This window comes from Symphalangus syndactylus, chromosome X, assembly GCF_028878055.3.
Source record: "Symphalangus syndactylus isolate Jambi chromosome X, NHGRI_mSymSyn1-v2.1_pri, whole genome shotgun sequence".
In the NCBI taxonomy this organism is placed as follows: Eukaryota; Metazoa; Chordata; class Mammalia; order Primates; family Hylobatidae; genus Symphalangus; species Symphalangus syndactylus.
The window spans coordinates 17,136,264-17,208,352 of NC_072447.2; the positions used below are offsets into that span (position 1 = coordinate 17,136,264).

Genomic DNA, 72,089 nt, shown 5'->3' on the forward strand with positions numbered 1-72,089 from the left:
CACAGTGGCGCTATCTTGGCTCACTGCAACCTCTGCCTCCCGGGTTCAAGTGATTCTCCTGTCTCAGCCTCCTGAGTAGTTGGGATTACAGTCATGTGCCACCACACCCGGCTAATTTTTATATTTTTAGTAGAGATGGGGTTTAGCCCTGTTGGCCAGGCTGGTCTCAAACTCCTGGGCTTAAGCCATCTGCTTGCCTCAACTCCCAAAGTGGTGAGATTCCGGGCATGAGCCACCACTCCTGGATGAAGCATCATTCTTAATTTCAATGTCTAGTCTAGACATTTAAAAGAATTGAACATATTGGATCGTATCAAAACAACATCTTGTTGAAGAGAATGACCCTCTCCACCCAACCTGAAATAGATGGAGACAGTGCTGACTTTATCTCAAATCTTAAATAAAATCTGCTTCACTCAATTTTCTTGTAGACAGGCCAACCGCTTTATTAGAAAACGGGAGAACATTGATCTTTTTCTATGATTCTCTTCCGATCACCCTAGGTAGAATTCCTTTCACTTTCTAACCTGTATCTATTTCAACCCAGGATACATTAAACTTGTTGTCTGTAACACTTTATTGAACTTTTTAATAGCCTCGACTGACACTGATCCTCTCTGCTGAGAGAGGAGCTATTCTGATTCCATTCGTTGTGACTCCAAAGTCCACCCTGGAAGTCAGATGCTCAGGTGGGATTTTATAAATATTCCACGAACAAATGAACTTTGGCTTTGGGGTAAAAGAGTCGGTCGCCCATCATTTGATAGATCCCTGGATATTTTTTCATAAAAAACACCCTAGCAGGTTGCTTATTGCAAAATGACATGTGTCATATCTTCTCTGGAGCTGAATATTGTTAAGCAAAATTTATATTAATGAGAAGCAAAAAAAAATTTGTTTGTTTTGCTTTGCTTCAGCAAGAATTATCTGTTGCATCAGAAATGCAGGGAGCACTTTCGTTCTTTATTAACGCTTTTTTCCCCAGAAACTCTGACATTAGTAGGACACTTAGTCATCTGTGATCTGCTTAAAAGCTCCCTTCAGCTCCTGGAAGAGTGGGTGGTTCTGATTCTATTTCAGTGACATGGTTTATGGAGCCCTCTTCATCCCATAATTCTGAAGAGTAACAGTCAGAACGTCTTATTAGGAGGCAGCTGAAATTGTCTAGGGAATGTGGCTAGGGAGTGTCGTTATATTTACATCAAAGGCTATGCACAGATAACACGCCAATCTTGATTTCACCCATGAGAAAAGTGAACTCCAAGAATTTCAGGAATATAGACGTGTCGATGATAAACATTGCATTTATTACAATTTCACTCTATTTCCTAGAAGAGGGAACATTATATTTCCTGGCCAGCTGCTACCCTTTGAAAGAAATGCAAACTTTGATAAAATAGACATGCTATCAATTTACTTAGGGGAGCTTTATCTTCACTGGGTCACTATACCCAGCATGACAATAAAGAATTCCATGTATTTCTTGTCCTACTGGAAAAAAATACATAGAAAAGCTATGTACAAGGACTGTATTAAGATTCATCTATGTCTTTCAGAGATGGCAGGCAAGTGCCATTTCTGAACAATTTGGGTAAAGTCAGACACATGCACCTTGCCCTAACAACCACTCAATGGACACCAGAACATTGCAAATCATGACCTGTAATAGGACTGCCTTTGACTTACACAGCTCAGGAAACAACACTTGGTTTGGTCAAAGATTTGTTCCTTTTCATTGTGTGTTCTAGTGTTTTCTTTTCCTGCCCTTATGACAGCTGTGTGCAATGGCATTATTGCATTAAATAGACACGACTGATTAGGTAGCATGAACCATAGTTTAGAATTTGGCTAAGTGTGGCTATGCTACTGTTTGTTTTTTCTTTTTCTTTTTTTTAGGAGATAGGGTCTTGCTGTGTTGCCCAGGCTGGAGTACAGTGGCTATTCAGACATGTGATTCCACCACTGATCAGCACGTTGAGTTTTGACCTGCTATGTTTGTGACTTAGGGTGGTTCACCAGGCCTTAGGCAGCCTGGTGGTCTTCTGCTCCTGGGAGATCACCATGTTGGTGCTGAACTTAGTGCAGACACTTGATCAGCCTAGCGCACCATAGCCCAGAACTTCGGGGCCCAAGCGATCCCCCACCTAGTCTCCTGAGTAGCTGGGACCACAGGCAAGCTACTTGCTGTTTTTGTCAACATAAAAGGGAGTCAGAAAAGGCAGAACATATCAAGATCAGTAAATCTAGGCTGGGCCTGATGGCTCACACCTATAATCACAGTGCTTCATGAGGCCAAGGCAGGAGGATTCTTTGAGGCCAGGAGTTCAAAACCAGCCTGGGCAATATAGAGAGACCTTGTCTCTACAAAAAAATAGAAAATAAAGAAATTACCCAGGTGCAGTGGTGCATGCCTGTAGTTCCAGCCACTCCAGAGGCTGAGACTGGAGGATCTTTCGAGCTTAGGAGGTGCAGGCTGCAGCGAGCTCTTATCACACCAGTGCACTCCAGCTTCGGTGACAGAATGAGACCCTGTCTCTGAAAGAAAAAGAAAAAAAGAGATTAGGAAATTCTTTAGAAACCAAGATTTTACCATGAGCAGTTGCACGAAGGTGGAAAACCTTTCTGTGATTATAAGTAGGGATTCTGAAAGAAGTCCTCAAAGTGAATACTTATTCCATGGAGACACAGAATGAATCGAGAGAGTCCTGGAAGCTGGGAGGAGAGGAATCTGTAGAAAGCAGAGTCACTTAACTAATTCACCAATGAGACTGCAAACCAATGGTCATGGAGCTGCCATGGGAATCTGAATTACAGACACTTTTATTCTTTGTATTTTATTGTTTGGGTTGAAAATGTGGCCAGGCGCAGTGGCCCACGCTTGTAATCCCAGCACTGTGGGAGGCTGGGGTGGGTGGATCACCTGAGATCAGGAGTTTGAGACCAGCCTGACCAACATGGTGAAACCCCGTCTCTACTAAAAATACAAAAATTGGGATTCCATTCCAAGATGACCTAATAGAAACAGCTCCGGTCTACAGCTCCCAGCGTGATCAACACAGAAAACAGGTGATTTCTGCATTTCTAACTGAGGTATCTGGTTCATCTAATTGGGACTGGTTGGACAGTGGGTGAAGCCCACAGAGGGCGAGTCGAAACAGGGCAGGGCATTGCCTCACCTGGTAAGTATCAGAGAATTTCCCTTTCCTAGCCAAGGGAAGCCGTGACAGACTGTACCTGGAAAATTGGGACACTCTCGCCCAAATACCGCACTTTTCCAATGGTCTTAGCAAAGAGCACACCAGGAGATTATATCCCGCACCTGGCTCAGAAGGTCCCACACCCACAGAGCCTTGCTCACTGCTAGCGCAGCAGTCTGAGATTGAACTGTGAGGTGGCAGCCTGGCTGGGGGAGGGGCATCCAACATTGCTGAGGCTTGAGTAGGTAAACAAAGTGGCCAGGGAAGCTCGAACTGGGCAGAGCCCACTGCAGCTCAGCAAGGCCTATTGCCTCTGTAGATTCCACCTCTGGGGGCAGGGTATAGCTAAACAAAAGGCAGCAGAGACTTCTGCAGACTTAAACGTCCCTGTCTGACAGCTCTGAAGAGAGCAGTGGTTCTCCCAGCATGGTGTTTGAGCTCTGAGAATGGACAGACTGCCTCCTCAAGTGGGTCTCTGACCCCCATGTAGCCTAACTGGGAGACACCTCCCAGTAGGGGCCAACTGACACCTCATACAGGTGGTGCCCCTCTGGGACAAAGCTTCCAGAGGAAGGATCAGGCAGCAATATTTGCTGTTCTGCAATATTTGCTGTTCTGCAGCCTCCACTGGTGATATCCAAGCAAACAGGGTCTGGAGTGGACCTCCAGCAAACTCCAACAGACCTGCAGCTGAGGGACCTGACTGTCAGAAGGAAAACTAACAAACAGAAAGGAATAGCATCAACATCAACAAAAAGGACATCCACACCAAAACTCCATCTGTAGGTCACCAACATCAAAGACAAAAGCTAGATAAAACCACAAAGATGGAGAGAAACCAGAGCAGAAAAGCTGAAAATTCTAAAAACCAGAGTGCCTCTTCTCCTCCAAAGGATTGCAGATCCTCGCCAGCAATAGAACAAAGCTGGATGGAGAATGACTTTGATGAGCTGATAGAAGTAGGCTTCAGAAGGTCGGTAATAACAAACTTCTCCGAGCTAAAGGAAATGTTCGAACTCATCACAAGGAAGCTAAAAACCTTGAAAAAAGATTAGACGAATAGCTAACTAGAATAAATAGTGTAGAGAAGACCTTAAATGACCTGATGGAGCTGAAAACCATGGCACAAGAACTACGTGATGCATGCACAAGCTTCAATAGCCGATTCGATCAAGTGGAAGAAAGGGTATCAGTGATTGAAGATCAAATTAATGAAATAAAGTGATAAGAGAAGTTTAGAGAAAAAAGAGTAAAAAGAAATGAAGAAAGCCTCCAAGAAATATGGGACTATGTGAAAAGAACAAATCTACCTTTGACTGGTGTACCTGAAAGTGACAGGGAGAATGGAACCAAGTTGGAAAACACTCTGCAGGATATTATCCAGGAGAACTTCCCCAACCTAGCAAGGCAGGCCAACATTCAAATTCAGGAAATACAGAGAATGCCACAAAGATACTCCTCGAGAATACACATAATTGTCAGATTCACCAAAGTTGAAATAAAGGAAAAAATGTTAAGGGCAGCCAGAGAGAAAGGTCGGGTTACCCACAAAGGGAAGCCCATCAGACTAACAGCGGATCTCTCGGCAGAAACTCTACAAGCCAGAAGAGAGTGGGGGCCAATATTCAACATTCTTAAAGAAAAGAATTTTCAATCCAGAATTTCATATCCAGCCAAACTAAGCTTCACAAGTGAAGGAGAAATAAAATCCTTTACAGACAAGCAAATGCTGAGAGATTTTGTCACCACCAGGCCTGCCCTACAAGAGCTCCTGAAGGAAGCACTAAACATGGAAAGGAACAACCAGTACCAGCCACTGCAAAAACATGCCAAATTGTAAAGACCATCGATGCTAGGAAAAAACTGCATCAACTAACGAGCAAAATAACCAGCTAACATCATAATGACAGGATCAAATTTACACATAACAATATTAACCTTAAATGTAAATGGGCTAACTGCCCTGATTAAAAGACACAGACTGGCAAATTGGATAAAGAGTCAAGACCCAACAATGTGCTATATTCAGGAGACCCATCTCATGTGCACAGACACATGTAGGCTCAAAATAAAGAGATGGAGGAAGATCTACCAAGCAAATGGAAAGCAAAAAAAAGCAGAGGTTACAATCCTAGTCTCTGATAAAACAGACTTTAAACCAACAAAGATCAAAAGAGACAAAGAAGGCCATTACATAATGGTAAAGGGATCAATTCAACAAGAAGAGCTAACTATCCTAAATACATATGCACTCAATACAGGAGCACCCAGATTCATAAAGCAAGTCCTTAGAGACCTACAAAGAGACTTAGACTTCCACACAATAATAATGGGGGACTTTAACACTCCACTGTCAATATTAGACAGATCAACGAGACAGAAGGTTAACAAGGCTATCCAGGACTTGAATTCAGCTCTGCACCAAGTGGACCTAATAGACATCTACAGAACTCTCCACCCCAAATTCTTCTCAGCACCACTTCGCACTTATTCCAAAATTGACCACATAGTTGGAAGTAAAGCACTCCTCAGCAAATGTAAAAGAACAGAAATCACAACAAACTGTCTCTCAGACCACAGTGCAATCAAATTAGAACTTAGGATTAAGAAACTCACTCAAAACCGCTCAACTACATGGAAACTGAACAACCTGCTCCTGAATGACTACTGGGTACATAACGAAATGAAGGCAGAAATAAATATGTTCTTTGAAACCAATGAGAACAAAGACACAACATACCAGAATCTCTGGGACATTTAAAGCAGTGTGTGGAGGGAAATTTATAGCACTAAATGCCCACAAGAGAAAGCAGGAAAGATCTAAAATCAACACCCTAACATCACAACTAAAAGAACTAGAGAAGCAAGAGCAAACACATTCAAAAGCTAGCAGAAGCCTAGAAATAACTAAGATCAGAGCAGAACTGAAGGAGATAGAGACACCAAAAACCCTTCAAAAAAATCAGTGAATCCAGGAGCTGGTATTTTGAAAAGATCAACAAAATTGATAGACTGTTAACAACACTAATAAAGAAGAAAAGAGAGAAGAATCAATTAGATGCAATAAAAAATGATAAAGGGTATATCACCACCGATCCCACAGAAATACAAACTACCATCAGAGAATACTATAAACACCTCTACACAAATGAACTAGAAAATGTAGAAGAAATGGATAAATTCCTGGACACATACACCCTCCCAAGACTAAACCAGGAAGAAATTGAATCTCTGAATAGACCAATAACAGGCTCTGAAATTGAGGCAATAATTAATAGCCTACCAACCAAAAAAAGTCCAGGACCAGATGGAGTCACAGCCGAATTCTACCAGAAGTACAAAGAGGAGCTGGTACCATTACTTCTGAAACTATTCCAATCAATAGAAAAACAGGGAATCCTCCCTAACTCATTTTATGAGGCCAACATCATCCTGATACCAAAGTCTGGCAGAGACACAACAAAAAAAGAGAATTTTAGATCAATATCCCTGATGAACATCAGTGCAAAAATCCTCAATAAAATACTGGCAAACCAAATCCAGCAGCACATCAAAAAGCTTATCCACCACGGTCAAGTTGGCTTCATCCCTGGGATGCAAGGCTGGTTCAACATACGCAAATCAAAAAACGTAGTCCATCGCATAAACAGAACCATCAACAAAAACCACATGATTATCTCGATAGATGCAGAAAAGGCCTTCGACAAAATTCAGCAGCCCTTCATGCTAAAAACTCTCAATAAACTAGGTATTGATGGGACATATGTCAAAATAATAAGAGCTATTTATGACAAACTCACAGCCAATATCATACTGAATGGGCAAAAACTGGAAGCATTCCCTTTGAACACTGGCACAAGACAGGGATGCCCTCTCTCACCACTCCTATTCAACACAGTGTTGGAAGTTCTGGTCAGGGCAATCAGGCAAGAGAAAGAAATAAAGGGTATTCAATTAGGAAAAGAGGACGTCAAATTGACCCTGTTTGCAGATGACATGATTGTATATTTAGAAAACCCCATCGTCTCAGCCCAAAATCTCCTTAAGCTGATAAGCAACTTCAGCAAAGTCTCAGGATAAAAAATCAATGTGCAAAAATCAGAAGCATTCCTGTACACCAATAACAGACAAACAGAGAGCCAAATCATGAGTGAACTCCCATTCACAATTGCTACAAAGAGAATAAAATACCTAGGAATCCAACTTACAAGGGATGTGAAGGACCTCTTCAAGGAGAACTACAAACCACTGCTCAACGAAATCAAAGGACACAAACAGATGGAAGAACATTCCATGCTCATGGAGAGGGAGAATCAATATCGTGAAAATGGCCATACTGCCCAAGGTAATTTATAGATTCAATGCCATCCGCATCAAGCTACCAATGATTTTCTTCACAGAATTGGGAAAAACGATTTTAAAATTCATATGGAACCAAAAAAGAGCCTGCATTGCCAGGTCAATCCTAAGCAAAAAGAACAAAGCTGGAGGAACCATGCTACCTGACTTCAAACTATACTACAAGGCTACAGTAACCAAAACAGCGTGGTACTCGTACCAAAACAGAGATATAGACCAATGGAACAGAACAGAGGCCTCAGAAATAACCCCACACATCTACCACCATCTGATCTTTGACAAACCTGACAAAAACCAGAAATGGGGAAAAGATTCCCTATTTAATAAATGGTGCTGGGAAAACTGGCTAGTCATATGTAGAAAGTTGAAACTGGATCCCTTCCTTACACTTGATGCAAAATTAATTCAAGATGGATTAAAGACTTAAATGTTAGACCTAAACCATAAAAACCCTAGAAGAAAACCTAGGCAATACCATTCAGGACATAGGCGTGGGTAAGGACTTCAAGACTAAAACACCAAAAGCAATGGCAACAAAAGCCAAAGTAGACACATGGGATCTAATTAAACTAAAGAGCTTCTGCACAGCAAAAGAAACCACCATCAGAGTGAACAGGTAACCTACAGAATGGGAGAAAATTTTTGCAATCTACTCATCTGACAAAGGGCTAATATCCAAAATCTACAAAGAACATAAACAAATTTACAAGAAGAAAACAAACAACCCCATCAAAAAGTGGGCAAAGGACATGAACAGACACTTCTCAAAAGAAGACATTTATGCAGCCAACAGACACATGAAAAAATGCTCATCATCACTGGTCATCAGAGAAATGCAAATGAAAACCACAGTGAGATACCATCTCACACCAGTTAGAATGGCCATCATTAAAAAGTCAGGAAACAACAGATCCTGGAGAGGATGTGGAGAAATAGGAACACTTTTACACTGTTGGTGGGACTGTAAACTAGTTCAACCATTGTGGAAGACAGTGTGGCAATTCCTCAAGGATCTAGAGCTAGCAATACCATTTGACCCAGTAATCCCATTACTGGGTATATACCCAAAGGATTATAAATCATGCTACTATAAAAACACATGCACACTATTCACAATAGCAAAGACTTGGAACCAACCCAAATGTCCATCAATGATAGACTGGATTAAGAAAACATGGCACATATACACCATGGAATACTATGCAGCCATTAAAAAGGACGAGTTCATGTCCTTTGCAAGGACATGGATGAAGCTGGAAACCATCATTCTGAGCAAACTATCACAAGGACAGAAAACCAAACACTGCATGTTCTCACTCATAGGTGGTAATTGAACAATGAGAACACTTGGACACAGGGTGGGGGACATCATACACCAGGCCTGTTGTGGGGTGGGGGGTGGGGGGAGGGATAGCATTGGGAGAGATACCTAATGTAAATGACGGGTTGATGGATGCAGTGTGCCAGCATGGCACATGTATACCTATGTAACAAGCCTGCACGTTGTGCACATGTACCCTAGAACTTAAAGTATAATAAAAATAAATAAATAAAATAAAATCAGGAAAAAAAAATTGGCCAGGCATGGTGGCAGGTGCCTGTAATTCCAGCTACTCAGGAGGCTGAGGCAGGAAAATCTTTTAAGACCAGGAGGCAGAGATTTTAGTGAGCTGAGATCGTGCTGCTGCACTCCAGCCTGGGTAGCAGAGTGAGACTCTATCTCAAAAAAAAAAAAAAAAAATGCACATGCCCTTTATATGTAAACTTTCATTTTAAGGAATAAGTTCAAATCTTCTTAACATATATTATGTTGGTGTTTTTAGACAATTCCAGTTCAAAATTCCTCTCCAGGTACATTTAGCTGAAGAAATCTGCATCTCTGGTCTGATGCAAGATCTGGTTTCCAGGCTGGGCGCAGTGGCTCTCGCCTGTAATCCCAGCACTTTGGGAGGCCAAGATGGTAGGATTGCTTGAGCCCAGGAGTTTGACCAGCCTGGGCAACATAGTGAGATTATGTAAAAATACAAAAATTATCCATGGACTAGTGGGTGCCTGTAGTCCCAGCTATTCAGGAGGCTGAAGCAGGAGGATCACTAGAGCCTGGAAGTCGAGGCTGCAGTGAGTTGTGATCACCATAATTTTACTCCAGCCTGGGTAACAGAGAGAGAGAACCAGTCTCAAAAACAAAACAAAACAAAATCTGGTCTCTAGAGTTTATAGAATCATACAATAGCATGTTTAATGGAGCGTTCCATCTCACAAGATGGTGTTTGGTTTAGAGAGGGTTATTTATGCCCTCTGATATTCTCAAATCTTTATTTAAAATGCTGGGAGAGTTGCTATCTGGCTTTGCATCAGTGTTTAACATAATAGCCATCCATTTGGGGTGGGTGTTGATGAACAGCACACCTACCATCTTCCAAATTATAACCCACACTTTGTCTTGTTGAATATTATTAAGATATAAAGACAGGGAAGACCTTCCATTTTCCTCCCACGTACCCACCACCTTTGATTGGGAGCACAGATGTCCCTGAGGCACTGCTATAGACCATGAGGTCACCGCAACGCAAGGGACATCAAACGGGATTGCTCTGGCTCAAAACAGCCAGTCTTAATTCTGGTGCGATGAATGTCTTTGGTGGTCGTCACAGATAAGAACATTCAGCGTCAGCAAGAAATGCTGTAGGTATTTGGCTGAATGTAATGTTTTGTTGTTGGTGTGCCGTTGCTTTTTTCCTTCTCCTGGATGTGTAGTAAGAGTTGCAAATGCGGGGTGCGGATTGCCTCATTTGCACATTAGCAACAGGAACCATCTGGGTGAGCCTAGCACAGACCAGCCCTTTCATGGCAGAGAGAGGTGAGATGGAGCGGCTAATGCTTTCGTAATGATTCGAGGCAGCCGCCAGAAGAGGCAAAGCCTTTGCAGAATAGCCTGTCTGTTCTGTTCCCAGACATTAGAGAGACAATACGGCTGATAGGTGAGTTGGGGAAGGCTTGTTTGGACACATTTTCTCAGCCTTTTTTTTTTTTTTTTTTAACCTCTGGTTGAAATGGGCAGAGTCGAAAGATCCATTGACCTTTTGTATTCTGAAACTCAATGGATCAGCTTAGGCACTGAGAAATTGATTCCAAACCAATTTTAGTGTAAGTTTCTCTCCTTTCTGTTACTCTCATACCCTTTCTTCTTTCTTCCCTCCCTCCCTCTCTTCCTTCTTCTTTCTTAACCAAGAACGTGTGTGTGTGTGTGTGTGTCAGTGTGCGTGCGTGTGTGTCTGTGTAGTGTGTGTAGTATGTGACCAGAGTATCCATGCTTTGGAGCAAAATGAATTTAAGGAGGAATACGTTTTTATTTTGTCCTTAGTGTTATTTTAAGGTACAAATATGGGTAATAACTTGCAGACTACAGATGGGCTTTTCTTTCATTGCAATGCATTTGGCTGTCGTATCCCTTAGTCCTAATCCCTCTGCCACTGCCAGTTAAATACAACCATTAGTCATTCAGTGGTTTCTGCATTTTGCAGTCAAAAAAGAGGCAGCTTATTTTGATTAATAGCCTCTTTCCTTATTCAGGACACAGAAGCTTTCTGAGTTTAAACTTTTAGGCTTGGCAGGACATTGAGACAATTCTCTTGGGCCAGCATGTTTCAGGGCAGGTTTTGCCACTGAGACAATTCATCCAAGAGCCCCAGGACTTGGGGCAGCAGGAGTTCTTTTAAAAATGGGCCAAAAGACGGGCAGAGAACTTGAGGTCAGGAGTTCAGGACCAGCCTGGCCAACATGGTGAAACCCCGTCTCTACTAAAAATACAAAAATTAGCCGGGCGTGGTGGTGCACGCCTGTAATCTCAGCTACTCAGGAGGCTGAGGCAGGAGAATGGCTTGAACCCGGGAGGCAGAGGTTGCAGTGAGCTGAGATTGCACCACTGCACTCCAGCCTGGATGACAGCGAGACTCTGGCTCAAAAAAAAAAAGGTCAAAAGAATGAACTCCTTGAAAGTTCAGGATTTGTGCAGTAGTGGCCTTGGAAAGTTGATTTAAAAATGTCGGAATTAGGGATATGGTTCCCAAGTCTAGTGAGAATTTCGTGCTGGGAACTAATTTAATTGACACATGAATGATACTTTTTCTTTTTTTTCTTTTTTTGGTCTTTTTAATCTTGTCTGTGTCTTCTGCCAAAGACAACAAGAAGGTATTCTGAGCTGCACAATGAGGCCCAGGTAGGTAAAGCCGTATACTGCATTGTGAGCACATTGAATCTAGTGTATAATTCTGTGTATTTGTGAATCCAGCCTTATAGGTAGAGGCATTTAATATCATCTGCCTTTTTTTCTTTTTTCTTTTTCTTTTCTTGTAACCTACTATGAGTCAACATGTTGTCTTTATATGGCTGGCCATAAGATGTCTAAGTTCATTCTCTCGACTTAGTAAGTGTGTAACTTTTTTAAAAAGGTAGGAGTTAGGCAATGGATAGAGATGTTAACTGTAAATTTCCAACAGATACATATGAGTTTATGTTTATTTTTATTTATTTTAGAGACAGGGTTTCACAGGGTTTTGCTCTGTCACCCAGGGTAGATGACAGTGGTGCAGTCATAGCTCACTGCAACCTCCAACTCCTGGGCTCAAGAGATCCTCCAGCCTCAGCCTCCAGAGTAGCTGGGACCTCAGGTGCTTATCACCATGCCCAGCTAATTTTTTATTTTTATTTTTTGTAGAGACAGGTTCTCATTATGTTGCCCAGGTTGGTCTTGAACTCCTGGGCTCAAGGAATCCTCCCGCCTCAGCCTCTCAAAGTGCTGGGATTACAGGTGTGAGCCACCATTGTGCCCAGCTATATACATGATTTTAAAGTATTGTAAAAACAGGAGGTGATAAAAAAATTCAACTCACTTTGCATAGATGAAAAGCATTTCTGTGCCTTCGGGGGTTTGGCCCACAGTCCTGAGCACGTAGCTTTTGCCTGCAAGACATTCTCAATCTTCAAGGAGATGTTTGCATAAAGCAAAAAAGTTGTAATCTTCTGTGGCTATCATTGCTTCAGAGTACTTACAAGGGACTCTGAGAGCCAATAGGGATGAACTCCTGTTTGTATTTTTCCTCTCAGAGGAGATATTTGAAGTGGGTTTTGAAACATGTATAGAGATGAGATAGGAATTGAATCAATAATCCACATGTCCAATATTCATTACCTGATAGCTGAGTAGGGATATGCTGAGAAGAGCGTCATGTGTTTCCTTAAGAAAATATGACCTCAGCCGGGACTGAGCAAAAGTATGAAGTGGACTCAGGTGGTCCTCAGATTCCACGTTTCTTTCTTTTCCTCAATTCAGTTCTTTCCCCGACTTCCACTTTCCCTTTACTTGGTAATTCTTTATTTTATTTTATTTATTTAATTTTTTGCTTGTTTTTCTTTTCTCCCAAAGCTGCTATTCTCACACATTGTTCTTCTTTTGAGGGTCTCGTCCTGTAACCCAGGCTGGAGTGCAGTGGTGCAATCTCAGCTCACTGCAGCCTTGAACTCCTGAGCTCAAGCGATCCTCCCACCTCAGCCTCCAGAGTAGCTGGGACTACAGGCATGCACCACCACACCCAGCTCATTTTTATACTTTTTGTAGGGATGGGGTCTCACTATGTTGCCCAGGCTGGTGACGAACTGATTCTCCTGCCTCAGCCTCCCAAAGAGCTGGGATTAGAGGTGTGAGCCATTGCAACCTGACTTTTTATAAATTTGGAGTAATGATAAATTGCATGTATTTATTCTTTTTATATTATGAATATTTTATTTTTATTTTTTCTTTCTTTTTTAAATTCATTTTTCTTTTTAATTCTTTTCCTTTTTAAATTACTTTATCTTTTTTTATTGTCCCTTGAGTCAAAAAAACTGACATATAAATATTGCATAGATTTATGGTGTACAGCTTGATGTTTTGACATACGCCTGCATTTTGGAATAGCTCAATTATGCTAATACATGTTACCTCATCCACTTACCTATTTGTGATGAGAACACTTTGAGTAGATTTTATCAGTAATTTTCAACTCTAAAATACCTTCTATTTTAGAAGTCACCACAAGTACAATAGATTCTTGGAACTTATTTCTCCTGTCAAATTGAAATTTTGTATCCTTCGACCAACATCTCCCCGACCCCTCCACTGGCCCCCCGGCTCCTAGCAGGCATCATTCTACCCTTTCCTTCTATGAGATCAACTTTTTGAGATTTCACATAGAAGTGAGATCATGTGGTATTGGTGTTTCTGTGCCAGGCTTATTTTCCTTAGCATAATGACCTCCAGATTCATCCACGCTGTCGTAAATGACATAATTTCATTCTTTTTTAAGGCTGAATAGTATTCCACGGTGTACATGTACCACATTTTCTTTATCCATTCATCCAATGATGGACACTGAGGTTGATTTCACAGTTTAGCCATTGCGAATAGTACCGTAAGGATCACACACACCCACACGCCCTTAAATTAGAATAAAAATTCTAATTTTAGAATTAAGTTAAGGTTAAATCCCTTACCCTTAGAGACTCATTTAAGTCCCTGGAAGAGGGACTTAACTTCAGGAGTCTTATGGTCTCCATCCTCTGCAATGATTTGCCTCTGAGTATATGTTTTCAGACTTCCCTCCTGGAAGGGCATCTACTTTAGCCTTTTAAAAAAATTTCAATACTTTTTGGGGAGCAGGTGATGTTTGATTACATGGATAAGTTCTTTAGTGGTGATTTGTGAGATTTTGATGCACCCATCCCCTGAGCAGTGTACACTGCATCCAGTGTGTGGTCTTTGATCCCTCACTCCCCTCCCACCCTTTCCCTGAGTCCCCAAAGTCCATTGCGTCATTCTTATGCCTTTGCATCCTCATAGCTTAGCTCCCACTTATGAGTGAGAACATACAATGTTTGGTTTTCCATTCCTGAGTTACTTCACTTAGAATAATGGTCTCCAACTCCATCCAGGTTGCTGCAAATGACATTATTTTGTTCCTTTTTATGGCTGAGTAGTATTCCATGGTGTGTGTGTGTGTATGAATATGAAAATGTGATATGGATAGATACCTACAGATCTATACAGATAAAGAAAGTGTGCTATATATAGATATCTAGAGATCTATAGATATCAAGAGTGTCTCGCTCCAAGCACCAAGCCCTGCTGCTGAATGGCAGCAGAAGTGCCCAAAGAAATGCTCTCTTGGCTTCTCACTTTGCATACAATCTATAGATATCTATCTCTATATATCAGATTTTCTTTATCCACTCATTGATTGATGGGTATTTGGGCTGGTTCCACATTTTTGCAACTGCGAATTGTGCTGCTGTAAACATGCGTGTTTTTGTTGTTGTTGTTGTTGTTGTTTTTGATGGAGCCTCGGTCTGTCACCCAGGCTGGAATGCAGTGGCACAATCTTGGCTCACTGCAACCTCCGCCCCCTGGGTTCAAGTGATTCTCCTGCCTCAGCCTCCCTAGTAGCTGGGATTACAGGAGTGTGCCACTACACTCAGCTAATTTTTGTACTTTTAGTAGACACAGAGTTTCACCATGTTGGCCAGGCTGGTCTCGAACTCCTGACCTCAGGTGATCCACCCACCTCGGCCTCCCAAAGTGCTGAGATTACAGGTGTGAGCCACCACACCCGGCCGCAAGTGTCTTTTATATATAATGCCTTCTTTTCCTCTGGGTAGATACCCAGGAGTGGGATTGCTGGATCAAAAGGTAGATCTACTTTTAGTTCTTTAAGGAATCTCCATACTGTTTTCCACAGCGCTTGTACATTCCCACTAACAGTATAAAAGGATTCCCTTTTCACTGCATCCATGTTAACATCTGTTGTTTTAGCCTTTATTTTACGCAAAGTGAGAAGCCAAGAGCGCATTACGTTGGGCACTTCTGCTACCATTCAGCAGCAGTGCTCGGTGCTTGGAGAGAGACACTCTTGAGCTTGGGTAGACGTCTTGGAGATCCACGTGATCTCCAAAGACCCCTGTTGTGTTGTGTTGGGAGGTGGATCCTGAATCCACCCAGAGAAGCCTGATACCAATAAAATCCCCGCTTGCTTTCCAGGAGACCCTTCATCTTCATGTCTTTGGTGTGTGCACTCTGGAACACGTGCCAGGCACACAGGGTGCATGATGACAAGCCTAATATTGTCCTGATCATGGTTGATGACCTGGGTATTGGAGACCTGGGCTGCTACGGCAATGACACCATCAGGTAAGGCGGTTTCATGGCCACTCATACGTTCTTCAGTCATTCAGGTTCGGCAGGCTGATTGTACAACTGCCTCTATATGCAAAACCAAATGCATTTGTTGGGATTTTTTTTTTAATTACTTTAAACTTTTTGATAGTTTTAAATTATTTAGATTATTTAATAGTTTTACAATTACATTTTTAATAATTTTAATTTGAATCTCTTTCAGTTTTTAAACTTAAGAAATAATAATCGTCCATCTTCATGGGGTACACAGTGAGGTTTGGATACATACAATGTATAGTGATCAGATCAGGGTAATCAGCACATCCAGTGCCTCTAGCATTAACCAGGATGATCATAGTAAAAGCACGGCTATCCGGACCTGAGTCCTGGCTCTGCACTGACTAACTCTGAAGTCTTGGAGAAGTCGCTGAACCTCTCTGTGCCTTAGTTTTCTTATTTGTCGAATGCAGAGAAGGCTTTATATCCCTGAGTTTATGTGTATAAAGAGCTTAGAATAGTACCTAACACACAACTACCCTCTATCATACAGCCTATTATGAAGCATGATGATTGTATACACATGTACATATACCTATATAAACATAAAAATATATAAATATATGTGATATATTTCATATATGAATATATTCTATAATATATAAAATATATATCATACATTATATTACATATCCATATATTATGAATATATGAACATATATTCAATATATAAACATATATGAATATATTTATAATATATGAATATATAATATTACAAATATATATGAATATGTTATTCATATATACATGAACATATACATATTTATATGTCTATGAATATGTATATTCACTTTTATATAAATGTATTTTAAAAATTAAATATAAATATATTTAAATAAATATATAAACACATTCATATATTTTATAAAAGTATGTTTAAATAACTATATGTAAGTATATATATTTATTTTATATAAATAAATATTTATATAAAATGAATATATATTCATACATATTCATAATATATAAAAGTATATATTATGAATATATATTATAAATTTATATATAATATGTAAATTATATATTATAAATATATATTTATAATATATAAATTATATATTATAAATATATATTTATAATATATAAATTATATATTATAAATATATTTATAATATATAAATATATAATATATAAATATATTATATATTATATATATTATATATTACATATATAATATATAATATATAAATATATTATATATTATATATATTATATATTACATATATAATATATAAATAGATTATATATATTTATATCATATATGTAATATATAAATATATATTATAAATATGTATGAATTTATGAATATATATTTATATATTCAATTATATATATTCATAAATATATAAATGTGAATATGTATTTTCAGCAGAATTCATTCTGTTTCCTAATTTGGTGAGCCAATAGATTCTTTAAGGTGATGAGCTTGTATTTTTAACAATGGGCATTCTGAAAGAAGAAAAACAGATATGAAACAAACTCAGAGCTTTGTGGTGGATAATAGAAGCTATCTGTATTATCCGTTCTTATACTGCGCTTAGGAGTACATCGTTATAAGACATACATCATACACTTTTAAGATCATTGCGTTGTGTGACTAATAGATGCTGAAGGTAGTCATCACAGTTTTCGACAACAGAGCTAGGAGTCATGAAAAAGTGGTCGCCAAAAATTAACTATTGCTAATGAGAAAAGAAGGGAGGACTCACCGAAAAGCACAGAAACACGGTGTCCATAAATAGCAGATATTTACAGAGAGTATGTTAGCATGGGGCATCGGTGTTTTGCTGAAAATACTAGCAATTTGAGAAGTGAGATTATAATGTGAAATCTAAAACCAGGTACATGTGCCCCAGGAATGCAGTTTACAATTTTTTTTCTTTGCAAAATAAATAATGTTTTAAAAGTTGGTAGGTGACTTCCATATCTGAAAAAAAAATCAGATACACACCTTGGTAAAGCTGGAAATTCTTCTTGCACCAGTTACCTGTCATAATTTCTCTCATGAATAAATGCAGAACTCATTATATTTTATTTTCATCCAAGAGGAGACTGATTCTTTTTCCAGAAGTCTCTCCAGCCTCCAGAAATCTTTTGTTAAATTATTTTTTAATTGACGAATTATAGTTTTGTGTATTTCTGGTGTACATCATGATGTTTTGATTCATGGATCCATTGTGGAATAGCTAAATCAAGCTAATTAACATGCACAACCACACATACTTATTATTTATATGTGGTGAAAATGGTTAAAATTATAGCAATTTCAAGAATAGAATATATTGTTATTAACTATAGTCACCACAATCTGCAACAAATCTCTTAAATTTATTCCTCTATGTGAGGAATAAATCAAATAGAGGATTTATTCACGTTTGGCTCTGTGAAATGTTGTATCCTTTAACCTACCCGTTCTCTACCCTCACCCCTGCCCCTGATACCCACCATTCTACTGTCTACTTCTGAGTTTGCTATTTTAGATTCCACACATAAGTGAGATCATGCGGTATTTGTCTCTCTGAGCTTGGCTTATTTCATTTAATCTCACACCCTTCCAGTTCATCTGTGTTGTTGCAAATGATGGGATTTCCTTCTTTTGAATATTTAATCATATGACAGTTTTGCAACCTATGTAGACTGCAGGGAAATGTATCTATCAAACCAGTGAGTGGGTGGTCTGTGAGTAGTTAGGCATAAGTAAGGTCTGTAAGCAATTAGCCTCGATGAATCACACCCCAATCCCTTAAGCATTTTATTTTGTAAGGCTGTAGTACAGTGAATGGACACCATATAGCAGCACCCATGTATAGGAACCCCGCAGAACAACAGCTGCCTGGAATCTCAGTCATACTTCACCTTGACACGGGCAAAAAAGAAAAATGAATTCCGTGTGCAGTTACCTGCTGTGGGCACCTGGAAATCATAATAAACAGAGATGTTGTTTATCTTCAGATCGCTCTCTCTGTCTCTCTCTCTCCTCTTTCTGTCTCTACATCTCTTTCTCTGCCTGTGCCTGTCTCTGTCACTCCTCTCTGTCTGCTTGTCTCTCTTTCTATCTGTCTCTCTGATTGTCTCTTTCTGTCTCCTTCTCTTTGTCTATCTCATTCTATCCATTTCTATCTCTGTCTCCCCCCTTTCTCTGTCTGCTTGTCTCTCTTTCTATGTCTCTCTGATTGTCTGTCTCTGTCTCCGTCTGTCTCTTTGTCTATCTCACTCTATCCATTTCTTTCTGTCTCTTTCTGTCTTTCCTTCTCTTTCCCTCTGTCTGTCTCTTTCCATCTCTCCCTTCCTCTCTCTCTCCATCTCTCTTTCTGTATCTCTGTGTCTGTTTCTCTCTTTTCATCTCTCTCTTTATGTTTGTCTCTCTCTGTTTTTCTTTCTGTCTCCCTCCGTCTGTCTCTCTTTTTCCACCTCTCTTTCTGTTTCTCTCTGTCTCCCTCCCTCTGTTTATCTCTTTCCATTTCTTTCTGTCTCTCTCTTAATCTCTGCATGTCTCTTTCCATCTCTCTCTTTCTGTTTCTCTCTCTGTGTCTTTCTCTCTCTCTTGTCTTCTCTCTATGTTTGTCCCTGTCTTTCTCTGTCTCCCTCTTTCTGTCTTTCTCTCTCTTTCTCTCTCCTTTTTTCTGTTTGTCTCTCTCTTTCCATCTCTCTGTTTCTCTGTGTGTGTCTTACCCTTTGTCTCTTTCTCTCTCTCTTTTCATCTCTCTCTTTCTGTTTGTCTCTTTCTGTCCTTTTCTGTTGCTCTCTTTCTCGTCTGTCTCTCTCTCTTTCATCCTTTCTTTCTGTCTGTCTCTCTCTCTGCCTCGCTTTCTCGGTCTCTCCCTCTCTCCCTGTCTGTCTCTCCTCTCTCTTTCCACCTGTGCCTTTCTGTTTGTCCTTCTCTGTCTTTCTCTTGCCCTTCCTCTCTGCTTCCCCCGCCCCCCACCTTTTCCTTCTCTCCAATACATCTTCCCTCTCCCCCTTCAGGACGCCTCACATCGACCGCCTTGCCAGGGAAGGCGTACGACTGACTCAGCACGTCTCTGCCGCCTCCCTCTGCAGCCCAAGCCGGTCCGCGTTCTTGACGGGAAGATACCCCATCCGATCAGGTGCGCAAACTGGCGGGCTCTGCTGGACTCTGCCCTCATGTTAGGATATGAGGAAATAAAAATGTGGCTTGACTACGTTAACAAGTAAAAAAGGGCTGGGCACGATGGCTCACGCCTGTAATCCCAGAACTTCGAGAGGCCAAGGTGGGAGGATTGCTTGAGCCCAGGAGTTTCAAACCAGCCTGGGCAACAGAGCAAGACCCCATCTCCACAAAATTTTTTAAAATAAGTTGAGCATGGTGGCATGTGTCTGTGGTCCCAGCTACTTGGGAGGCTGAAGTGGGAGGGTCGCTTGAGCCTGGGAATTTGAGACTGCAGTGAGCGTGATCACAGCATTGCACTCTAGCCTCGTTGATAGAGCATGTCTTAGAAAGAAAAAAAAAGATACAAAGGAAAGGAAAGAAAAAGCACACATGTGCATAGATGCACTGGCATACACAGCTACTACTGGCCACATCAAAATCACTGCGCTTCTGAGAGATGCCAGATCACCCTGTGTGGTTCAGTTGTCTTTTGATGCAATGACAGCTTTTTATCTGAATTCCAAGTCACAAGGTGTACATTTGAGTTTCCCAGGTCAACAAAGATAAGCTCTCTTGGAATGAAGTAATTAATACAACATATGTTTACACATTCAGTCTGTCACCAAAAAATATCTTTTTTTTTTTCTTTCAAACCACAAAGTCATGGCCGGGCGCCGTGGCTCATGCCTGTAATCCCAGCACTTTGGGAGGCCAAGGCAGGTGGATCACCTGAGGTCAGGAGTTCGAGCCCAGCCTGGCCAACATGGTGAAAGCTCGTCTCTACTAAAAACACAAAAATCAGCCGGACATGGTGGCATGCACCTGTAGTCCCAGCTACTCAGGAGGCTGAGGCAGGAGAATTGCTTGAACCCGGGAGGCAGAGGTTGCAGTGAGCCAAGATTGTGCCACTGCATTCCAGCCTGGGTAACAGAGTGAGACTCTGTCTCAAAACAAACAAACAACAACAACAACCAAAAACCCAAAAAGTCATAAACCAAGAAATAGCTATCAGATTTTTAGACAACTTTCATCACAGCATTTTACCCATGGAGACAGTAGTATTATCCCCTTGCTCAATTTATATCAACTTTATTTTATTTATTATTATTATTATTATTATTATTATTATTATTATTATTATTTTTGAAATGGAGTCTAGCTCTGTTACCCAGGCTGGAGTGCAGTGGTGCAATCTCGGCTCACTGCAACCTCTGCTTCCTGGGTTCAAGTGATTCTCCTGCCTCAGCCTCCTGGGTAGCTGGGATTACAGGCACGTGCCACCAGGCCTGTCTAATTTTTGTATTTTTAGTAGAGACGGAGTTTCACCATGTTGGCCAGGCTGGTCTCGAACTCCTGACCTTAGGTGATCCACCCACCTCGGCCTCCCAGAGTGCTGGGATTACAGGTGAGTCACCGCACCCGGCCATATATCAATTTTAGATAAAACAAAAATGAAATGAGAAGAAGGAAATTATCCTAAGCTCTAGTTGTCATGTTCTCATTACTTTTCAATTTATTACTATTATTTTGAGACAAGGTCTTGCTCTGTTGCCCAGGATGGAGTGCAGTGGTATGATCACAGCTCACTGCAACCTCAACCTTCCAGGCTCAGGTGATCCTCCCACCTCAGCTTCCTAAGTAACTGGAACCACAAGTGTGCACCACTATGCCTGGCTAATTTTTTAATTACTTAGGGTCTTGCTGTGTTCCCCAGGCTGGTCTCGAACTCCTGAACTCAAGCCATCCTCCCTCTTTGGCCTCCAAAGGTGCTGGGATTATAGGCATGAGCAACTGCACCCAACGTGGTGACTTTTTGTTTGTTTGGTTTTTTGCTTTTGAGATAGGGTCTCCCTTTGTTGCCCAGGCTGAAGTGCAGTGTCACAATCTCAGCTCATCGCAGCCTCAAACTCCAGGGCTCAAGCGATTCTCCCTCCTCAGCCTCCTGAGTAGCTGGGATTACAGGCACCTGCCAGCATGCCCAGCTAGTTTTTGTGTTTTTGGTAGAGATGGGGCTCACCGTGTTAACCAGGCTGCTCTCCAACTCCTGAGCTCAAGTCATCGGCCCACCTCGGCCTCCCAAAGTGCTGGGATTTTAGGCATGAGCCACTGTGCCTGGCCAAAATTAGCTATTTTTAAATGTGCAATGTAGCTCTTTCCCAATATTGTACAACCATCACCTCTATCGAATTCCAGGACATTTCCATCACCCACAAAGGAGATCTTGTCCCCATGAAGCAATGACTCCCCATTCCCCCTTCTCCCAGCTCCTGGTCACCAAGAATCCACTTTCTGTCTCTACGAACATGTCTGTCCTGGACATTTCACATAAAAGGAATCATACAGTATGTGACAGTCTGTGACTGGCTTCTGTCACCAAGCAAAATGGTTTATGGTAGCCTGGGTCAGAGCTTCATTTATTTTTATGTTGAATACTATTCCCTCGCATGGATTCACTACAGTTTCTCCATCCATTCATCAATTGATGGACAGTCAAGATGTTTCTACTGTTTAGTGATTGTGAGGAATACAACTATGAACATACATGTACAAGTTTTTCTTTGAATACCATTTTTTAATCCTTTTGGGTTCCTCAGGAACCTCAATTCTTTTGACATTCCCCAGGAGTGAAATTGTTGAGTTGCATGGTTCTATTTTTTTTTTTTTTTGAGATGGAGTTTCACTTTTGTTGCCCAGGCTGGAGTGCAATGGCGCAATCTCGGCTCACTGCAACCTCTGCCCCTGGGTTCAAGTGATTCTCCTGCCTCAGCCTCCTGAGTAGCTGGGATTACAGGCATGCACCACCACGTCCAGCTAATTTTGTATTTTTAGTAGAGACAGGGTTTCCCCATATTGGTCAGGCTGGTCTCGAACTCCTGACTTCAGGTAATCCCCCTGCCTTGGCCTCCCAAAGTACTGGGATTACAGGTGTGAGTCACCACATCCAGTCATATGGTTCTATTTTTAAAGGTGAGGGAAGTGGGCTGGGGACACAGTGGCTCACACCTGTAATCCCAGCACTTTGGGAAGCTGAGGAGGGCAGATCAGTTGAGGTCAGGAATTCAAGAACAGCCTGGCCAACATGGTGAAACCCCATCTCTACTAAAAATACAAAATTAGCTGGGCATGGTGGTACATACCTGTAATCGCAGCTACTTGGGAGGCTGAGACAGGAGAATTGCTTGAACCCAGGAGGCAGAGGTTGCAGTGAGCTGAGATCACACCACTGTACTCTAGCCTGGGCAGCAGAGTGAGACTTCATGTCAACAACAGCAACAAAAAAAAAAAAAAAAAAAAAAAAAGAGAGAGAGAGAAAAAGAAAAAAAAAAGCTGAGGGAAGTGGTCTTCGCTTGTAGGTACAGATGCTGCACTTTAATGCCAAATTATGTGGATTCCAGATAGTGGTTCTTGGAGGCAGAATAAAATCACACTTATCAACCTTACTGCCAGTCCGCTGACACTGATTTTGGACGAGAAGAAAGAAAAGGTCTTTTTTGGCTGAGTGCAGTGGCTCATGCCTGTAATCCCAGCACTTTGGGAGGCCAAGGCGGGGCAGATCATGAGGTCCAGAGATGCAGACCATCCTGGCCAACATGATGAAACTCCGTCTGTACTAAAAATACAAAAATTAGCTGGGTGTGGTGGCATGCACCCGTAGTCCCAGCTACTTTGGAGGCTGAGGCAGGAGAATCACTTCAACCTGGGAGGCGGAGGTTGCAGTGAGCTGAGATGGCACCACTGCACTCCAGCCTGGTGACAAAGCGAGACTTCATCTGAAAAAAAAAAAAAAAAAAAAAAAAAAGATCTTTTCTTAGTCTGTTTGGGCTGCTATAACAAAAATACCATAGACTGGGAGGCTTATCAACAGCAGACATTTATTGCTCACAGTTCTGGAGGCTGGAAGTCCAAGATCAAGGCATGGTAGATTCAGTGTCTGCTTCCTGGTTCATAGACGGCACCCTCTTGCTGTGTCCTCACATGGTGGAAGGGGTGAGGGAGCTCTCTGGGGTCCCTTTTGTAAGGGCACTGATTCCATTCTTGAGGCTCCACCCTCCTGACCTCATCCCCTCCTATTACCTTGCAGATGAGGATTTCAATGTGCAAATGTTGGAGTGACAAAAATATTCCCTCCGTAGCAACACCTACTCATTGTACTTTTTTCCACACTACTTCTAGGTATGGTTTCTAGTGGTAATGAACGTGTTATCAGAAATCTTGCAGTCCCCGCAGGCCTCCCTCTTAATGAGACAACATTTGCAGCCTTGCTAAAGAAGCAAGGATACAGCACGGGGCTTATAGGTAAGACACAAGAGTTGGTGTTAGTCATTAATCATAAGGTAATCATGTCCTTTGTTCTACCCATAACTTATGACTTTCTTGGAAACACTGTATTTTACAATGTCTTATGTAAAGGTGCAGTGGCCCATGCCTACAATCCCAGCACTTTGGGATGCCAAGGTGGGAGGATCGCTGGAAGCCAGGAGTTTCAGACCAGCCTGGGCAACATAGAAAGACCCCGTCTCTAAAAATATAAAATTAGCTGGGCATTGTGGCATGTGCCTATGGTCTCAGCTACTCCAGAGGCTGAGGTGGAAGGATTACTTGTGCCAGGAGTTCTTTTTTCTATTATTATTTTTAAGACAGAGTCTCACTGTGTCGCCCAGGCTGGAGCACAGTGGCACAATCTCGGCTCACTGCAACCTCCATCTCCTGGGTTCAAGGGATTCTCATGCCTCAGCCTCCTGAGTAGCTGGGACTATAGGCACGTGCCACCACGACCAGCTAATTTTTGTATTTTTAGTAGAGATGGGGTTTCATCATGTTGGCCAGGCTGGTCTTGAACTCCTGGCCTCCAGTGATCTGCCTGCCTTGGCCTCCCAAAGTGCTGGGATTATGGGTGTGAGCCGCCACACCCAGTCTGATTCTTCACACAGCTCAGTGATAGGAGATGTTTTAAAATGAATATATTACAACAACATAAATTTTTTCTGGCTCTGCCTGCCCGCATAGTCTCTCACCGTGTATCCTGTCACCTGCCTCTTTATTTCACTAAAACTGGACCACACAGATTTTCTTCTCACTGCCAAGGATGATAGAAGTCCTCAGCCACCCAGTAGTTGGAACTCCAACTACTATTCCTGTTTGGGAAGCCTGGGTTTCAGCTGGTGTGAGAATAACATGCTATTTTAAATCCCTTCAATTTTTGTAATACATCTGCTGTTGATAAGAGAAGGCAACCTCCATGGGGTTGCAGGACAGGAAGCCTAAGCCAGTAGCACTGCCTCTCCTCTACCTACCCCTGCAGGCACTCAGAGGTTGATGGAAGCATAGGCATTCTTGATGGGGCCCTCACCACGTACAGGAAGCTGTTAATATTCCTAGTAGATACACATTACCGCAGCCTCTGGGGGTTTGCTGATCATCCACATGCTAGCAGGACTCACAGGCACCCTTTGGTGATCATTCAAGGTGTGGTACGTTTTACTGAATAAGTCCCTTACTTCGATCAGTTTTAATGAGAGCCCCTAGGATTTGCAGCCAGCCAGCTATTCATCCATCCACGCTGGTCCATCCTCCATGATTTATCTATAGCTATCATCAGTCATCTCTTTCTCTTTCTCCATCCATCCATCAACCCATATATCTCTATGCATCTATCCATCTATCTACCTGTCTCTCTATCTACCTGTTTGTCTATTGATCGATCCATCATCTATCATTTATCTATCATCTATGAATCTATCTGCCCATCATCTATTTATCATCTATAATCTATTCATCCACTCATTCATCTATCGTGTATCTATCTGTCCATCTATCATCTATATCTATTTATCTAGCCATTCATTCATCTATCTATTTAGACATCATCTATTCACCCATCCACCCATATATCTCTATCCCTGTCTATTTATCTATCTATCTACTCACCCATCTATCCTTTCATCCACCTATACATACAAATATGCTCCATCTGTCCTCCATCATTTATTTGTATGCGTCATTTATTACATCTATCTCTCTATTGATATATATATACACATATGTATACATAGATGTATACACCATAATTTATTTTTATCCATCATATCCCATCTGTCTATTCATCCACCCACAACACAGATCTATTTGTGCATCTATCTAATTAGCCAGTCATCTATCGATCCATCCATCCACCTACACACACATCTATACATGCTCCATCTATCCTTCGTCATTTATTTGAATCTGTCCTATCCTCTCCTCTCCTCTATCCTATCTGTCTATCTATCTATCTATCTATCTATCTATCTATCTATCTATCTATCCATCCAACCACTCACTCTATCTCTATCATCTATCTGCCTATCTTTCTGTCTACATATTATCTATCATCTATCTTTCTATCATCTCTACTTATCTAGCTAGCTATATCTACATATGCATCCATTCATCTATCTACCTATCTTTCCGTCTACATATTATCTATCTATATGTCTACCTACTGATCTACCATCTCTAGCTAGCTAGCTCGCTCTATCTATGTATACATCTATTCTTCCATCATCTGTAACCTGCCTTGTCTCTGTGATGTCTCTATCTTTGTGGCTATGACTTTGTCTTCTCAGTGAATGAGAAAATTTCTAGTTCACATCATTGACAGAAACTCACAATTCTATTTTTCTCCCTTATTGTTTATCCTATCCTGTTACTCACAACCGGATCTGAATACAAACTTCCTCTGTAAACTAAAGAAGAACAAAAAAAAATGTGGCTAAGTGGCACTCGGATTTTTTACAGGAAGGAGAATATCTCTGCTACTTTATTTTTGTGCATTAGCTGATTGTTTCACGTGAAGAACGCTCACATGGTCTTTGCGATGTGCTGGCATATGTTGACATATTGATGCGTAGATGTGTTTGTGTGTTTGGTTTTAGGCAAATGGCACCAAGGCTTGAACTGCGACTCCCGAAGTGACCACTGCCACCATCCATATAATTATGGGTTTGACTACTACTATGGCATGCCGTTCACTCTCGTTAACAGCTGCTGGCCGGACCCCTCTCGTAACACGGAGTTAGCCTTTGAGAGTCAGCTCTGGCTCTGTGTGCAGCTAGTTGCCATTGCCGTCCTCACCTTAACCTTTGGGAAGCTGAGCGGCTGGGTCTCCGTTCCCTGGCTCCTGATCTTCTCCATGATTCTGTTTATTTTCCTCTTGGGCTATGCTTGGTTCTCCAGCTACACGTCTCCTTTATACTGGGACTGCCTCCTCATGCGGGGGCACGAGATCACGGAGCAGCCCATGAAGGCTGAACGAGCTGGATCCATTATGGTGAAGGAGGCGATTTCCTTTTTAGAGAGGTAAGCGGAATAATTAAAAATTCATGTAATAAATGATAATGATCTCTTTTTTAGATCTGTGGGGTGATTGTAGTTTATAATAATCTATTGTACACTTCTAAATAGCCAAAAGAGAATAAGTCAAATGGCTTTAGAATAAAGAAAAGACAAATATTTAAGGTGATGGACACCCCAATTACACTGATTTGGAAAAATAAATCATTTGTAATAATTCCCTACAAATTATACGAATGTATTAAATTGTAACGTGTACTCTTAAACTATGCACATCTATAATGCATTAATAAAAATAATAGGGGATGATGGTATTAAAAAGATTGAGTTAGGAAATGGAATATTGCTAAATGGTGTAATAGGGTTAGATAAAAATATGAAGTGTATTGAAGACCAGCTGGACTCTTCAATTGGTACCTAAAGAGGTGGTACCTTGTTTGGACTCCTGTTATTAAAATCATGGTCTCTCTATTGGCTCTGAAATTTATATGTGGTCAGACCATGGAGGCAGACCCTGGTAACTCAAACTCACAAATTGTTTACGTTAATTTACAATGCATCTTGTCATCATGTTAACTTACAACAGGAAATATATACATATACAACATATAGGTATATATATACATACAATATATATGTATATATACATATACCTATACTATATATGTATATATACATATACCTATACTATATATATACATATACTATATAGTATATATACATATAAATATACTACATATGTATATATACGTATAAATATACTACATAGGTATATATACGTATAAATATACTACATAGGTATATATACGTATAAATATACTACATAGGTATATGTACGTATAAATATACTACATAGGTATATGTACGTATAAATATACTACATAGGTATATGTACGTATAAATATACTACATAGGTATATGTACGTATAAATATACTACATATGTATATGTACGTATAAATATACTATATATGTATATATACAATATATTTTATAATATTTTTTGTCTGGTTCCCTGATACATATAGATAAATATATATATATCAGGAAATCAGATGAAAAAAGTAAGTTTTCCATTGCATTTTGCCCCTGTTGTTAAAAAACAAAAAAAAGCTACTTGGGGAAATTAAAATCGGAAGGCTTCTCTTCGAGCATGTGATACGTAAGGGCTATTTCATGAATTGGATGAGGTAAATGGTCAAAGGCGATTGTTATAAAAACTTTATGCATCCAGAACACAATGACTGGAAGTTTTCACGGGTATCTATCCTCTTGTTGTTGGACCTTCTTTCTTTAAAAAAAGTCTGTGAACACATTTTTCATTTGCTTTTTCCATATTGATTGAGGCTTAATCTTTACCAATAGCCATTCTAGGATCTGGATTTTCAGGATGTAAGGTGTCTTGTGTACTCTGGTACATAGCTTTGTCATTACTCTGTAGCCCAAGTGAAGGTGATAAATATGTAGTCTGGGGCTGGGCAAGGTGGATTATGCCTGTAATCCCAGCACTCTGGGAGGCCGAGGTGGGTGCATCATCTGAGACCAGCCTGACCAACATGGTGAAACGCCATCTCTACTAAAAATACACATATTAGCTGGGAGGCTGAGGCAGGAGAATCGCTTGAATCCGGGAGGCGGAGGTTGCAGTGAGCTGAGATCACGCCATTGCACTCCAGCCTGAGCAACAGAGGGAGACTCTGTCTTAAAAAAAAAAAATGTTGTCTGGGAGTAATACAGCCATATTTGCTCTGTAGATGCAACTGAATGCTTGATGTCACTTAGAGCAAATCATTCTGTTCCCTGGTACCTTTCCAAATGTGCAGAGTTCTATGAATTTTTACAGAAAGAGCATCAATATGTGCAAATTAGCACCAACCACTCTGAAAGTATATGATAAGCAATCCTATTCTCTTCTGTCTGCCAGTTCATCTTCAAACATTCCCACACAGTTCTCCTTAGGAATTTACATTAGTACTTGAAGAACAGATCCTATTGTTGAGATGTACATTGTTCACCGAAACCTCTGTCGAGTTTCAAAAGTTCCATATGATCCACAATAACACAATATTGAATGGAAAAAACGATGGTGAAGAGGAAATGTAAAGACTTGGACGTTGTGACAATAAGCTCATGGCTTAGGTTCATGAATGCTCAAAATTATTTTTATCTGGATTCTCAGTGTATGACTCTCCTACAGTTGCTATAACAAATCACTATAGGGCTGAGACCAATGGCTCATGCCTGTAATTCCAGCACTTTGGGAGGCTGAGGTAAGCGATCACTTAAGTTCTGGAGATTGAGACCAGCCAAGGCATCAGGTGGAGGCCATATTTTTACAAAAAAATACAAAAAAATTAGCTGGATTTGATGGCATGCATCTGTGGTCACAGCTACTCAAGAGGCTGAGGTGGGAGGATAGTTGAGCCTGGGAGGTTGAGGCTGCAGTGAGCCGTGATTGCACCACTGCACTCCAGTCTGGGCAACAGAGTGAGGCCCTGTTTCAAAAAATAAAAAAAATTACCACAAATGTAGTGGCCTAATGCAACACAAAGTTATTATTCCGCTGTTCTTGAGGTCAGAAATCCAAAATTAAACTTGTGGGCTAAAATCAAGATGCTGGCGGGGTTAGTTACTTCTAGGGGTTCTAGGGGAGAAGCTGTTTTCTCTTTCTTCTAGTTTCTTGAAACTGCCTGCATTCTTTAGCTTGTAGGGTTTTGTTTTCTGACTCAGACCCTTCTGCATCTCTCTTATAAACGGACATTTCTGATTCCACTGGACCTACCCAGATAACCCAGGATAATCACTTCCTCTCACGATCCTTAATTCATTCCCATCTGCAAAAACCTTTTACCATGTAATATCACATGTTCACAGGTTTTGAGAATTAGGATGTGGATATCTTTGGAATGGGGCATTATTCAGCTGATCACTTTGACCATGACTCTTTATTTTGGCAGCTGAGTTTGGGATGCACACTATTTAATTTTAAATATTTAATGTTCACAGCTGTGCTTCCTCTGGAGGCTCTAGGGGAGGATTCTTCCTGCCCTTCCCCACTCCTGGTGGCTTCAGGCATCCCTGGGCTTGTGGCCGCATCACTCCAGTCTCTGCTTCATCTGCATATGGCCTTCCCCTCTGTATTTGTGTCTCATCTTCTGTCTCTTATAACAACAATAGTCATTGGATTTAGTGCCCATCCTAATTCCAGGATGAGCTCATCTTCAGATCCTTAACTAATTACCTCTGCAAAGGTCTTGATATCCAAATAAGGTCTCATTCCAGGTTCTGGGCTTTAAAATGTGTGGACGTATATTTCTGGGGGCTACTATTCAATCTACTACAATTGTATCCAGTTTCTTCCGGAGGCTCTAGGGGAGGATCCCTTCTGCCTCCTCTAGCTCCCAGTGGCTCCAGATGCCCCTTGGCTGGTGGTTGCATTACTCCATTTCCACATGGCCTCTTCTTCTGTGCTTGTGTCTCCTCTTCTCCTATAGGGACAACATTATTGGATTTGGGACTCATCCTAATCCAGAATGATCACATCTTAAGTAATTAAATCTCCAGAGGCCCTATTTCCAAATAAGGTCCCATTCTGAGGTTTCAAGTGAACATGAATTTTGAGGGGTCACTGTTCAAGACACGATGACATAAGTCTTGTTTTTAAAATTCATTTATTTTTATTTCTTTATATTTTGATATCTCATCAGAGCAGAAATTTCCCAACGAATGGCATTTGTGCTGTGTGTTTCCCTGGGTAGCTGAGGACTTATCATTCATGCAGATGGATTATCAAAATTAAAAGTGGGTCAGCCTAGTTCCCTGTATCCTCATGTGAGAATCTACAGGGTGCAAATGGCTCGCCAAGGCATTCCTGTTTGTACTGGCTTATGGCTCGTGAGACTCTTGATCTGGCTAAGAAATGACTTCCATACCACTGTCTCTTGATGTGTCTCAGGGTGTGACTCTAGTTTGAGGCTTCATGAGCAGTGAGAACATCCACCAAACAGAGCTCGATTTGACTTTTCACACTCGCATGATATGGGAGGTCCGTGTTGGCTTGCAGTATATTCTACAGCTGTCCTGGCATCTGAGAATCAACGGAACTGTGATGGTGTCACAGGACTACCAGGTTCATATGCCTGCTGCACAGTAACATACCAATACACTGAGGCAGCAGGGTTTATGGCAGAGAAAGGTTTAATAATTGCAGGGCAATTAGTGCGAACATGAGAGGAGACCTCAAATCCATCTTTTTTTTTTTTTTTTTTTTTTTTTTGAGACTGAGTATCACTCTGTTGCCCAGGCTGGAGTGCAGTGGTGCAATCTCAGCTCACGGCAACTTCTGCCTCCTGGGTTCAGCGATTCTCCCACCTCAGCTTCCCCAGTAGCTGGGATTACAGGAGCCCATCATCATGTCTGGCTAATTTTTGTATTTTTGGTAGAGACAGGATTTCACCCTCTTTGGCCAGGCTGGTCTCAAACTCCTAACCTCAGGTGATCCGCCATCTTCAGCCTCCCAAAGTGGTGTGATTATAGGCGTGAGCCACTGTGCCTGTCCTCAAACCCATCCTTCCAAGGAGTTCTGGGCTGGATTTTTTAGGGGAATCATGGAGGGTCTTGGGGTCATTGATAGGTTGGGGTAATAGGGAATGAAATCATTAGAATATGGAAACAGTATGCTTTGGTAAGTCAGCTTCTCATAGGGTCCTTCAGAGAAGTGGACATCAGCAGTTTCCCTGGTATGCACAACCTGAAAGATTATTGCAAATGGAAAACTTAACATTTCATGATGTTATGTTATCATCCTGTAACAGGATCTATGTGATTCTAGGACAAATAGGTACCAAACAAGTAGGAAGACATAGATTAGAGGGCAAGCTGACCTCAGGATCAAAGCTGAGTATGCTGCAAGCTTAGTTCATTTTGTTTCTCCCCCTCCTTTCCTCTCTGATTGATTTTATGAGGTTTGTAGAGATGGTTTCAGTAGCATCACCAAAGGGGTTAGGGAGCAGTTGAGGTGCTGCAGGATCATGGAGTCCATTCTATGCAGGATGGGGCCCTTGGGTGGACCCACTCTATCTTCTGCAGCTTGGAGAAGAAGGAAGCAGATCGTGTCTATGAGAAGCCAAAACAATATTTTTCACATTCACAGATATTGAAAACTCACCAGTAGTTTCATTGATGTCTTCTCAGGCACCGTAAGGAACCTTTCCTTCTCTTTTTCTCCTTTCTTCACGTGCACATACCTCTCCCCACCACGGATGATTTCATTGGCACCAGCAAGCATGGCTTGTATGGGGATAATGTGGAAGAGATGGACTCCATGGTGGGTAAGTAACAGGATCTAAGTGGACAGAAGCTAACGTGTTCTGATAGGACAGGACACCTGAAAACTGCTCTTGGTCAACCTGTAGAGTGAAGAGAATTATGCCTATGGGACAGAGTGGTCTGAGACATAAATGAGGTAATAGTTGCTAGCAATTGAGAAAGTCAGCAAAAAAACTCTATGCATTTCCTCTCCTTTCTTTGCATGCTGTCCACTTATCAACTGGGGACTTTGTCTACTTGACTACATCTCCAGTGCTGGCCAGATAACAAATCAAGTCTTCTTTTCAAAAATTTCAACTCTTGTTTTAGATTCAGGGAGTACATGTGCAGGTTTGTTACCTGGGTGTATTACGTGATGCTGAGGTTTAGGATATGATCAAACCCTTCACCCAGACACTAAGCATGGTACCCAGTAGTTTTCAACCCTTCCCCCACTCCTTCCTTCACCCCTCTAGTAGTCCCCAGTATCTATTGTTCTCATCTGTGTGTCCACGTATACTTGATGTTATGCTCCCACTTATTTTGTTTTGTTTTTAAAAATAAATTTTATTGTGTATGTTTAACATTCACAACGTGATGTTAAAAGATACGTACAGATAGTAAAATGATTACTATAGTGAAGCAAATAGTAATCATTAAGTAACATAATATAGTAATATTAAGTAATAGTAATATAGTAAGCAAATGTATCTATCATCTCACACTGTTACTTTTTTGTGACAAGATCAACTAAAATCTATTTAACAAAAATCCAGCTGAGCACAGTGGCTCCCATCTGTAATCCTGGCACTTTGGGAGGCTGAGGCAGGAGGATCACTTGAGCCTAGGAGTTTGAGACCAGCCTGGACAACATAGTGAGACCCTGTCTCTACAAAAATACAAAAATTAGCTGAGTGTGGTGGCATGCGCCTGTAGTCCCAGCTACTTAGGAGACTGAAGCAGGAGGATTGCTTGAGCCCATAAATTGAGGCCGTAATGAGCCATGATTACACCACCACACTCCATGCACTCCAGTCTGGGTGACAGTAGCTCCCACTTATAAGTGAGAACATGCAGTATTTGGTTTTCTATGTCTGCATTAATTTGCATAGGATAATGTCCACCACCTGCATCTATGTTGCTGCAAAGGACATGATCTTGTTCTTTTTATGGCTGTGTAGTATTCCATGGTGTATATGTACCACATTTTCTTTATCCAAACCACCATTGATGGGTGCCTAGGTTGATTTATGTCTTTGCTTTTGTGAATAGTGCTGTGATGAACATATGAGTGCACATGTCTTTTTTTTTGAGACAAGATCTCACTCTGTCACTCAGGCTGAAGTGCAATGACATGATCTCAGCTCACTGAAATCTCTGCCTCCTGAGGTAATGCGATTCTCCTGCCTCAGCCTCCTGTGTAGCTGGGGCTATAGGCACATGCTACTGCGCCCGGCTAATTTTTGTATTTTTTGTAGAGGCAAGGTTTTTCCACGTTGCCCAGGCTGCTCTTGAACTCCCAAGCTCAGGTAATATGCCTGCCTCGGCCTCTCAAAGTGCTGGGATGACAGGCGTCAGTCACTGCACCCAGCCCACGTATCTTTTTGATAGAAAGAGAAATCATATTTTCAGACTCTTTAGTGACATAGCCAACCTTCATTTCAGGCCCGTTGAGCACCAAGATCTTAGTTGGGGATTGGGAATTAACTGGTAAGTCAGAATCCAGTACCCTCACGAACTCATCCTGTAGAGAGAACAATGTAAATGGGATGTCCTAGGACTTACATGGTAAATATATTGATTAGCAAAATGGCTTCAATTTTCCAACATTAATGAAAGAAAACCATGAGTGAAACTCACATATGTGCAGGACACAAATTTAAAGTATAATATTTTCCAGATACAGATATTGTGAAATATATGTCACTAAATAGAAAGACACTTTGGAAAATTAAGTCTGGAAAAAGCAAAGCCAATTTGCATAGTCTTAAACACATAAAAATATAAAGTATTTAAAAATATAAATAATATTCAAGCCAAATACATACACATGAATAGATGTTTATGTAGGTATGAGTGTGTGTGTCTGTGTCTGTAGTGTGTATGTACATATGTATAGAAACAGATGATTAACAGAGATAGATGATGGATGGATAGATGATAGGTAAATAGATGATAGATGGACAGATAGATGATGGATTGATAGTTGATAGACAGATGATAGGTAGATAGGTGATGGATGGATGATAGATAGATGATAAATAGATGATAGATGATCGATAGATAGATGATTGAGAGATAGATACATAGTTAAACAGATGATAGATGACAGAGAGACAGATGATAGATTGATAGATTATAGATGGATACATGAATAGATAGATGAATAAACAGATATATAGATGATAGATGGATAGATATATAGATAAGTACATGATACATGTGACAGATGATAGATGACAGGTAAGATAGGTGATAGATAAGATAGATAGATGATAGGATAGATTGACAGATACGTAGATGATAGATAGGTAGATAGATAGATGAGAGATAGATAGATACATAGATACATAGATAGATAGATAGCTATGCATACCCCTCTTACTTTCTGCCTCCACCAGCAGTAGTCCTTAACGTTTACATTCTTAATATTGCACTCAATCTCAAAATCGTGGTGATCCTATTTTTGATTTGATCTTTGAAAATCAATGAAATAGGTCATTCAAACTCAGGCTGTGATAACTAAGACATTACTATTTGCTTTAAAAATTTAAATTAACAAAGCTCCTAAAGTATCTAATTTAATAAAACTGATGATGTGTCATAGTGTTCAAACAAGGCACTTTGGGTGTGACTTTAATTTCGATGGGATTTTTCTGGTGACATTTAGATAATATTACACAAATGGATGGGTATGTTGAATCTGGGTGGACAAGCCGTGATATCTGAAAATTATATTTTGAAAAAGTGCAACTGAGATGTACACGATACTGGTGCCCAGAGTTTTTGAATGTTTTGTCCACACAGCCAGAATCAAGCCTTTAGGAAGAATAAATATTTGCTTTAATATATAATTTTAGCAATTCTCAAACATATATTTACCCTGAAATTATTTATCCCAGAAGCTGTAACAATACCCCAAGTCCTAAGAATTGTTGCTTTTCTTATTAGAAAAGTTTATTTGTGGCCATTCCTGGTAGAGATATCACCTTCCTGCCTTTTATAATTATCATAGGTGGCCGGGCGCGATGGCTCACGCCTGTAATCCCAGCACTTTGGGAAGCCAAGGCGGGCGGATCACGAGTTCAGGCAATCAAAACCATCCTGGTTAACACTGGGAAACCCCGTCTCTGCTAAAAATACAAACATGTCCGTGGTGGCGGGCGCCTGTAGTCCCAGCTACTCTGGAGGCTGAGGCAGGAGAATGGTGTGAACCTGGGAGGCAGAGCTTGAAGTGGCCGAGATCACGCCACTGCACTCCAGCCTGGGCGACAGAGTGAGACTCCATCTCAAAAAAAAAAAAAAAAAAAAAAAAATTATCATGGATTTCCCACAGCAGTGCCCTGGAATAATGGAGTCTACGATAGAATAAACACTTATTTTCATTTTTTAATAATTTCCACCTTTTATTTTAGATACAGGGAATACACGTGCAGGTTTGTTACCTGGGTATATTGCATAATGCCAAGGTTTGAAGTACAATAGCTTCTGTCACCCAGGGAGTGAGCATGGCATCCAATAGATAGATTTTCAGCCCTTGTCCCCCACCTTCCTTCTCCCCTTTTGGAGTCCCCAGTGTCTATTATTCCCATCTTTATGTCCATGAGTACCCAATGTTTAACTCCCACGTATAAGTGAGAATATGTGGTAGTTGGTTTTCTTTTTCTGTGTTAATTTTCTTAGGACAATAGCCTCCAGCTGTATCCATGTTGCTGCAAAGGATGTGATTTTGTTCTTTTTTATGGCTGCATAGTATTCCATGCTGCATCTGTACCACATTTTCTTTATCCATGTAGATTGGTTCCATGTCTTTGCTATTGTGAATAGTGCAATAATCATGCAAGTGCCTGTGTCTATTTGGTAGAATAATTTATTTTCCTTTGGGTAGATACCCAGTAATGGGATTGCTGGGTCAGAGGGTAGTTCTGTTTTAAGTTATTTGATTAATCTCCAAACTGCTTTCCACAGTGGCTCAGCCAATTTATATTCCCAACAATAGTATATAAGTGTTGCATCTTCTCTGCAGCCTCACCAGCATCTGTTCCTCTTTTATTTTTTCGACTTATTAGGTTCGTGCAAAAGTAACTGAGGTCTTTGTCATTGAAAGTAATGATAGATTGATAGATTGTAGATGGATACATTGAAAGTAATGACAAAGACCTCAATTACTTTTGCACCAACCTAATAGTAGCCTTTCCAGCTGGTATAATAAACACTTTTAAAAGTGATACTTCCTATGGGCCATGCACTGTTACCAGTGTATTCTGGATGAATCCCCACAACATCCCCGGAGACGAGTTATCATCTTCATCATCATGTTTATCCCCACACAGAGAAGGAGGCCCTTCAGTATGTGGCCTTTGGAGGCCACATACTGAAGGGTCAGTGAGACAGGGTCTTACTGTGTTGACAAGGGTGGTCTCGAATACCTGAGTTCAAGGGATCCTCCTTCCTTACCCTCCCAGATTGCTGGGATTACAGGTGTGAGCCATGATGCCCAGCCTTGAATAATTTTTTAACACGAAGATTTTCCAAGAAATAATATTGGAAAAAAAGCAAGTTGAAAACTGTGCATACAATATCAACCCAAATAGAGAGAGAGAGATGCATCTACAAGAGTATGTGATATGGTTTGGCTGTGTCCCCACCCAAATCTCATCTTGAATTGTAGCTCCCATAATTCCCACATGTTGTGGGGGGGACCTGGTGGGAGATAATTGAATCATGGGGGCAGTTTCCCCCATATTGTTATCATGGTAGTGAATAAGTCTCATGAGATCTGATGCTTGGCTCTCATTCTCTCTTGTCTGCCACCATGTAAGATGTGCCTTTCACCTTCCATCATGATTGTGTGTCCTCCCCAGCCATGTAGAACTGTGATTCCATTAAACCTCTTTTTCTTTATAAGTTGCCCAGTCTCAGGTATGTCTTTATTAGCATCGTGAAAACAGACTAATACAGTATGTAACAATTTTTTTTAAATAGTCAAATGGCAATGGGGCAGGAAATTAGTGATCTTTATTTTCCTCCTTATAATTTTCTTTATTTTTTTGTATTTCCCAAGCTATTTTGTATTTTTATAATCAGAAAAATATTAGCCTTGTTGTTTTTTCTTGCTACTTTTCACTATTTACTGAAAAGTAGCAAGAAGAGTAAAAACAACTCCCATGTCTCCTTCACCCATCTTTCCCAATTGTTAGCAATTTATCAAATATATCTTCTCTCTCCCTCTTCCTTTCTCCTGATCATCCTCTTTCTTCCTCTGTCTCTCTTTCTCTCTTCCACCTCCACATGTTTCTTATGCTTCTGAATATTTGGGAATAAGATGCAGATATGATGTTCATTAAATTTAGAAACTGTAGTGTGTATTTTCTAAAACAAAGACATTCTCTTACATCATCACTGCGAATCATCAAAATCAGGAAATTAACATGGGTGGATTCTTAGGATTTAATTCACAAATCCCAGCCAAACTTCTCCAGCTGTCCTCATAAGAAAATTTATACACAGCAAGCAAAACCAATGGACAAACAAAAACCAACCAACAAAACCCCTGCTTCCTCTACCCTCTTTCTGTTCTGGTCCATGGATTTTCTTGTTGTATCTGTTTAAACTCCTCTGATCTGGACAAAGACTGAGCAATCTCTATTCTTTCTTGAATTCAAAGACCTTGACATTTTTTGAGAATAAAGACCAGGTATCATCTAGAATGTCCCTTGAATTGGGTTGGTTTGACATTTCCTTCAATAGAATTGGAAGTGATGGTGTGTTCTCAATCCAGTAGACAAGGAAGTCAATTAGCCCCAACAATGGTTATAAAATTCTTCATCACTTGATTAAATGGTGTCTTCCAGTTTTCTCCACTGTAAAGTTACTTATTTTGTCATTACTTAATAATTTGAAATTATTAACTATTTTATGGGAGATACTTTGAGATGAAGGCAATATTTTGGTTCTTATCAAACATTCAATGCCAGGTTTAGCATCCATTGATCATTTTCTCTTGGATCAATTTTCAGTGCGATTTTTGCTAAAAGTATTGTGGTAAATGTTTTAAAGTATTTTAAAATATAAATTCTTTCTTAACTTGCCCTTACTTGTGTGCCTTGGCTCTAGAAGAAAATTTCTAAGTTATAGTACTTTAGGAATGTTAATGTAATATTATCTGAGATAACCAACAGTAGAACACACAGAATTAGACACATTTGAGACTAATAAGTTTTTTCATAATTATGTGTAATACAGACTGGGTTTGGGAACTCTAGGAATTTAGCTATTTTCCTATAAAAATGATTGGAAATGTGGTTTATTTTGAATACATTCTTCCTCTTTTAACTTGCCCATTGAGTCTAATTCTCCCCGCCTAGTCATCCTATTCTCTATTTAAAATATCAAATAAGAAGAGAAGGCCAAATCGTTAAAGAATTACTTATCTAAATCATCTGCAAGAATATATCAAATACATTATGCGAACCCAACAGTGGGAGTGTCTTATTCTTGCCTCTGTCTCCTCAAATTCTGTAACGATATCTGCCTTCCGTGAGCAGAGAGGTTGCATAAACCGTGACTGCCGTTCTGTGCAACATCAGTCAGAATACCACCACAGTCCTTCTTTTCATATCCAATGGGAAAAACTGTATTTCTCTGTTTAATGTTTTCATTCTGCATGAAGGAAATTATCAAGGAGAACTTGCCCTTTTAAATGATATCAGCAGCAACTGATGTTCATATGTATTGCCGTAATATTTTTTTCTTAAAGCAGGTCATCTTTTATTTCTTAAAAATTTTGGACTCTCAGTTTTTTTGTTTTTTTGTTTTTTGTTTTTTTGAGATGAGTCTCACTCTGTCGCCCAGGCTGGAGTGCAGTGGCACGATCTGAGCTCTCTGCAACCTCTGCCTCCCGGGTGTAAGCAATTCTCTGCCTCAGCCACCTGAGTAGCTGGCATTACAGGCCTGTGCAACCATGCCTGGCTAATTTTTGTATTTTTAGTAGAGACAGGGTTTCATCATCTTGGCCAGGCTGGTCTTGAACTCCTAACCTTGTGATCCACCCACTTCAGCCTCCCAAAGTGCTGGGATTACAGGCGTGAGCCACCGCGCCCGGCCTGACTCTCAGTTTTTTTCTCTTTCAATGGTTTGCCAATTTAAACTGTTAATGCACGTTTCTTTTCTTTTGTGGCTTTTGACATAGTAAGCGTCACACCATCCTTGTTTTCCTTTAGACAGCTCATGCCCATTTGACTTAGGGGTGAAATACCTCATAATGTCATTATTTTTACTTGTCTCTTGTATATTATTTTAGGCAAGATTCTTGATGCTATCGATGATTTTGGCCTAAGGAACAACACCCTTGTCTACTTTACATCAGACCACGGAGGGCATTTGGAAGCTAGGCGAGGGCATGCCCAACTTGGTGGATGGAATGGAATATACAAAGGTGAGGAGAGGCACTCACACAAGTGATCTGGTGGTGAATAAGCTTTTTTGTGGTTCTTATAATTAAAGCCCATGACACAAAGGAATGAGGCCTGAAAAACTGAACAAGTTTGTTTAATTTGACTCTTAGTAAAATGAAGTGTTGGATCAAGGTCAAGAAAATTGGCCTTATATTTGTTAACATTTCTGTGGAAGGAAGCCATGTATGTAGAGGGAGCATCTAGAAATATGCCTTTCTGACAACCCTATCAAATTATGAGGAGTTAGCAGAAGCAGATGCCTTTATGGGGTCTTTAAAGAAATATCTACTCATTCATTCCATTTAGGAGATTATTGAGAGATTAAATGAGGGGGAATGTGATTCCTAGAGAACAGAGGTCAGAAACCAGGGATCCTTCATCATTAAGAAGTCTTTGACGCTCTCTTCCAAGGATATAGTATAGCATAGAAAGTAGCCAAGCCTGTCTTGGGTTTCATGATTAAATTCACATATACTGATTTTATGTCCTGCTGTAACATTTAGTCCACAAAATAGGTCCATAAGCTACTACATTGGCCAGGTCTATAATGTGTAACCTGATATTAGTAGACTATTATCTTCATTTATGAAATGAGGATTAAAAAAGAAAAAGAAAAAAAGTTAATTATCTGGAAAATGTCGAATGTATTTTATCATATGTCTTGAGAGAGATTTTAAAGTATTTTCTAGAGGAAAATACGTTGTTATTCATGCAACTACAGATTCCACAGTCTTGGATTTGGTAGGAAATTATAATTTCTGTATGAATGAGGTAAAGGCTCTGCCTCCATCTTGCAGAGGGTATGAATGTGTCCTCTTTAGAGTGTGTAGCACTAAAGTGTGCATTTAGGACCCAAAACAAATCCTTAGTGGAAATTAGTATTATAGACATTCTATTTAAAAAAAAAAAATCAGTAGTTTTGGGGCTACAGGTGGTTTTTGGTTACATAGATAAGTTCTTTAGTGGTGATTTCTGAGATTTTAGTGCACCGTCATCTGAGCATGTACTCTGTTCCCAATATGTAGTATTTTTTCCCCAGCCCACTCCCAATCATTCCCCAAAGTCACCAGAGCCCATTATATGATTCTTATGCCTTTGCATTCTTGTAGCTTAGCTCCCACTTATAAGTGAAAACATAGGCTGTTTGGTTTTCCATTCCTGAGTTACTTCACTTAGAATAATGGCCTCCAGCTCCGTCCAAGTTACTGCCAAAGATATTATTTCATTTATTTTTATGGCTGAGTAGAATTCCATGGTGTATGTACACCACATTTTCTTTATCCATCTGTTGGTTGATGGGTACTTAAGCTGGTTCCATATCTTTGCAATTGAGAATTGCACTGCTATAAGCATGCGTGCACATGTTAGACATTGTATGTTTGCTTATGAGAACTGTTTTTAAAAATTTTTGGCTCACGCCTGTAATCCCAGCACTTTGGGAGGCCGAGGCAGGCGGATCACAAGGTCAAGAGATGGAGACCATCTGGCCAACATGGTGAAACTCCATCTCTACTAAAAATACAAAAATTAGCTGGGCATGGTGGCGGGCACCAGCTACTCAGGAGGCTGAGGCAGGAGAATCGCTTGAACCCGGGAGGCGGAGGTTGCAGTGAGCCGAGATAGCGCTACTGCATTCCAGCCTGGCAACAGAGCAAGACTCCATCTCAAAAAAAAAAAAAAATTAACTTTTTAGCATGCCATGACATAATGTAAACTTTACTCTGATTAACTTAATAAAATAAGAGTCAATTAACACAGGAAAGTGGCCACTTCTCCTAATTTTCCCCTGGAAATCCTGGTGTATGCCTGTAATCTTGGTATAATTAAGACAACTTTCTGTTTTTATTCTCAATAATACCTTGATGTGGACAATAAGTTACCGTATGTCCATAGTATTCCATCTGTTTTCAGGGTGCATGAATCAACAGTGAGCAAAATAGGCAGAAATCCTCGTCTTCATGCAGTTTATATCCTACTGGAGGGAGGCACAGCAGAAAATAAAACAAAATAAATAAATAATATGACATATTAGAAGGTGGCTGTAAATATGAAAAAACACGAGAATAAAGAATTCTGGGGTGGGACTGCCATTTCAAATAAAATGTTCAGGCATGCCTCATTGAGGTTACTGTCAGTTCCATAACCTTGGGGGCTGGATACAAGAAAAATATTGATTTAAAAATATATAGGAAGTTACTTTGAGCAAAGGTATGAGAGAGGTTGGAAATGAAGTAGGTGTATATTTGAGATAAGAACACTTTAAGTAGAGAAAATAGCCATGCAAACAGAATGTAAATGTCCAATATTACATATGCTTAGTTATTTAATCAAAAACCTACCAGCAGCACAGGAAAATATAATTCTGTAGACGTGCACTACTTACCCCACTAGGACTCTACATAGAGTAGACACTATACAAATGTGATCTCTTTTGATACCAGCTTACCTTTTAAATACATTCAATGCAGTGACTATTTTAACTAGGCACAATAATTGAACTTACTTGCATTGTCTTATAGGTGGAAAAGGCATGGGGGGCTGGGAAGGTGGAATCCGTGTCCCAGGAATTGTCCGATGGCCTGGAAAGGTACCAGCTGGACGGTTGATTAAGGAACCTACAAGTTTAATGGATATTTTACCAACTGTCGCATCAGTGTCAGGAGGAAGTCTCCCTCAGGACAGGTGATGTCATATAAACTGTTAACAAGAGCTTATTTTCACCCTTCTTCCTTCTCAGAAGACTCAGAACAAGGAGACTGACTCTACCCTGGCAGACCCACTTTTTCCCTAGTATCTACACAGTTTTACCTTCCTATATGACTGTGGCTATTCGGCATTCTTCAGAAGAGACCAGTCTTTTCTTTTTTTCTATTGAGGTAAACTATACATATATAATTTACCATCTTTACCATTTTTCAGTATACAGTTCAGTGGTAATAAACATATTTATTTTCTTTTTTTCCCCTTCATTTTCCTCTCATCTCTCCCCTCTGGTCATCACTATTCTACTTTCTATCTTCCTGAGATTCACTATTATTTATTTTTAGCTCCCGCACTGAGTAAGAAGATGTGATGTTTGCCTTTCTCTGGGCTTGGCTTATCTCACTTAACATAATGGCCACCAGTTCCATTCATGTTGCTGCAACTGACAGGAATTCCTTCTTTTTTAGGGGTAAATAGTATTCCCCTGTGCATATATAACGCTTTTTAAAAAATTAATTTGTCTGCCGATAGGCAGTTAGGTTGATTCCATAGCTTGGCTATTGTGAAGAATGCTGCGATAAACATGGAAATGCAGATATTCCTTTGATCTGTTGATTTCTTTTCTTTTGGGTATATACCAAGTAGTTGGATTTCTGGATCACATGGTAGCTCTATTTTTGGTTTTCTGAGGAACACGTCACCACACAAAACAGATAAAGCAAATTACAACCAAAAATAGAGATGGACAGATTTATAACCAGAGATCCTGAACAAGTATCAGAGACCAGTCTTAGATACTAATCTAATGTGGACCGTCTTAGATACTTTAACATTTTCAATTGAGAGAAAGATGGAGACAGGAAGCTTTGGAGATGAAGACGTGGTAGGTAAAACTCACTCATCTCTATAAGAAAGGGAAAAATAATCCTAGTCTCTGGTGTGAAAGATCTGGAAGACTGAGAAGGAGGTAAGATGTTTGAGGATGCTTTGAACTCTATCATGAATACTTTGAATTTCTTCAAGAGGAGATCGTTCATACTACATTGCTCCATTCCCTCGCAGCAACCAACCTAGGTAGGTTTGCTGCTGATTGATTGACAGTTCATTGATCACAGCTCTGCAAGGGAATCCAGATAGGTTAGAACCACAACTATGTCTCTCCTCCAAGCCCACGGAGTTCTTGTAATAGTGCTTTCTTCATGTAACAAAGCTAATCTATTTCTGAAGAAATAGGTTCTGTTGGCGCTAATACAGAAAAGAAAAATATTTTAGAAGTCATGGTTAACTTACTGAAAAACAAACTATCAAGAACTAATCAAGACACACCCCCAAGTTTGCCTTTCTAATATTTAAAAATATATGTTTGATGCTAGCAGATATCTGTATCAACACACTAAGGCTGGAATTTATTTTATAATTTTTGGGACTGAACTTTAGATGAAGATGTCTTTATTTTCTGCCTGAAAAGAAGTTAGGCATTGATGATGCTAACACAGGAAAGAAAGAATATTTTATTTTTTATTTTTATTTTTATTTATTTTATTTTTGAGACCGAGTTTCACTCTGTTGCCCAGGCTGGAGTGCAGTGGCATGATCTCAGCTCACTGCAACCTCTGCCTCCCAGGTTCAAGTAATTCTCACACTTCAGCCTCTCGAGTAGCTCCGACTACAGGCACGCACCACCACGCCTGGGTAATTTTTGTATGTCTTGTAGAGATGGGTTTTCGCCATGTTGGCCAGGCTGGTCTTGAACTCCTGACCTCAAGTGATCCTCCCTCCTCAGCCTCCCAAAGTGTTGGGATTTACAGATGTGAGCCATCGTGTCCAGTCCAGAAAAAATATTTAAAAAACCACTGTGAAGTTATTGCCAAAAGAACCTATCAAAAAAACTATGGAGAAGCCCAGCTTCCCTGTTCTACCATTTAGAAATAGTTGTTTTAAGAAGTCTGTCGTTCCACATAGCCCAACAGCCTGTTAGGGAGAAGGCAAATGTCCAGGCACAATATTGTTACGTTGCATGAGGGTGGAAGGCAACTGCTGCCAAGTTCCAGCTGTTGTCCTCACGTTAAAAAGAAGAACGAGTTGATTGGAGTCACTCATCACTCCAGTGCATTCGGCGCCATGAGATTACATGCTCATCTGGTCAGGGGTTTAGGGTTCTGAGTTTGGTGTCCTTGGTAAGATGTAGAGTACAGCTGTCCTTTCCTGCCTGCAACCATGACTCCACTAGCCATAGGCCAAGTCCTCAGAGGACGCACCATCTTTGTAGTTAAATGGGAAGTGGGAGAAAATCGCGAAGATGACTAAGGCACTGCGGTGGGAGACCTAACCTCAGCTTCATGTACTGGTTGGCGTGCCGGGTACTACTCATCAGGTTGATTTTTTGGTTATTCCTATGCTTGGTTCTCCCAAGCCTCTTTATTTGAATTCATGACTTCTTTGGCATGTGCATTGACCAGTTAAATATGTCCCTGCTAATAGAGAATAGCTCTACTATGTAGAAGGGAACAAACAGCAAATTCACAGCATCAGGCTCACTGTCTATGACACCAGCATCATGAGGGCCTGTGGATACCTCTCTCCCGTCTCCTTCAATCGCCAACACAATGAAATCAACAAGAAGAACTCAAAAGCGGCTCTCACCTGTACAGAAATGAAGGCTGCTAATACTATAAAAGCCAAATAGTAATTTATTTTTAGAATTAACACAATTTGTTTCACCACCTCACCACACAAAACAGATAAAGCAAATTACAACAAAAAATAGAGATGGACAGATTTATAACCAGAGATCCTGAACAAGAGAGTAGAATAAACAAAAAAGAAAAGTAAAGATAAAACAGAGGACACCATTAATGTGTAGAAACACAGGAATCTGAGGATGCAATGGTTTATCAAAGTGTTGGGAAAAAATGACTTATCAGGTATGTGGTTTACCAATACAGCTGTCCCTTGGTATCCCTAGGGGGTTGGTCTCCAGACCTCACATGGATACCAAAATACCCAGATGCTCACGTCCCTGATATAAAATACTGTAATATTTGCATATTACCTGCACACATCCTCTTGTATATATTAAATCATCTCTAGATTACTCATAATACCTAATACAATGTATGTAAATACCACAGAAAATAGTTGTTATATTGTATCCTTTAGGGAATAATGACGAGAAAAAGTCTGTACATATTCAGTACAGACAAGACCATCCCTAAAAGGACCATAAGCCTAAATGTAAACCCAAAATTACAACACTTCCAAGTAAAAACATAGGAGAAAATTATTGTAATATTCAGATAAGAAAATAGTTTTTTTAGATTTATCAACAAAGTTGCAAGCTATAAAAAAGTGATAGATTAGTCATGATCAAAATTTAAAATTTCTGCTTTTCAAATATCAATATCAAGTAAATAAACATGTGACTTCAGTCCATTAGTGGAGAAGAAAAGAAAAGAAAGAAAAAATTAAAATATTAAATACGAACTTAAAAGACAGTTTAAAAGAAAAGAAAAAAGCCGTGGAGTAGAAGCAAATAGCCATCTCTCTAAACTCAGAGGTTCTGCATCTGCGAATTCAATCAACTGCAGATCAAAAGTATTTCATAGGATTTTCTAGAATAAAGAACCTAGAATAGCCTGAAATTTCTTGAAGAAGAAAATCATTTGAAGACTCACTACATAATTCCAAAATTTACTATAAAGCTAGAGTAATCAAGTTTAAAAGAGTAATCAAGATGGTGTTCTAATGCTCTAAACTTTTTAAAATTAATATTTAATATTTTAATTTTTTTCTTTTCTTCTTTTTCCCCACTAATGGAGTGAGGTCACATGTTTATTTTGTTGACATTGCCATTTGAAAAGCAGAAGTTTTACATTTTGATAATGGCTAATTTATCTTTTTTTCTTTTATAACTTGTGATTTTTGTGATAAAACTTAAAAAAATTTTCTTATCAAAAGATCACAGTGATTTTCTCATATGTTTTCACTTAGAAGTTTTATAGTTTTGGGTTTACATTTATTTAGGCTTATGGTCCATATTGAGTTAATTTTTTAATGTGGCTTGAGGTATAGGATATCCAATTTGTCTACTGTCATTTATTGAAAGACAGTCCTATCTCTACTGAACTATTTTGAGCATTTGTTGAAAAGCAGTATACATATTGGTCAATTCCCGGTCTCTCCTATTTCATTGATCCATTGAAACCCTTATTTCAACACTACACTGTCTCAATGAGTCTCGCTTTATAGTAAACCTGGGAGTTATGTAGTGAGTCTTCAAACTATTTTCTTCTTCAAAAAATTTTAAACCATTCTAGGATCTTTATTTTCCCATGTAAATTTTAGAATAAGTTTCTTCATTTCAACATAAACCTTTCTGGAATTGTGATTGAGATTGCTTTAAATCTATAGATCAATTTGTGGAAAATTGATGTCTTAAAAAACTTTGAATTTTCCAATCAATAACTATAGTTCATTTCTCCATGTATTTCTCTTATTTGGTGCTTTGTGGCTTTTCTCATGTAAATTTTTCACATAAAAATGCTATCCCTAAATACTTCATGCTTTCTCATGTTATAGTACATGATACTTTAAAAATAATGTCATTCCCAGCCATTCATTGCAAATATATAGACATTTTTAAAAGTTGGTGTTGTATCGTGTGATCTTGCTAATCTTACTCATTATTTCCGGCGGGTTTTTCGGTGATAATTAACATAGGAAATCATTGTATCTGATAGCAAATATAGTTTTATTTCTTTTAAGATCCTTTTTAGGCGTAGCGTGGTGGCTCACACCTGTATTCCCAGCACTTTGGAAGGCCAAGGCAGATGGGTCACCTGAGGTCAGGAGTCCGAGACCGGCCTGACCAACATGGTGAAACCCCGTCTCTACTGAAAATACAAAATTAGCCAGGCGTGGTGGCACACGCCTGTAATCGCAGCTACTCAGGAGGCTGAGGCAGGAGAATTGCTTGAACCTGGGAGATGGAGGTTGCATTGAGCCGAGATCGTGCCATTGCACTCCGGCCTGGGCAACAAGAGCAAAACTCTGTCTCCAAGAAAGAAAAAAAAATCCTGGCTGGGCATGGTGGCTCACGCTTATAATCTCAGCACTTTGGGAGGCCGAGGTGGGTGGGTCCCCTGAGGTTGGGAGTTCAAGACCAGCCTGACTGACATGGAGAAACCCCATCTCTACTAAAAATACAAAATTAGCTGGGTGTGGTGGCGCATGCCTGTAATCCCAGCTACTCGGAAGGCTGAGACAGGAGAATCCCTTGAACCCGGGAAGCAGAGGTTGCGGTGAGCAGAAATCATGCCACTGCCCCCAGCCTGGGCAACAAGAGTGAAACTCCATCTCAAAAAAAAAAGAGAAAAATCCTTATCTGGGATGTATTATTATGTGTCCCATTACAAAGCAGGTTTTATTATTATTGCTTTCTAATATAAGGCATAAGATATATTTTCTAATATAAATTTTTAAAATTCATTTTAGTTTAGATTCAGGGGCCCATGTGCAGGTTTGTTATTTGGATATATTGTGTGATGCTGAGGTTTCTATTAAATTTGTCACCCAAGTAGTGAACATAGTACCCAACAGGTAGTTTTTCAACCCTTCCCTCCTCCCTTCCTCTCGCTTTTTGGAGCCCCCCAGTGTCTAATGTTCCTATCTTTATGTTCATGTGTACCCAATGTTTAGCTCCCATTTGTCCCATGGTGATTGGTTTTCTGTTTGTGCGTTCATTTCCTCCATTTCTCATATAAAATTAGAAGTATATGACTTTTTAGTGATTACATAAAATTTTTCCAAAGGGTAGCAATATAATTGCAAATGAAGTTCAGATTTATGAAATTGCCACAAATTGCCGAGCTGTGGAGGGCTCTGTGTCGCAGCCAAGGCTGTCTGATCTTTTCGCCTTTGGGGCATGCATTGTCACATTCCTCGGCCTCATCATTTCAGGATCAGAACTTAGCTTTCTTCTCTCGCCCACTGTAGTGTAATCTCCCAGAGAGGATGCATGAGTTTTCCTAAAGACTCAGTACGCTGTCCTCTGGCCGTGAGGCATGACGCAGTCTTCACCAAGTACCCTTCAGGTAGCTTGGGACCCAACGTCCTTTCTCCCTATTCTCCTTATTTTCACTGTCTGTGTCTCTGCAGGGTCATTGACGGCCGAGACCTCATGCCTTTGCTGCAGGGCAACGTCAGGCACTCGGAGCATGAATTTCTGTTCCACTACTGTGGCTCCTACCTGCACGCTGTGCGGTGGATCCCCAAGGACGACAGTGAGTGTTCAACCCGTTGCTTCCTGTTCCCTGCCAAGAGCAGGGTCACTCAGGTGTATCCTGAACACATTCTTCCTTTCCTCTCTAGAGGGGTCCTTTCATTCCAGGGCTCACTGAACACACGTTTCTGGAGAAGTTTCTCGGAATTGCTCTTTTGCAGAAAGGCAGGCGGGGGTAATGGAGATGCTAATTGGCTTCACTTAATGATCTCAGCAGTTGCACCTACATTGAAACATCACATTGTACATGGAAAATCTATGCAATTTTTACTTATCAATTACACTTTAATAAAGAAAACAGATATATGAACATAAGATTTGCCTATAAAGTCAGGGAGACACTTTTACGAAACATACGTTTTTAGCCAGGCGTGGTGGATCACGCCTGTAATCCCAGAACTTTGGGAGGCCGAGGTGGGCAGATCACTTGAGGTCAGGAATTTGAGACCAGCCTGGCAAACATGGCGAAACCCTGTCTCTACTAAAAAATACAAAAATTAGCCAGGCATGGTGGTGCATGCCTGTAGTCCCAGCTACTCGGGAGGCCGAGGCGGGAGAATCACTTGAACCCAGGAGGCAGAGGTTGCAGTGAGCTGAGATCACACCATTGCACTCCAGCCTGGAAGACAGAGTGAGACTCCATCTCAAACAAAAACAAAACCAAAAAATATGTATATACATTTTTAGAAACAGGACTGACATCTGCTGGAAAATGTGTATATCATTTCACCAGCGGACTCTAATGTTCTCGTTTTGTTGTAAGGATTGCATAATATTTAGCATTGACCTGCGGGCAAAAAGAAGCCCAAGAACCAGCCTTGAGAAGATGGAAGAAGACAAGAGAAGCCAGCACCTTGGGTGCATGCCTCTGATGTGCTTTCTTTCTTTTTTTTTTTGGAGATAAAAAGATATTTATTGAATATCTTCTATGGGCAGGTTATTTTGTAGGCCTAAGTGGTCATGGCTAAACTTTCATTTATAACAATCAATTCTAGGCAGACTAAAGATAGAATGTAATATTAAAAGTGTTAGAAGAAAATGAGTTTATGACCCAGAAATTGGAAGATTTTTAAATTTTTAAAAAGTGACACACACGTAATAATATGCACACGTTGCACATGAAAATTGGGGGTATCTAGTGATATTTTGAGATAGGCAACGCATAGTGATCAGATTAGAATAATTGACACAGCCATCATCTCAAACATGCATGATTTCTTTGTGTTGGGAACATTGAATATCCTCCTTCTAGCTATTTGTAACTATGTGACATATTATTGTTCACTATAGTTATTCTACAGTGTTTAGAACAGGGGTCCCCAACTTTTTTGGCACCAGGGACCAGTTTTATAAAAGATAATTTTTCTGTAGACTGGGGTGCGGGATGGTTTGGGGATGATTCAAGTGCGTGACATTGTGCACTTTATTTCCATCATTATTACATTGTATTATAGAATGAAATCATTCTACAACTCACCATCGTGTAGAATCAGTGGAGCCCTGAGCTTGCTTTCCTGCAACTAGATGGTCCCATCTGGGGGTGATGGGAGACAGTGACAGATCATCAGGCATTAGATTCTCATAAGTAGCATGCAACCTACATCCCTCGCACGGGCAGTTCACAATAGGGTTCGTGCTCTTATGAGAATCTAATGCAGCCACTGATCTGACAGGAGGCAGAGCTCAGGCAATAATGCCAACGATAGGGAATGGCTGTAAATACAGAGATAAAGCTTCGCTCTCTCGCCCCACCACTCACCTCCTGTGTGTGTGACCAGGTTCTTAACAGGCCACGAGCAGGTACCAGTTTGTGGCCAGGGGACTGGGGACCCCTGCTATGGAACACTAGGACTTCTTCCTTTGATCTGGCTGAAGTGTGCATCATTTGACAAGTCTCTCTTTTCTCCTCCAGGTGGGTCAGTTTGGAAGGCTCACTATGTGACCCCGGTATTCCAGCCACCAGCTTCTGGTGGCTGCTATGTCACCTCATTATGCAGATGTTTCGGAGAATGGGTTACCTACCACAACCCCCCTCTGCTCTTCGATCTCTCCAGGGACCCCTCAGAGTCCACACCCCTGACACCTGCCACAGAGCCCCTCCATGATTTTGTGATTAAAAAGGTGGCCGACGCCCTGAAGGAACACCAGGAAACCATCGTGCCTGTGACCTACCAACTCTCAGAACTGAATCAGGGCAAGACGTGGCTGAAGCCTTGCTGTGGGGTGTTCCCATTTTGTCTGTGTGACAAGGAAGAGGAACTTTCTCAGCCTCGGGGTCCTAAAGAGAAGAGATAATTACAATCAGGCTACCAAAGGCCACTAACTTTGGTGCTTTCAAGTTGGCAAGGAGTGCATTTAATAGCCAATAAATTCAACTACCATTCCAGATTATTAAAGGCCCACTGGTTATTCCACCTGCTGCTTTTTTTTTGGATTCCTGTGGATAAATGTTGATTGAAATTTGTTTTATTTCCCGAAAGCTTATAATTTACTAATTCTCTTGTAAAAAATCCACACAATGGCTGCTGATAATGTCACTGCAGAATTGCTACTTCTTCTGTTTTTCACCCAGTCTCTACCTTGCCTATTGCCAGCACCAACACTGGCCTTTGCAGTCTTCCTGACTTTCTTCGTTCTGTTCTTTCATTCCACTTGCTGTTTCCTTGAGGTCTTTTTCGTCTCACATGGGCTGTGTCTTGCAAGTCTATGTTTGGGTTCATTTTTCTTTGCATAATCTGAAGATTTGTAAATCGTGCCAAAACCAGTTGTCTTGACACCACCAAAATGAATTCCGAATATGAATACAAAGAGGACATCCTGGCTGGGCACGGGGGCTCACTCCTATAATCCCAGCACTTTGGGAGGTTGGGGTGGGTGGATCACTTGAGGCCAGGAGTTTGAGACCAGCCTGGCCAACATCATGAAACCCTGTCTCTACTAAAGATACAAAAATTAGCCAGGCGTAGTGACACACGCCTGTAATCCCAGCTACTTGGGAGGCTGAGACAGGATAATTGCTTGAACCTGGGAGGCGGATGTTGTAGTGAGCCAAGATCGCGCCACTGCACTCCAGCCTGGGCAACAGAGCAAAACTCCATTTCAAAAACAACCAAAAAACCAGGACATCCTCTGTGGTCTTGTCCATTTTGGCTAGTTTTTCCTGAATTTCTGTCTTAGGTACTGTTGCCTTCCTGGGGTGAAGGACATCGATGACCATTTTTTGCCTCTGAAGAAGTCAGTAGCTCATGACCTTCCTGTGTAGATAGTTACTGTGTCATTCATGTTGACAGCTGAGTGCACTGGCGCAATCATAACTCACTGCAAACTTGAACTCCTGGACTCCACAGCAATCCTCCCAGTTCAGCCTCCAGAGTAGGTGGCACTGCAGACACATACCACCACACCCAGCTCTTTTTATTCTTTTGTAGAGAATGGGTCTTGCTATGTTGTCCAGGCCAATCTCAAACTCCTGTCCCCAAGTGATCCTCCTGCCGCAGCCTCCCAAAGTGCTGGAATTATAGGCATGAGCCACTGTATCAAGCCTAATTTCCATTTTCTAAACATGTCTTTCCATGCCAGAAAACAAGCACCTACAGACACTTGTGCCATCTGCTCAGTTGCTTTGCTCTAAATATAAGGCCCTGTGTCATCAGAAGGCAACATACAAGGCATTGAAACAGTGCATTAAGAGGAACAAGTCTAAACGTGGCCACTAACCAACCAAAAGGGTTTATGTTTGTCAACAATAGATAGAAATTGAATCAAGAGTGGTGCAATAATTCAGCAAAACGTGTGTGAACCCAGAAAGTCTGAGACAGGTCTCAGATAACTTAGAAAGTTTATTTTGCCAAGGTCGAGGACGTGCCCGTGACACAGCCTCAGGAAGTCCTGATGACATGTGCCCAAGGTGGTTGGGGCACAGCCTCGTTTTGTACGTTTTAGGAAGACATGAGACATCAATCAACATATGTAAGAAGTACATTGGTTCGCTTTGGAAAGGCGGGACCACTTGAAGCAAGGGCTGGAAGACTTGAAGTGGGAGGGAGCTTTGAGGTCACAGATGGTGAGACACAAACAGTTGCATTCTTTTGACTTTCTGATTAGCCTTTCCAAAAGAGGCGATCAGATATACATCTGTCTCAGTGAGCAGAGGGGTGACTTTGAATAGAATGGGAGGCAGGTTTGCCCTGAGCAGTTTCCAGCTTGAGTTTTCCTGAGTCATTTTGGGGGCCCAGGATATATTTTTTTTCACACATGCTAGCACTGAGTGACATAGCAATTGGTCTCCTGGCAGTGTGGAAATTTCAGCAACAGCTGATAAGACAGTGTGGTGAGCAGCCAGGTTCTAGAAAGCAAAGAGAAGTAGGCATCAACAACCTGGGAGGAGCACTGCTTTGATGTCCCCAGAATGTGCCAGAGCATTAATGAAGTATCTTATTTCCTTCTTAATTCAGCCTCATGATTTAGGTATAAACACTTGTGTGAGATTGCCCAGAGCGGCCATAAAAATCACCATAAACTTGGTGGTTTAAGAAAACAGACATTGATTCTTCCACAATTCTGGAGGCTGGAAGTTCAAACATCAAGGTGCTTCCTCCGAGGCTCGGGGTAGAATCCGTCCTTTGCCAATCCTTGAAATTCTTTGGCTTGTGGACACATCACTCCAATCTCTGCCTTTGTCATTACATGAATGTCTACGCTCTGTGTCTTTAAATCTCTCTCTCCTTATAGAGAGAGATTATAGTCATGTAGAATTTAGAACCCACCTTCATCTAGTATGACCTCATTTTCTCTTGATGGCATCTTTAAAGACCCTATTTCCAAATAAAGTCTCATGCACAGGTACCAGGGTTTAGGACTTTCATGTAACCTTTGAGGAGGTCATAATTTAACCCTTTGCACCCCTAATATACCAAGAAGAGTACCTGGACTTGGAAATGCTCTGTAACTTGCTCAGGAGAACACAGCTTAGGTGTTACTGGGCTGAGACTGGCACCCTAGCCATGCCAATCCCAAATCTCCATGTACATCAACCCTATGGTGTTGAAGTAGGAGGCGGGACTTGACTCCAGAGGTGGGGGTTGGACACCAGACCAGACTGAGGGCTAGCTAAAACAGGGCAGACCAAAGCAGCTTTCAGTCAGATACGCCCATCAGTGTGCCATGTCAATTTACCATTGCCGTGGCAACACCCGGGAGTTACCACCTCTTTCCATGGCAATGACCCAATAACTCAATGATTACTACCCTTTCCCTAGAAATTTCTGCATAACCTGCCCCTTAATCTGCATGCAATTAAAAATGGGTATATATTTTGGGATGCTGAGGCGGGCAGATCATTTGAGGTCAGGAGTTTGAGACCAGCCTGACCAACATGGTGAAACCCTGTCTCTACTAAAAATACAAAAAAATTAGCTGGTTGTGGTGGAGCATGCTTGTAATCCCAGCTACTCAGGAGGCTGAGGCAGGAGAATTGCTTGAACTCGGGAGGCAGAGGTTGCAGTGAGCCAAGATCGTTCCACTGTGCTCCAGCCTGGGAGACAGAGTGAGGCACGGTCTCCAACAAGGAAAAAAATAAAAATAAAAATAAATAGGTATAAATATGACTTCAAAAAAACATATGCCCTGAGCTGCTACTCTCTGCCTGCAGGGTAGCCCTGTTCTGCAAGCACAGTCACGGAGCTGTAACACTGTCACTTCGATAAAGCAGTTTCCTTCTACCTCTGGTTTGCCCCTAAATTCTTTCGGGAGCTAAGCCAAGAACACTTGTGGGCTAAGCCCCACTTTGAGACTCACCTGTCCTGCAGGAGTGTCTCTCCAAGGTACAACCCCAGGAGTAACATAATCATGTGTGTTCGTCAATTTGCAGTTGCAAAAATGTGGAACCAGCCCAAATGCGCATCAATCAATGAGTGGATAAAGAAACTATGGTATATATATATGCATACAATGGAATATTACTGAGCCATGAAAATGAATGAATTAATGGCATTCGCAGCAACCTGGATGGGTTTGGAGACTAAGCGAAGTCACTCAGAAACGGAAAACCAAACATCGTATGTTCTCGCTCATAAGTGGGAGCTAAGCTATGAGGATGCAAAGGCCTAAGAGTGACACAGTGGACTCTGGGGACTCTGGGGGAAAGGGTGGGAAGGGGGTGAGGGATAAAAGACTACAAATTGAGTGCAGTGTATACTGCTCAGTGATGGGTGCACCAAAATCTTACAAATCACCATTGAAGAACTTACTCATGTAACAAAACACTACCTGTTCCCCCAAAACCTATGGAAATAAAAAAAATTAGAAAATTATGTGTGTTTGACTTATTTCAATGGACCGATACTGTTGCCTTGTCTTTACTAAGGAGTTATATGAATGTGTCAAGTGAAATACAAATAACTGTCTTAATATTAACTATTAAAAAAAGGATATCTTTTTCCTAAGTGATTTGGGGCAACCATATTAGACCTTATTTGTCCACAAAAGAATTCCTTACAAAGGCTGAGCATTTCTGTGCCACCCTTTGTTCTAAGATCTCTAAAACGTCTTCATTTTCTCATCACTCTTAGGAGGAGTTTCATTTTGAATTTAGAATACCCTAGAACAGAATCTTAGGATTTTAGCCTGAGAAATAACTTCCGAAATCATCTTCTTGAATGCTCTTATTTTTTCAGATGAAGAATACAGAGTGTGAAGACATGAAGAGGCTTTGGTGAGTCTACCCTGTAAAGGGAGCAGGACCATGAGGTCTGGACCCAAGGTTGTCAACCCCAAATGCAACGTCCTTCTCCTTCCCTGGCTCCGGTCCTTCCATTTTCTTTAACCACATGGCAAGGAGAAGGTAGTAGACAAAAGCAAGCTATGTACAACCAAGGGAACACGTTCTTTTCCATACAGTGGTGTTCAGAGGTGGGAAGAATGTTCTCTAGGGTTTGACACAATGGGGTGAATGGGAATTGTTCTTCTTGCCAGCTAAATATCTTTGGACATATTCCCTAACCTGTCTATACTTCAATTGTTCCATTTGTGAAATGCAGCTGAAAAGTACATTACGGGACTTACAAAGACTGATGGAGATAATATCTGTAAAAAACTTTGCACACAGCCCATAGGCCCATAGGTAGCTCTTAATAAGTATTATATTTCCTTTTCTAGTGGTTATTTTGAAAATACCTTAAGATTAAAATTGAAAGAATGTCATCTATCGAAATGATACAAACCTTTGCCATTGGTCTAAACACTCCAAACTCAATGCTTAATTAACCTATGATGACCCATTGCATCGAGAAAATTACCTTCACCTGCCTTGTCTATTCGAGGTGGTCAATATTTTCCATATGCCCCTTAAGCCCTTAATTAACCTTTTTCCCTAAATAGAAATATAAATTATACAATTCAGTCCACAAATATAGTTACTTAAGGGATGTCTATTATTTCCTCATTCTGAATTATCCTTTAAATAATTTATATTCTTTCCTTCGCATCGAGGAATACAAGCCTGATTGAGCAGTGCGTGTTTTTGATCATTACATGAATTTAAACACTAGGTGGCATGCTAATACAGCTGTCTGCACAGCTAGCTCCAAATTCCTAATACGATAAATGTGTACATTTATTTCATTTTTGTAAAGAGAGCATACATTTTAACTTTATTCTCGGAAGAGGAATTTGAAAAGGAAAGACATCTTTTTCAACCCATATTGTTTGATTGCATCCAGAAATTCACCTCCACCTACTTTATCCACCTGAGGTGGTCAGTATTTTACATAAGCTCCTCAAACCCTTAATAGCTTTGAAGGAATGGAATGCATTGCCTAAAGGTTCAGACAGGAATAACAGAAAGCAAAAATTAGAGAAAGAAAGACAGACAGAAGGGTAGTGGGAGAAAGAGAGAGACAGAAGTATCAAAGTGCATCATTTATCATCTGGATTTTTCTAAGCACATATATTTTAATTACAACTAGTATGTGTGATCCGTGCTACTCATTCATCCCCCAGAGGGTGAACATAAATGGAGAACCTAGAATAATCCAGGCACTGGTCTAAAGTTGGAGAAAAGATACGTAGTTCCGTCTGTCTCAAGACCGTGTTCGGAGGATGAGTAAAGCAACGTGAATTAGAGTTGAGATGGGCCAACAATAAATAATCCCAAAAGGCTTGGCTGAAAGCAGCACCCGCACCTCAGATCTTGGATATAATTTAGCTAAGGAAGCAGTGTATTTAGGAGCCTACTTGCAATGAGTATTTTCAAATCCAAATCTTTTATGAAATTTGACTTGGGTGGTACAGGGATTCAGGAGCAAATCCCAAATTGGATGGACCCACAAATGGTAAAGGCTCCTAGGTTTAGGGTTATAGGGCTTTCCTTACTCAGATCTGCAAATGGCCTCAGAAGCCCTGCCTCTGGCTGGAGCGGGTTTCCTTAGCACTGTTGTAAAAAAAAGCGGGAGATACAGGAAGTACACATTGCATGGAGGCACAGTTTGTATGGGTGGATACCTTGGGGTGATGTTATGGGGTGATGATTAGTTGCCCGGCCACCTTTTGGTGAGGGTAATTGAGCAATGGACATTTTCCAGCTGCGGATGGCAGGATGACAGTCAGATTCTGCAGAATAGAAAGCTTGGATTCTGATTCAGAAAAATCCTGCCTCTTCAAGTACGCCTTATTTGATTTTCCACTGCATTTAGATGACATGCAAGTGAAACTCCCACTTGCAAAATGCCAAATATCCACCCACATCTCCAGCCTGTATCCATTCTTTAAACAGTAAAGACTTCCTTCCTTCCTTCCTTCTTTTTTTTTTTTTCTGAGACAGGGTCTTGCTCTGTCACGTGGGCTGCAGTGTAGTGCTGCAATCATCATTCACTGCAGCCTCGACCTCCCAGGCTCAAGTGTCCTCCTGCGTTAGCCTCCCGAGTAGTTGCGACCACAGGTATGAGCCACCACTCCCTCCTAATTTTTGTATACTTTGTAGAGATGGGGTCTCAGTATGTTGCCCAAGCTAGTCTCAAATTCCTGGGCTCAAGCCATCCGCCCTCCTTGGCCTCCCAAAGTGCTGGATTACAGGCATGAGCCACCATGCCCAGCTTATTTTTGTTTCTTCTAAGCAGAATTTTGATCAGCAATCCAGATTCCCTAACTTTAACCCCAAGAGCCGAATGTAGGTCCTTGCCAGAGAAATGCTATCAATGGTATAGACTTAGGAAATATGCACATTTAAGAACAAACTTTTGAAGAAACCCACTCTTGCTATCGATATGAGTAATAATGACTTAAGCAACCTCAGTTCTTGGCATCATTCCTTTGTGGATAGAACTGGGTATATAGTTTGCAAGGCCAAGTGCAAAATGAAAACGCTCAGCTCTTGGGGAAACAGGTAAAAGTAAAAATAAAATGGTTATATCTGTTAAAGCAAACTAAATCCCTATATATGGCCCGATAAGTACTCCGTACTTCTATATTTGAGTCCTTGTGGATGAAGGGTATCCTAGCTTAACAAGCTAACGAAACTGAAACCTAACTTAATAGTATGCATCTGTAACAATAGCTGAGTGTTGGCCAATCCCAGCCGCCATACTTCAACCACTCAGAGACTGCTGAGTGTTCAAACTGCGTTCAAATCAGGCAAACGCCGAGCTGTAATGCATTTCACTGTTTCCGTACCACACTTCCGATTCCTGTACCTCTCTTTACTTTGTTTGTTTGTTTGTTTTCTTGAGACGGAGTCTCACTCTGTCGCCCAGGCTGGAGTGCTGTGGTGCGATCTTGGCTCACCGCAAGCTCCGCCTCCCGGGTTCACGCCATTCTCCTGCCTCAGCCTCCCGAGTAGCTGGGACTACAGTCCCCCGCCATCACGCCTGGGTAATTTTTTTTTTTTTGGTATTTTTAGTAGAGACAGGGTTTCACCGTGTTAGCCAGGATGGTCTCGATCTCCTGACCTCGTGATCCGCCCGCCTCGGCCTCCCAAAGTGCTGGGATTACAGGCGTGAGCCACCGCGCCCGGCCCACTTTACTTTTTTTGTCTATAAATTTATTCTGACCACGAGGCACCCCTGCAGTCTGTCTGAATCTGCTGTGATTCTGGAGGCTGCCCTGATTCAATCAGATCTTTTCTTTGCTCAATGAAACTCCATCAAATTTCACTTGTCTCAAGTTTTCTTTTTAACAGCTCCCTGTTCCAAAATGTTTAAGAATTTGGACAGGGCGCCAGCAGAGCAGAAGGAAAAACAACAACAACAATAACGACTTTTTCCTCTGTCCTCCTCAGCTCTCCAGCTACCGCCCTGGAAATTAAACTGCCAAAAGAACAAAAGAAAAGCAGAATTTATTAAGACATGCAGTGCATATCCACATGGGGTGAAACTCAGTGATGAATAACTCAAAAACATGGTTAGAACTTGGGGCGCATGCAACAAATCAGCCAAGAACAATACGTTTGTCAAGAAGGAAAAAGGCAAAGGGAAAAGGCCTTTTAAGCTCCTAGGAGCCGCAAACTTTGGGAAGACAAATACAGGAGGAAACAAATGGAAGATAAAGGCAAATTGAGTAAGGTTTGTTATGTAGATTCCTCTAGGCCTGTGTCTCTCATGATTAACAGTCTAAGTCTACTTTCAGGCTAATAGGAGAGTGCAGAGAGTTTTTTTTTTTTTTTTCCACTCCCTTAGCTGACTTGCTTTTATCGTTTGAATAAAAAAAGAACGAGATCATGTCCTTTGCAGGAACACAGCTGGAGCTGGAGGCCATTATCCTTAGCAAACTAGCACAGGAGCAGAAAACCAAATACCGCATGTTCTCACTTATAAATAGGAGCTGAATGATGAGAACACACGGACACAAAGAGGGGAACAACACGCATTGGGGCCTTTCGGAAGGTGGAGCGTGGGAGGAGGGAGAGGATCAGGAAAAATAACTAATGGGTATGTGAACCCAGAAAGTCTGAGACAGGTCTCAGTTAACTTAGTTTCTTTTGCCAAGGTTGAGGACTTGCCATGACACAGCCTCAGGAAGTCCTGACGACATGTGCCCAAGGTGGTTGGGGCACAGCTTCGTTTTATACATTCAGGGAAACATGAGACATCAATCAATATATGGAAGAAGCACATTGATTTGGTCGAGAAAGGCTGGACAGCTTGAAGCAAAGGCAGGAAGACTGGAAGCAGGGAGGGGGTTTCCAGGGCACAGATAGGTGAGACAAAAACAGTTGCATTGTTTTGAGTTTCTGATGAGCCTTTCCAAAGGAGGCGATCAGATAGGCATCTCTCAGCGAGCAGAGGGAGGACTTTGACTAGAATGGGAGACAGAGGCCCTAAGCAGTTCCCAGCTTGACTTTTCTCTTTAGCTTATTGACTTGGAGACCTCAAGATATGTTATCTTTCGCAGGTTCTTCTTTTTTTTTTTTTTTGAGACAGAGTCTCGCTCTGTCACCCAGGCTGGAGTGCAGTGGCACAATCTCGGATCGCTGCAAGCTCCGCCTCCCGGATTCACGCCATTCTCCTGCCTCAGCCTCTCCAAGTAGCTGGGACTACAGGCGCCCGCCACCACGCCCGGCTAATTTTTTTTTTGTATTTTTAGTAGAGATGGGGTTTCACCGTGGTCTCGATCTCCTGACCTCGTGATCCGCCCGCCTCGGCCTCCCAAAGTGCTGGGATTACAAGCGTGAGCCACCGCGCCCGGCCCCCTTTCACAGGTTCTAAGCTTAACGCCTGGGTGATGAACTAATCTGAATAACAAACCCCCATGAGAGGTTTATTCTGTTTTCTTTTAGCAGCTCTTGCTTCTCATTTGTCTTCAGCTCAAAATAACCCTTATGCCAAAGTGATATCTTTTGGGGTGACCTATCCTGCTCTCCTACAAGAGCGTTAAGCAAAGTTTAGAGCTCTCTTGCAGAAGACCACCCAGGTGGCCAAATAGTGTAATAGAAAGGAGAGTTTTATTGGTGATGTCAGTTTGCTAACTGGGGAGTGAGTGTCCCTGGCATAAACAGAAGGTGCTCTCTCTCTGAAGAGGGAAAAGAGAGATTGGGCCTCATGCCTCATAGGGATCATATTACACAATAGAGTCATGCATATTCAGCAGATTTGGGGGAGAAGCTATGCATATTTATGAGGGCAGCTGAGTGCATGCCCAATGGGTAAACATATATGTAATATATGTCCCATGTTCACTTTGAGGCTATGTTTTAGCATTAAAATGAGGTGGGGCGTGGTAGCTCATGCCTGTAATCCTAGCACTTTGGGAGGCCAAGGCAGGAGGATCACTTGAGCTCAGCCTGGGCAACAGGGTGAAACCATGTCTCTACAAAAAATAAAAATAAAAGAGCCAGGCATGGTGACAGACACCTGTGGTCCCAAATATTTGGGAGTCTAAGTTGGGAGAATTGGTTGAGCCCAGGAGACTGAGGCTGCAGTAAGCCATGACTGCACCACTGCACTCCAGCCTGGGTGACAAAGTGGGACTGTGTATTCAAAAAAAAAAAAAAAATGAGATGGGATTTGGCTCTTCATATGAAGAGGTGAACTATAGGACACAAAGACAGTTTGTGTGAAGTGTCTATGAGCTGGTGAAACTGGAGTAAGGTCTGCAGTTGCTTATCAGAAAAGAATGTGTGTAAAGCTGCTCCTCTGTCTGAATAGTAGTCTGGGTTGTCAAGACTTGGAAGGGGCTGGGCACAGTGGATCATGCCTGTAATCGTAGCACTTTGGGAAGCAGATGCAGGCAACTTGCTTGTACTCACGAGTTTGAGAACAGCCTGGGCAACATGGTGAAACTCCACCTCTACAAAAAATACACGCACAGAAATTAGCTGAGCATGGTGGCATGAACCTGTGGTCCCAGCTACTTAGGAGGCTGAAGTGAGAGGATTGCTTGAGCCCAGGAGGTCAAGGCTGCAGTGAGCCATGATCACACCACTGCACTCCAGCTTGGGCTGTAGAGTGAGACCTTGTTTAAAAAAAAGGGTTGGAAGGGTCTGATGATTTGCCTGGTAGCTCCTCTTCTTAGGGAGTTTAGCAGGAGTGTGGTTTTTCTTATAGCCGTAGGAATTTAGGAAGTTGCCACGCTAAACTCTCTGCGAACTCAGCCTGTAGCGAACTTTTCTTTCCTTAACCTTAGGGTCTGTTTTAGTTGCTAAAGGGGCATTTATTTTGGTCTCTCTGATGACAGGGCCTTGTGCAACGGTGGAGTTCCTTCATCATGAAGTTCACCCTGAACATGGGTAATACCACCCAGACCACACCTGGAGCCTTCACAGTAGCTTAGGGCAAGTGTCACTGGTTTTCCAAAACGCAGTGGAAATTTCAGGTCTGACTAGACAGGCACGGCCTTCTTCTTAGACTGTTCATGTTTAAGGCAAGAGCTATATTTAAGCTGAGCGCCAAAAGATGTGTTGAATTAAGTTTAGCCTAAAGCTGCCCCCTGACATATTTTAAGTTTTGCCTAAAGGTTTCTCCGTACGCAGTGCACTGAAACCTAACTGGATGTGTAAACAGGGTGGAACCTACTTTTGTGCCAATCACAAAGTTTTGTCCGAAGGAAGCCAACTGTCCAAACCATGCTCAAATAAGGCCAATGGTGAGCTGGAACGAATTTGGCTATTTCTATACCTCACTTCTGTTTTCTGCACATCACTTTCCTTTTTCTGTCCATAAATCTTCTCTCAACATGAGACAGTGCTGGGGTCTCTCTGAACCTACTCTGGTTCCATGACTATCCAATTTGTGAATCGTTCTTTGCTCAATTAAACTCTGTTAAATTTATTTGACTTATATATTGTTACTTTATTTTTTTTTTTAGAGACAGGTTCTCTGTCGCCCAAACTGGAGTGCAGTGGCAGCATCATAGCTCACTGCAGCCTCCCACCTCAGCCTCCCAAATAGCTAAGACTACAGATGCCCCCCACCTGCCTCAGCCACCCGAGTAGCTGGGACCATAGGTGTAAGCCTGCTTTTTTTTTTTTTTTTTTTTTTTTTTGGCTTTAGCTGCTAGAGGAATCCTGGTGCCACTGGCAGGTCTGATGGAAGAAGCTACGCATTGCAAACCCTGGGTTGGAGATGCCACTGAGATACCTCAGGGGAAATGCCGAGGAAGGAGTGGAAGGCTGGATGACAGGAGACTGTTGGTCTGCAAGTGAGACAGAGGTACTAGGGGATCCTGGTTTCAGCCACACTGGGTGGTTTTCTTTAAATTTACGTCTCATACTAGTTCAAGTCATATCTGGGCTTCTGGGGACACAGTCCCAACATGTTTCTTTTGTTGTTGTTTTTTGTTTTACTCCTCTGATGCTACAAAAGCTCCAATGTATACTTCTTTTAAGGTGCCCTGGCTCATGCCTGTGGGCCCAGGTACTCAGGAGGCTGAGGCAGGAAGATGGCTTGAGGCCGGGAGTTTGAGGCTGCAGTGAGCTATGAATGCACGACTGTACTCCAGCCTGGGTGACAGAGTGAGACCCTATCTCAAAAGAAAAGAAAAAAATAAACAAGACAGTGCATTTCAATGAAAGAACATTCTCTTAAAACGGAATAGAAAACACTTTCAATTGATGGGCATGGCGGCTTATGCCTATAATCCTAGCACTTTGGGAGGCGGAGGTAGGAGGATTGCTTGAGCCCAAGAGTTAGAGACCAGCCTGGGCAACATGGCAAAACCCTGTCTTGAACTCCTGGCCTCAAGTGTTCTGCCCACCTTGGCCTCCCAAAGTGTTGGGATTACCTGTGTGAGGTACTGCACCCATCCAGAAACCTTGTCTCTACAAAAAACACAAAAATCAGCTGGGCATGATGGTAGTGCATGCTGTCCCAGGTACTCAAGAGGCTGAGGTGGGAGAATAGCTTGAGCCTGGGAGGTGGAGATTACAGTGAGTCGAGATCGTGCCACAGCACTCCAAGCTGGGTAACAGACTGAGACCCTGTCTCAAAAAAAAAAAAAAAAACAACACGCCAAGCGCGGTGGCTCATGCCTGTAATCTCAGCACTTTGGGAGGCTGAGGCAGGTGGATCACAAGGTCAGGAGTTTAAGGCCAGCCTGGCCAACATGGTGAAACCCCATCTCTACTAAAAATACAAAAAATTAGCCAGGACTGGTGGTGCATGCCTGTAATACCAGCTACTTGGGAGGCTGAGGCAGGAGAATCACTTGAACCTGGGATGTGGAGGTTGCAGTGAGCCGAGATTGCGCCATTGCACTCCAGCCTGGGCTAGAGAGAAAGACTCTGTCTTGAGAAAACAAACAAACAGCAACAAGCAAACAAACAAAACAAACAAACAAAAACAGAGTAAGCCAGGCTTGGTAGCTCAGCCTGTAATCCTAGCATGTTGGGAGGCAAAGGTGGGAGAATCACTTGAGCCCAGGAATTCGAGACCTGCCTGGACACCATAGTGAGACTCCATTTCTATTTATATTAAAAAATAAAAATTAAAAAAACAGAGTACCTCAGAGTCACATGTCATCAGTGTAGATACAATTATTACCTACAAGGGGATGAAGTGTGTCCCCAGCAAAGTGAGAATTGATGATATCTCTTCAGATGTTTAATCTCATGAATCAACATCACTTTTGTTGATTCAATGGTACAAATATAAAGTTCCATGAAGGAAAACAGTCCTAATGTTAGATAGGTCAGTAGGGTGACTATAGTTTACAGTAATCTATTACATATTCAAAATTGCTGGAAGAAAAGAATTCAAATGGTTCTAGTATAAGGAAAAGACAAATATCTACAGTGATGAAGATCCCAAGTACTCATTTGATTTTTACAAATTATATGAATCTATTCAATTATTACATGTATCCCCAAACTATGTAGATCCATTATGCATCAATTAAAAAAACAAAGAAAACTCCAAAAAACCCATGAGCTGTGAAGTAGATTTCAATATGTTTCATATTGAATATTTACATATTGAATATTCACATATCGGCACATTTACATATTGAATATTTACATATTGGCAAATTTACATATTACATATTCAAAAAGCATGCAATGAGTGGAGAATACCCCGAGGGAACATGCTAGCAATGTGGATACCATATTTGTCTTTCTCTTATGTTTTAGTGGAGAAAGAAATAACAGTACTAGTTCCTACTTCATTAGTACCAGGAGGAGTGTTTGGCAGTAGAAATAAAGGAAGGTTAGAAGACATTCCCCAAGTTTGGAAAGGAAGGAAGGATTCCCTGAGAAAGTGATGTTTGAAGGAAAATCTGATGGTGAGTAGGGTAAGAGGTGGTAATGTGGAGCACTGGGTCCTTCCTGGTAGAGTTTAGTGAGGAATGGAGTAGGGAAACTGTAACCATGAGATCAGGTCGAACCAGTTCAACTGAATTGTTTAACCATTGTTTAAGCTGTCATACAGTTGCAACAGAACCAACATTGCATGTTGTGTAGCCTGGGCACAGGCAAAGGGAAAAAGCTTTGACCTCCAATCACACCGGAAACTGATGATGCTTCCCTATGGAACCAAAAACAGCTAGACACGACGGGAACCAGGATGCAGAAACCCATTCAGAAGCAAAAGGTCTACTCTCCCAGAAGATACTGTGCTGAAATCCACCATTCCATACCTTATTATAAAGAGCCAAGGTTAAAGCCCTTTGATTAAAACTTGCCACACCAGCACTTCCACATACTTCTTTTTCTTTTCTTTTCTTTTCTTTTCTTCTTTTTTTTTTTTGACAGCATCTTGCTCTTTCACCCAGGCTGGAGTACTGTGGCGTGATCATGGTGCACTGCAGCCTCGACCTCCTGGGCTTAATTCATCCTCCCACATCAACCTCCTGGGTGGGTGGCTGGGACCACAGGCATGCACCATCACACCTGGCTAGTTTTTGTATTTTTTGTAGAAATATGGTTTCGCTGTGTTGCCCAGACTGGTCTTGAACTCCTGTCCTCCAGCAATCCTCCTGCCTCGGCCTCCCAAAATGCCATCATTATAGGCATGAGCCACTGTGCCCAACCACATACTTTTTAACCCATAAACATTTGAGTTAACTCCCCAGATTGGGGAGACGGATTTGAGCCCTGCCTTCTCTCTCCTTGCCAGTTGACCTCACAATAAAGTCTTAAAAAGAAAGAAAAAACAAACAAACAAAAAAATCGGTACCCTACAGCAGGGCGTGGTGGCTCACACTTGTAATCCAAGTACTTTGGAGGCTGAGGCAGGTGGATTGCTTCAGCTCAGGAGTTGGAGACCAGCGTGGGAAACAGCAAAACCCTGTCTCTACCCAAAAATACAAAAATTAACTAGGCATAGTGATGTGTGCCCGTGGTCACAGCTGCTCAGGAGGCTGAGATGGGAGGATTACTTGAGCCTGGGAGGCAGAAGCTGCGCTGAGCCAAGATCGTGCCACTGCAACAGAGTGAGACCCTGTCTTAAACAATAACAACAAAACCCCCAAAGCAATGCCCTAGTATTGGCTTATATACACATCAAGCAGCAAGCCCATTGCTCGGTAACAAAATGGGTGACGCAACCCTGAAGAGTAGTAAGAACCGCAGTGTGGCTGGGAGACACAGAATGAGGTAAACGATGGCAAACATTGAGGGTGGAGAGGTAGCAGGAAAGAAGCAACAAGTACAGATGATTCAGACCTCGTGGTCCAAGATGAGGAGCTTCTTCTTTATTCCAGGAACAGTGGAAAACTGTGAAATGGGTCTACACAGAACACAGCATGGTCAGGTCTATAATCTCATCTTCTACTGTGTCAAGAGGGTTTTGGACTAGAGAAGAATATGGCTGGGAATTGAGGCGGTACGAGTTAGCGGGATGTTGCAATCAAGAAAGGAAGAGATGATGAAATCTTCCACCTGGCTCCTGGCATCATGAGAGCTGGCATGATGTGGGCTGGTCCAGGAGCTATTTAGGGTCAAGCCACAAGACAGGAAGACTAAATGATTCATGATTAAATGATATTCGCAGCCTCCAATAAATCGACTTCACTATTATTCATCCTTGTTTTCTTGTTCCAGACCACCATCTGAGAAAGAAGTAGGATTATTGTGAGAAGTCTTCTTTGATCTTTTGTTCTTTCCTTTTTTAGGGGGTGGGGACAAAGTCTCACTGTCACCCAGGCTGGAGTGCAGTGACATGATGTTGGCTCACTGCAACTTCCACCTCCCAGTTTCAAGCAATTCTCCTGTCTCGGCCTCCTGAGTAGCTGGTATTACAGGTGTGCACCACCACGCCCAGGTAAGTTTTGTATTTTTCGTAGAGATGGAGTTTTGCCATGTTGGCCAGGCTGGTCTCAAACTTCTGGCTTCAAGTGATCCACCCACCTCCGCCTCCCACAACGCTGAGATTACAGGTGTGGGCCATCACTCCTGGTTGCTCTATCCTTGAAGGGCTATAATGGAACCAACCAAGGAAAGAACATAGCAGCAAATGGCCACTCTTCACCTTGGTATTTCTGGGAATTTTATGAGGCTACTGTAGAAAAATGGTTTGATGAAATGAAGCCTGTGATCACCTAGTAAATTGTAGAGAAATGGCTTCCACATGTGAGGCTGTCCTTTCCCAAATACATGACCTTAAGGTGAAATGGATAAAACTTCTGGCTTGGAAAGGTAGTTAGTATAATTAGGACCATACTTATTTTTCAAATACAGAGTTGAGGACCCCTGTCGTTTTCTGTAATGCAAGTCTAAGTGGGCTCGGAGGGACTGTGAACTCTGGTCCTGGAACTGATTTCATAACCTGGGGCACGTTCATGGAAATATACGGTTGGAAGGGAGCTTGGACAGGTCTCTACAGATCCCACTGCTGATTGGTTTTGATAGAAGAAATCACTCACGTGCCTCTGTAGTTGACTCCATTTTAGTAAGACAGTGCAGCTTCCTCTCTTCTCAGCTTTGAACATCTGTGGAGACAGAGAATAAGGATTCTCATGCCATCCTTTAATGATGCTTTTATAAAACTTTTGACTAGATCACAGGGCTTGCCTCCACTTTTCTCAAGCTGCATTAAGCATTCTTGCTTCCCATTTGCATTCACCAACCCCTTTACCTTCTCTGTGTCCTCTCCAACCAAATGTTTTTTTAAAAATAGGCGTCTACATTTGACCAAAAGTTGAATACATGTCTACCTGAGGATGCTAAAAGAGTTCTATCTTGATTTTCATACCTCTGACCTATATGTTATTTTGTCTTGTTAATAATTGTAACTTCCAGGCCAGGCACAGTGGCTCATGCCTGTAATCCTAGCACTTTGGGAGGCTAAGGCAGGAGGATCACTTGAGGTATGGAGTTCAAGATCAGCCTGGCCAACATGGGGAAACCCTGTCTCTACTAAAAATTCAAAAATTAGCCGGGCGTGGTGGCACATGCCTGTAATTCCAGCTACTTGGGAGGCTGAGGCACAAGAATGGCTTGAAACTGGGAGGCGGAGGTTGCAGTGAGCCGAGATCGTACCATTGTACTCCAGCTTGGGCGACAGAGTGAGACTCCGTCTCAAAACACAAACAAAACAAAACAAAACAAAACACTACATTGTAAAGATATTCCGTGAATGGGGTTATACTATTAGTAAATGTTTGGATCAACATCTGTAGTCCTTTTAGGAAGTAATAAGAAGGTATAAGAAGAGAGGAAAGAGATCTTTCATTGCAATCTATGTGAGGCTTTGCGTGTGAGCTAGGTTTCTGGGGTTTTCTCAGAGAGAAACAGCAAGAGAGAGAGAGGCATGTTTATATTCCATGCTGCCGAGAGTGCAAAGATATGACAGCATTGCTTCAGCAGTAGTGGTGACAGTGAGAGGGAGATGGTCGTAGGAAGTGAAAAAGGAGAATTTTCCCAGTGGGGCACTTTTTTTTTTTTTTTTTTAATAGAGAAGGGGTCTTGCTATGCTGTTCGGTCTGGTCTTGAACTTCTGGCCTCAAGTGATCCTCCAAAACTGGCCTCTCAAAGTGGTGGGATTACAGGTATGAGTCACCATGCCTGACCCACAGTGCAGCACCTTGGTGCTTGGCTATAAAAGTTATAGTCCCAAGAAGCCCAAAGATGGAGAAAAAAACGTGTGTTGCGTTTACCAAAAACAAGGTGTCTGCTTTGTATATAACCCCAAGAGAGATCACCTGGGGGCCCCTCCCAAATACTTGGAGAAGAATTTGCAGAAAGTTCCAAGTCCTTCAAGAGTAAAGACACAAGAGTAAAAGAACACACCAGCATTCATGATTTCAAAGTTTGATTTGCTCCCGAATCGAAAGCCAGTTTTTTCATTTTGATTCAGTTCTATACGTTCACAAAAGCCATGCTCATTTTGCAAAACTCTTATGCTAAAAAAGTGACGCTTCCTCCTTCTAAACAGAAACCCCTTTCTCTACAAGTGTCTACTTTTCCTACTTTCTGATAAAGGGAAGACAATCTACCCTATCTGTTTAATTTTTTACATGCAGCCTCTCTGACATGTGGAATTGGGAGACTGGGGTGCCAAATCTGTTTTTTTCAGTGTCTAATTTTATAGCTTTCCCCAGAGCAAAACAGGACAAGGCAGGCAAGCTGTAAAGCAGAGGGGAGGAATTTCATGGGACAATTTTATTATGCCATGAAATCAAGACAGTTTGATGCCAATGACCATCTTGGACAGGCAGGATCCAGGTAGAGATGAAGCCCGTGACCTGCAGAAGCGCACTTTGAAGAAGGCATGCTGCACCCCAGCCATTCTCTTTGCCCTGAATGGTTCCTGCCTTATGGGACCAAGGAAACGGGTATTGCTACAAAGGCAAAATTGGCAGCTTCCAGGAAAACTTCTGGAGGAATATCCTGAGGCCCCTAACAAATTAACATATGTTGGGTGGCTACAAATAACAAGACTTTAGTCTCCCCCAGTTCAGAAGACCCGAGCCTGAGATCAAAGCATCTCAGGGCTACGATTCTCCAGAGGCTCTAGGGGAGGCTCCGTCCTGCCTCTCCCGGCTCCTGGGGGCTCCAGGCATCCCTGGGCTTGTGGCCGCATCACTCCAGTCTCTGCCTCCGTCTCCACATGGCCTGCTCCTGTGTGTCTGTGTCTGTGTCTGTGTTACCCCTTCTATCTCTTATTTTATTGTATTTATTTATGTATTTTCTGCATCAAATCATCCATTGCTCTTCTGTCTCTTATAGGGACACCTCTCATTTGATTTAGAAATCACTGTAATCCAGTATGATTTCATGTCAAGATCCTTAACTAATTACATCTGCAAAGACCCTATTTCCAAATAAGGTCTCGTTACAGATTCTAGGCTTTAGGATATGGACAGATCTTTCTGGGGGCCACTGTTTAGTCCACTACATTTGTATTCACTTCCTTCCGGAGGCTCTAGGGGAGGATCCCTCCTGCCTCTTCCAGCTCCTGGGGGCTCCTGGCATCCCTGGGCTTGTAGCCACATCACTCCAGTCTCTGTTCCCATCTCCACATGGCCCTTCTCCTCTGTGTCTGTCTCTGAGAATGGCAAAGGTCTGACAGCATCGCTTCAGCAGTAGGGGTGAGATTGAGAGGGAGATGGTGGTAGCAAGTGAAAGAAGAGAATTTTCCCAGTGGAGCACTTTTTAAAACAATAGAGATGGGGTCTTGCTATGTTGTCCAGTCTGGTCTTGAACTTCTGGCCTCAAGTGATCCTCCCACATTGGCATCTCAAAGTGGTGGGATTACAGTTATGAGCCACCATGCCTGACCCCCAGTGGGGCACTTTGATGCTTGGCTATAAAAGTTATACTCCCAAGAAGAAGCCCAAAGATGGAGAAAAAAAAGTGTGTTCTGTTCACCAAGAACAAGGGGTCTGCTTTGCATATGACCTGAAGAGGACACCTCTTAGAAAGACACTGGTCATTGGATTTAGGGCCCACCCAGATAATCCAAGATGATCCCATCTTGAGATCCTTAACTTGATTCCATCTACAAAGACCCTATTTCCAGATAAGGTCCTATTTCCAGGTTCTGTGGTTAAGATGTGAACTCATATTTTAAATGTCTCCATTCAACCTACTACAGCTTCCATGGGACATATTTGCCCAGCATCCAGTGATGTAAACTGGATTTCTGTGTGTTTTAAGAGCTAAAAAGGAAGGAATAATTATCATTCCTGAAATACCCTTGGTATTTTAGCAAAATAAAAGTTCCCCAGATTTGCTTAATGAATCTTTACAATAAGTAGCAGGGAATTAAGTATCATGGGTGTGATTTGAGACTTGGATGAATTAAGGGAAAAACTTAAAAGTTGTGAAAACCTTACTACCTCCTGCCAGCTCACCAGACACCTTTAATGCTTCAGGAGCAGCACACGAAACATAATTTTTGAGGAAGGAGAGTTCCATGTCCACATTTACGCCAATGGAAAAAATAGCTGGGTGGAAAAGACTAGGAAAATGAACAGAGAGTAATTTTCAAGATTTCCTTTCATTAAAAAACAAAACTTGCTGGTTCAGAGATAAAAGAAAGTGAAGCACTTTTTTTTTTTTTTTTGTAAAGGAAAGAATTCTAAGATTTGGAGTGAAACATTGATATGAGCAGTAAACGAATAGCTGAAAATATAAGGTAACCTTAGTGGAAAGGGATTTTGAAATTATTCTTTGAAACTCCCTGTTTCATATGCTTTGTTAATCTGATTTATTTACATGCATTTAATGTGAGCGTAGGGATTCATGCTTTTACTCATGTTATGCAGGATTTGGTGTACAAAGAAATGTGTCTACCTATACTGATTTTGATTATTTGTAAAATTAAATGAAGATTATTGGTTATCATGTCTTCCTGGATTTGCAAATACTTGGTATACACCCAGTTTCAATTGTAGGGAAGTATATTATGGGGAAACTCATGAATCACTGCTTATTTTTTCAAAGCATGTGGAAATTCCACTCACATGAAAAAACATACTTCTACTTAAAATAGCAT

At 41.3% G+C, this 72,089-nt stretch overlaps 2 protein-coding genes across 2 annotated transcripts; one reads left to right on the plus strand and one right to left on the minus strand.

Moving 5' to 3' along the window:
* Positions 1-10,435: 10,435 nt before the first annotated feature.
* On the plus strand, positions 10,436-51,614 carry ARSF (arylsulfatase F). Its single transcript, XM_055268148.2, has 11 exons — positions 10,436-10,537; positions 11,737-11,775; positions 15,628-15,777; positions 19,786-19,907; positions 24,104-24,226; positions 26,845-27,268; positions 32,455-32,591; positions 40,091-40,225; positions 42,764-42,926; positions 49,104-49,228; positions 51,140-51,614. The coding sequence occupies exons 2-11, from the start codon at positions 11,765-11,767 to the stop codon at positions 51,520-51,522; spliced, it is 1,773 nt and encodes a 590-aa protein (XP_055124123.1). The 5' UTR covers positions 10,436-10,537; positions 11,737-11,764; the 3' UTR covers positions 51,523-51,614.
* Positions 51,615-51,870: 256 nt separating this feature from the next.
* Positions 51,871-52,444, minus strand: LOC129476012 (small ribosomal subunit protein eS24-like). Its single transcript, XM_055268569.1, has 2 exons — positions 52,352-52,444; positions 51,871-52,044 (listed from the first exon to the last, which is right to left on the minus strand). The coding sequence occupies exons 1-2, from the start codon at positions 52,442-52,444 to the stop codon at positions 51,871-51,873; spliced, it is 267 nt and encodes an 88-aa protein (XP_055124544.1).
* Positions 52,445-72,089: the final 19,645 nt, after the last annotated feature.

Bases quoted from the DNA above. Each gene is read 5' to 3' on its own strand.
- LOC129476012 (XM_055268569.1), bottom strand. From the start codon at position 52,444: ATGGTCATCGATGTCCTTCACCCCAGGAAGGCAACAGTACCTAAGACA. The intron at 52,045-52,351 runs GTCCTGGTTTTT...GTGCCCAGCCAG, and splicing joins TGGACAAGACCACAGAGGAT to GATGTCCTCTTTGTATTCAT.
- ARSF (XM_055268148.2), top strand. The intron at 19,908-24,103 runs GTGCGCAAACTG...CACTACTTCTAG, and splicing joins AAGATACCCCATCCGATCAG to GTATGGTTTCTAGTGGTAAT. The intron at 27,269-32,454 runs GTAAGCGGAATA...ATGTCTTCTCAG, and splicing joins GCGATTTCCTTTTTAGAGAG to GCACCGTAAGGAACCTTTCC.